This window comes from Manis pentadactyla, chromosome X (genome assembly GCF_030020395.1).
Source record: "Manis pentadactyla isolate mManPen7 chromosome X, mManPen7.hap1, whole genome shotgun sequence".
In the NCBI taxonomy this organism is placed as follows: domain Eukaryota; kingdom Metazoa; phylum Chordata; class Mammalia; order Pholidota; family Manidae; genus Manis; species Manis pentadactyla.
Window position 1 is genome coordinate 39,424,248 of NC_080038.1, and position 71,717 is coordinate 39,495,964.

The 71,717-nt window shown below is 43.8% G+C and overlaps 1 protein-coding gene across 2 annotated transcripts; it reads right to left on the bottom strand.

The window, feature by feature from the left end:
- Window positions 1-10,188: 10,188 nt before the first annotated feature.
- Window positions 10,189-58,244, bottom strand: DIPK2B (divergent protein kinase domain 2B). 2 transcript variants are annotated; one of them, XM_036907470.2, is made up of 5 exons: window positions 57,798-58,244; window positions 51,160-51,424; window positions 16,990-17,163; window positions 14,284-14,455; window positions 10,189-13,290 (listed from the first exon to the last, which is right to left on the bottom strand). In XM_036907470.2, the coding sequence occupies exons 1-5, from the start codon at window positions 58,028-58,030 to the stop codon at window positions 12,950-12,952; spliced, it is 1,185 nt and encodes a 394-aa protein (XP_036763365.2). In that variant the 5' UTR covers window positions 58,031-58,244; the 3' UTR covers window positions 10,189-12,949. The 2 variants fall into 2 exon arrangements, with proteins under 2 accessions (XP_036763365.2, XP_036763364.2); XM_036907469.2 differs by having other exon boundaries at window positions 14,284-14,572; window positions 57,798-58,243.
- Between the last annotated feature and the right edge of the window lie 13,473 nt (window positions 58,245-71,717).

Below are 71,717 nucleotides of genomic sequence, written 5' to 3' on the forward strand. Positions count from 1 at the left end.
CCCTGCATTCTGACCTTGTGGACTGACAAAAGGGTTATGTTTGGTTGGAGCCCATCCTGAGGGTTGGTGTTAGGATGTGAGTGTGAACAAGGGTCTTGATGTCATCAAAACAGTATAGCATGGTGCTTAAGTGCATGGACTCTTGACTCAGACCTAGGCTCAAATCCCAGGTCCACTGCTTTCCAGAGTGTGTCCATGGACAAGTTACTACTATGCACTGAATTGTGCCCCTCTGTCCACCAAATTACATGCTGAAACCCTAACCCCTAATGTGATGGTATTTGGAGGTGGGACCTTTGGGATGTAATTAGATTTAGATGAGGTCATGAGGGTGGGGCCATCATCATGGAACTAGTCCCCTTATAAGAGACACCTGAGAGCTTGCTCCGTCTCCCTGCCACATGAGGACACAGCCATAGCAGACTGTCTGCAAGCCAGGAAGAGTGCTCTCACAAGAACCTGCCCATGCTGGCACCCTAATCTCTCACTTCCCAGACTCTAAAATGGTGAGAAATAAATTTCTGTTGTTTAAGTGACCCTGTCTGTGGCAATTTATCCTAGCAGCCTGAGCTGAGATGTCTATCTTCTCTAAGCCATGGTTTCCTAACCCATGAAAAGAATAATAAAATATTTACCCTTTGGGGCTTCTGTGAAAAGTAAATGTAAACAAAACACAAACAAGCAAACAAAAGTCAGAATGGCTCCTGGCACACAGTAAACACACAACAAATCTTCTCTAGGAGGTGAAGTGGGGTTACCTTCAGAGACTGGAAATGGGGGCATGGCAAACAGATGTCATGGGGACTGCAGGGAGCTCCCTTTAGCATCATAGGACCTGCAAAGGAGAGCAGATCAGTTTCCCTGATCTTCATGGTATGGGGGTGGAATCAGTAGTCTTTATTCCAGACCATCGCTAGAAACCCCTCCTGAGTGCCATAGGACAGCTAAGGGATGACTGGATAAGACAGAGTCATCTACGAAGAGGTTGGTTCATACCCCACAAATGGTGTCCAAGTCATTTACATTAGACTTTTCAGGCCAGAGTCTAAAGAAACTCAGCCAAACACAAAATTTTAATTAAAAGTAAAAACTTGGGCCCAGTCACACCTCCTATTGCTCTTGCGTTTCATTGCTTTCAGACACAGCCGCTACTGGACTGCTAGAAGCATTGGAAAGCCTCCTTGATTGTGCAAAATCGGGGCAGCTCCTTTGGTGCTCTACATCCATCTGTGAGGTGGACACCTGGACATGAGGCCATCCCTCCAATGTCCTGTTGCTTTGGATGAAGTCTTCTGTCCCAGACTTAACTGCCTTGGTCTTCCCCAGGAGAAATGGATTTTTCAGTAAAACAGGAGTGTACATATATCACATGAAGACTTGTATAAGAATACTCACAACAGCTTTATTTCTAATAGCTCCAAACAGGCAATAGCCCAGGTGTTCCTAAACAGATGAATGGATAAATAAATATGTGGTATCTTCACACAATGGAAGTCTACTCAGCCATAAAAAGAAGTACACCTGCTCACAACATGGATACACCTCAAAAACATGTTGAGCGAAAGAAGCCAGATGCAAATGCGTATATAATACTGTGCCGTTCCATTTCTGTGAAGTTCAAGAACAGGCAAAAAGAATCTGGGGTGAGAGAATCGAAAATTATGATGACCTTTGTTACGGATGGGAGAGGACACAGTATTGAATGGGAAGCTGCACGGGGGATGTTTCTTGGGGAATGGAAAAGGTCTGTATCGTGATGGTGCTCACGTGGGGGCATGTATCCAGAAAACTCATCAAGCTGACCACTGAAAATGTGTGCCTTTTTGGTGTTCAAGTTATACCACAATTAGAATAATAAGAAGAAAGAACAGGGGCAGAGAGTGAGAAATGAAGGAAGTCATCAATAAACCCAGCAAAGCACAAAGGGAGGCTCGTCAGAAAGGTCATGTGGGCGCGGCCTCTGCAGGGGGAGGCAGGCAGCTGCAGCCCGGCCCTGTGAATGGGGCCAGTGCCCTGGCCGCTGCCTGGGGGCGCCTGCTGTGCAGTTGGCTCAAGAAGGGAGACTCCACTTGATCATGGGGTAGGGATCAGCTCTGCAGGGCCAGGGACTCCTCAGCCTCCAGAAACGCAGTCTTTCTGGGAAGACATATAATTTTGTAAAAATTACACGCCCTTTTGCCAACTCGATTCAGCCTCTTAACTTTTTGGCAGCTGCTCCAGGAACCTCACAGAGACAGTGGAGACAGTTTCCAGTGTGCAACAGAGTGGGCATTAATCCCACAGATTTGCTGCCAAACAGGAAGAAAAATGGCAGTTTAAAGAAAAGGCAAATGATTGGTAGCTGGGGGCCAGTTAAAACTGCTTTACTGGAGGGCCAGAGTGCCTCCCCAAGCAGCAGCTGCATTCTGGACTGGGAGTGGTTGCCTCTTTTTCTCAGAGGGCTACTAGCTCTCCTGACTTTCCAGACTGTAGACAAGGAAGAGATGATTGGGAAATCGGGTTCCCAATCGCAGGCCGCCACTCTGTCCCTGTGCTTTCCTTGCTCCCACCAACATGCTTGCCTTACTTGCTTGTTCTGACCACACTGAGCAGCGTTCTCAATGAGCACAGGTCCTTTGTCCCCTTCCACTGAGTCTACAGTTGTCCCTGCTTGCTTTTTTCTCCTCCTGTGGGTCCTAACCGTGTAACAGCGAGTTGGATTTTTCCCCCCTCCTCTGTCTCCCCTCCTCCTTTCTCATTTTGAGCACTCAACATAGAGTTTTCATGCATGTGTCCAGGAAGAGTTCTCTTATGGACACTTGGGTGGACAATTACTCTTAATATAATGGCAGCCAAAAATCATGCACATGTGACAGAGCCAAAAATTCTTTGTATGTAAGTGTTCTCCTTTTTTTCTATGGGTACATGAAGGTGATAGAAACTGTGATTCCCTCATAACTCAAATGGTAACTGAGAGAAAGCGGGCTGCAGGTTTAGAACTGAAGCAAATGAAACAAAAGGAATGATAAATTTGAAAATTACTTTTCCAACTTTCACCGTTAGTCACTCAGTTTCTGAAATCCTCCTGATATTTTGTATTGGTTTGTTTTTAGTTCCTGGACTTGAAAATAAACATCAAAACTGGTTCAGATTTCTTTTCAGTGGGGTTATCTCAGTTTAAAAAAAGAAGTCTTTGTGCCTCAGATGAAGTTGGCACTCAAAGTCAAGGCCAGGACTCAGAAGCCTTGGTGAAGTCGCTGTTTGCTGACCAGACTGTCAAGGGAGAAATCATTGCTCTTTAAAAATGTCTTCATTTTCTCATAATAAAAGCAATACTTCTGGGTGACTTCTATTTTCTTGTTGGTCCATGTTAATATTTTCAATTTTTCTATAATGCACACATATTTAATATTATTAAAAATTTTTTTGAAGTTCCCAAAGAATAGTTGTTAAATAGAGAAAAGTAGAAATGACTTGTAAAGAATCCAAAGCCCCATTATGTAAATCCAACCACGTTTAATATTTTGGTGTCTTTACTTCCAGTCTTACTGCTATACAAGACTTTTTATTAAAAAAAGAAACAAAACCAAAAACAGAAAAAGCATGACACATACAGAACATTTTGTGACCTGCTAGTTTCACTTAACATTGGGTCATAGGCATCTTCTCAGGGCATCATAACTTCTCTGTAAACAGTATTTTAATTTAGTTGCATATGTAATTGTGTGGCTGCAGCCCCAGTTACTTAGCCATTTCTCCACTTTTGGGAATTTAAATTCTATGCAACTCTCTGCTATTTAAAATAATGGCGTGATTGTAATTTCAGTGCGTACATCTTCTGTTTCTTGTATTTAAAAATTTTTAGAGTTGCATTTTTGGGGCAAAGTTATATATATATATAATATATATTACATAAACTGCAGAGTTTATTACAAAAAACATTCTCCCCCACCTCTTCCCCTTCATTTGCCTTGCCACATGGCCAATGTCTTTTAGCTAATTGTTTTGCCTACTTACTACCACTTCTCTAAATAACAGGCTTGAATGGAGACTTTTTAAGTTTTCTGTTGTAGGCATTATTTATTGAATCTCCACTGTGCAAGATACAGATCTGTGTTGCTTTCTGGCCTCCTCCTCCCATGCTCACTCTTCCCATGCTCCCAGTATGGATTACATCAGCATTTAGTATTGTTAAAAGAACAACCTCCACAGACAATTTACTGATCTAGTAGGCTTTTTTTCAGTGATCCATGAATCAGGCAGCATTCAATCCAGCAGATGGAAAGGAGCTCTGAAGAGCTGTACAAGGTGAGATTTTTTTATAGACCCAAGTAAGCAGGAGTAAGGAAGTTATTCTGGGCGTTTGCTGAGTGATGATATGGAGCAAAGGGAAGACTTGGAGCAGGTCAGGTAAATCGTGCAGAGTAGGCAAGTGATGATTAGTTGACCCAGGCCTTTCTTTACCAAAGAGCCAAGCAGAGAAACTTAGTTAAGAGTTGGTTTGCTGACATGGGGCTTAGCATCAGGGACTCCATTTTGAGCTTAACTTGGTTATTTTAACAGTATTTAGATTATTATGTCTACATAAATGCCATTCAAAGCTGAGTCATGTAGTATACAATGCCCACTTTTCCTTTTGTAATGTTTTGTTTTCTCAGTTCTTAAGCGTGTTGTTAATTCCTTTGCTTGGTTTTATGTAGTTATTATTTATTCAAATCCAAATTCTTCACCAGTGGTCTAAATCTTCTCTCAAAACTTCAGATGCATCAGGTTTGGACGAGTTGCATCTTCCTGAAGGAATATGGCTCTTGAGGCCTTCTGACCTGCTTTCCTGGGGGCTGGGTGGCCTAATGCCTAGTGCACAGCTGTCTCCTGTGACCGCCCTTTGCCACCCTCCAGGGACCCCTTTCCCTTTCCTCTCATGCTTTCCTACATCTCAGATCTCCTTTATCTTGGCCTACTATACCCTTTTGGTACAACTCATCCTCCAACATCTTCTTAAAACCGGTGCTTGAAAGTGAAAACTCTTGAGAACTTGAATGCCTGAAATTCATACTTGAATATAGTTTGGATAGGTAATTAAAGGTGGGAAATAATTTTCTTTCAGAATTTTGAAGTCATTGTCTTCTGGCTTCTAGCTTTGTTGCTGTTCTGACTCCTGACCCTTTATATTTAACATTTGCACCCCCCAGCCCCCACCCCCAGCCTTTGGAAACTTGTGGGTTTTTCCTTTGTCCCTAGGGCTCTGAACATTCATCCATTCTAATGGGGGCTCCAAAAGTCCTTCCAGTGTAAACACAAATGGCCTTTCATTATGGGAAATTTAATTAGTATGTGAACCCCAGGTCTCTACTGCCTTCCAGTGTAGTAGGGGCAGTCCTGGTTCTAATACAGGCACATTCATTTGGGCAAATTGAATGAAAAAAAGGGACAGAAAGAGCAGAGATGATGAAAATGGTGCCACGGTGCTTCTACTCAATGAGCATCACCCTAAAGTAAGCCCCAAATGGCAGACTTGAACCTTCCTTTTAATCCAACAAAGTTTCTCAGCGTTTCTCATAGTTGGGACCATCCTGTCATATAGGTAATGCTTTTCTTTTGGGAATGTGCCTTGTTTTATACAGCGCAATCCCAACATGCAAGCCAGCTTTTGCACCTGGTGCTGAACCAATTTCTGCTTCATGCACTGAGCCGAATTTTTAACTTTTTATTTTGGAATAATTTTAGACTCACAAAAAAAGTTCCAAAATAGTATACAGAGTCCCCCCATCCAACTTCCCCTAATGTTAACATCTTACATGGCCATAGTACAGTGATTGAAACTAAGAAATTAACATTGACAAGATAGTATGCACTAATCTAATAGGCCTTATTGGAATTTCACCAGTTGTCCCACTTGAGAAAGAGAAAAGTGGCCACAGGAGCTGGGACCTAGCCGGGCATTGTCCAACCTTCCCCTTGATGCTGCTCTGAGCTGGCTGGCCCTCACAGCTGGGCCTTCATGTTCTCCTTGATCACAAACTCAAACAAGGCTCCTCTATGACCATGACAAATCAAGGCAAAACAAGTCCACTGAACACAATCAACAGCATGAACATTGTTTAAACAAAAATAAGGGAACATCTCCCTACCCTGGCTACTATGAGAAGTGCTTCTTTACTAGCTACAGCTTTAGCCTGCTTCATTCCTCCTGCCTTACAGGTAAGGTTTCTTGCAATGTGCAATCACAGATTTGCCCCCGCTTCCCGAGAGCACTCATTCCAGAGCAAAGCCCCACTTCCTTGAACCCTCCCCAAATCACCTAATGAGCCCCAAGCCTTTTAAGAAGCCCTTTCTAACCTCCTCTTCCTGAAACACCTCCTGTTGCTCCATGGGGTGTGTTCTCCCTTGTTGCAATAAGCAATGAACCCAACTTACTCAACTATGGCTGTGTTCCTGGTGAGTTTGGCTGGTGGGTATCACCACTACTGATGTCCTTTTTCTGGCCTAGCATCCAGTTGAGGACCCCACATTGCATGTTATTCTCATGTCCCCTTAGTCTCCTCCAATCGGTGATAATTCCTTATCCTTTCTTTGTCTTCTATGGCCTGTTGCAGGATGTCCCCCATTTTGTCTGATTTGACAAACGACCTCACAGTTTGATTGGTGTTTTGCATTTTGGACAAGAATGCCATGGAAGTGATGTTGCGCCCTACTCCGTGCATTGTATCAGGGAGCACAGGGTGTTTATGTGAGTTAGCACTGGTGATGCTGACCTTGATCACTTGGTTCAGGTCATGCCTACCAGGTTTCTTCACCATAAAGTTACTGTTTTCCCTGTGTAGTTAACAAGTCTGTTGTGGCAAGATAACTTTGAGACTTTGCAACATCCTGTTTCTCATACTTCTGTCTACTACTTTTAGCCCCCACGGATGACTCTGGCTTGCAACAAGTTTTACTGTGGGGTTTGCCAAGTGGTGATTTTCTACTCCCATCATTTCTTCTATGTTTATTAATTGGAATTCTATTGTAAGGAAGAGCCCTTGCCTCCCCCATTTATTTACTCATTCGGTTGTTTATGTAACAGTATGGTCTCATAAAGAATTGATGTTATTCTATGGGTTATAATCCATTACTCTGATTATTTATTTTACAGCTCAAATTGTCCCAGATTTGGCTATTGGGAGCCCCTTCAAGTTGGCACCCATGCCCTTTGACATGCGCAGGTTTTTTGAGCACTTCTTTCCATTCTGGCAACAAAAGATTATTCCAGGCTCATCTTGTACTTTCCCTGTCCTAGTCTTGGAATCAGTCTTTCTCCAAAGGGTTCTGCTTTCGTTTACTTAAGAAATCAAGATATGAGCTCTCGGCCCTCTCACAGACAGAGCTAGGAAATATATTTCTACACATTCACATCTTTATTTCTATATCTATCCATCTGTACATAAATATCAAAAATTCAAGTTCATAGTGATACTTCCAATTCCAGGATAACATTACAGTGTTTGAATTTGCCTTTGCTATTTCCTCACTCATAACTCCTTTCTCCAGTGGTGAGAAGCCTGCCTCTCATTATCCACAATATGTTTACTTGGTCAATGCATTAAGTAGTTTCAGAATTGCTAACCCACATCCCCACAGGAAAAATATTTACTAACTAGAGCACAATTTTTGTGTATGGTTCTTTTTCTCCTCTCTTTTTAAATTGAGGTGAAATCCACATCACATAAAATTAACCATTTTAAAGTGAGTGTACACTTCTTTCTGGCTTTAACCTTATCCAATGTAGTCAAAACGCTTACTTTCCAAGTTACTTAGGGTAGTTCTGGGTGTAGTTATTTTATTCATTTGTCATATACAGTCATGTGCATTTGTTATTGTTGGTATTTCATTTTAGTTCAGCTCACATCCTGATTGATCATAATTATTTACTTGTGGGTTATGTTAGACATTCCCATGGTTCCAAAAGTCAGATTTATACAAAACAAAAGTTTCACTCCCTCCTCTCTCTACTACCCCCTTTCCACTCCTCCCTTCTTCCACCCCATTCTCACCCACCCCTTGAGGGCAACCAATCTCATTAGCTTTTGATTTATATATATATATACAAATTTTTTCTGCATCACAAGTGAGAGAATACATGAATGTTTTCTTATACCACCTTCTTTCTCACACAGAGGGTAGCATCCTATAAATACCTTTGTGTGCTGTGCTTTTTTTCTCTCACTTAACAGTCTATCTTGCAAATCATTCCAAAGCCATCTTCCTCCTTCATTTATAGAAGTGCATAGCCCTCCACTATGTGGAGACAATGCAGTTTATTCAGCCACTCTCCCATGTACGGGCACGTAGGTTGTTTCCACCTTTTGCGATTACAAAGTACACCTTAGCAAATAACTTGGATGCACTGACTTCTGCTAGAGGGGCTGGCACAGGATATGCAGGCAGGCATGTCTGCTTCCAGGGCCCCCGCACTCTCTACGCTACCCCACTACCTCCAGTGTCACAGCGGGAGCCTGAGGCTGTGCTCTGGCCACCTTAAGGGAATGGGGATGCTCCCTTTACTTGTCTGCTTCTACAAAGAGCTTTTTGAACTGGTTGCCCAGCTCCACTTTGTTGGCCTATTCCTCTAAGTTGCCTTCGTAGGGGTCATTATATCTGCAAATTCAGGGACCCCTGCCTGATCCTGACCTCCCACGTAGCCTGCAACTGCAAATGTTCTTAAAAAATGCCATAAAGAGCTGCAAGCAGATGGAGTACACCTCTGGGCAGTTGAGCCCAGATGTGCCAATATTTGTAGACAACAGGTCTGAAGGGGGCAGAAAAGTCACACTGCCATGCACAGGCAGTGAGCCTGGAGCTTTCAGTGAGCCAAGGTGGCTTCCTCATTGCTCTTCAGTAAGGAGTGCAGATGGATGTCCCAAGGCTCCTAACAGTACCTGCTTGGGGAGGATTCCCTCTGAGCCTGGTGGAGGGCCGGGCTAGGGAGGTAACTGTAGCAGCTGCTCAGTTGCCATCCAGGGTCAATTCAAAGTCTAGATGGTGGGAGGGAAGAAAAATCGCCCCAGTCAGACTGTGTATCAACCTGTGGAATCCTGGTGGTTTCTCCGGGCTGGAGAAGGACTTAGGTAGGGATCGGGGTCTCTCCCAAGAGGCTGTAGCCTTTGCCTTAGCTCTGTGAAGAGCCCCTTCTGCTGGGAAATCCTGTTGTGTGCCTACATTGGCCTTTGCATACAGAGCACCTGTATGTGCCAGGCTCAAGACATTGTATTCTTTAAATAGGACAATAACCCTGCAAGGGTAAATCTTTTTCTCCCTATTTTATGCGTGAGGAAATTGAGGTTCAGAGAGGTGAAGCAACTTGCCCAAGGTTACACAGTAATCAGCAGAGTCATGACTTAAAACCAGATCTGTCTGATTCCAGGGCTCTAGATATTTCCAAAAAGGACACAAATCCAACAAAGTATTTATTTTAACTCTACAAGAAATGTTCAGGCTCACAGAATCGCTCATAGGCAGGAGTTGGATGCTGCAGTGGGGGACTGTGAAAGTGGGAGACCTAAAAACTGTCATTTTGAGCAAATCACTTGAAGCAGTTTCCTCAGGTGAAAACTAGGATTTGCCCACAGGGCTGTGGTTATGTCCATCTCACAGCTGCAGCCAGTGGAGTTTGTTCTCATAGGTCAGTTCCTTTGCCATGGTGGTTCTTAAATATATATCACCTCTGACTCCACACATATCCCTGGTTGTGGAGGTCCAATGAGACCCCAGTCAACCCCAAGAATACTCTACACCAAGGTTAAGGATAATTAGTATTCTCAGACATCCAGGGCCGGCGCTGTGGGCATGCAACCTATGCAGTCCTACAGGGCCTGTGCTTAGTTTAATGATGCTCTGCTGTCCCCATCTTGCAAATCTTAATAATAGGAGGCCCCACATTTTCATTTTTCACTAGGCCCCACAAATTATGTAGCCAGTCCTGCAGGCCAAAAGGCAGTGGCTGACAAAATTCAGAAAAATACTCTAATGCCTCCAGTCACATTCTGGGGGCCTGAGACTATACCATGATGCTGTTGCTCTGGCTGAAGTCTCTGGAGTGCCAGCTCACCTGGCTCCTGGCTGTTGCAGGAGAAGAGCTGTTCTCAAGGAAGTGTCTCTGTCCTGTTTATGGCCAGCATGGTGTCTCAGTTTGTTTGAACTGCTGTAACAAAATACCATAGACCGGCTGGCTTACAAGCAACAAACATTTATTCCTCACAGTTCTGAAGGCTGGAAAGTCCAAGTTCAAGGTGCTGGAGATTCAGTGTCTGGTGAGAGCCTGCCTCCTGGCTTGCAGATGTCTGTGTTCTCACAGTGTCCTCACAAGGTGGAAGGGGCCCAGGAGCTTCCCCAGGTCTCTTGTATAAGGGCACTGATCTCGTTCATGAGGGCTCCACCCTTATGACCTCACCACCTCCCAAAGGCCCCACCTCCTAATGCCATCACATTGGAGGTTGGGTTTTCAACATATGAATTTGGGAGGATACAAACGTTCAGTCTGTAGCACATGGTGTGTGCAAAACACCAAGCAAAAAGGGCTGAAGAATGCAGTCATTGACTGCAGCAGGAAAAGTTTTGAGCATCTGCTATGCGTCCAGCCCTGTGCTGGTTGCTATGGGGAGCACAAGGGGTCCCCTGCCACTGCCATCCTCAGGGAGCTCCCAGCTGGATGGGAAGGTGGGACATAGACCTCTCTGGAATATCCTTGGGCTTAGCCTCAAGTGGGGCACAGTCCTGAGGTTCAAGGGTACAGAGATGGGATTCAGAAAGGGTTCGCTGGGAGCAGGGCTGTCAGGAAAAGCTAGGACTCAGAAAAAGGTCTTAAATGATGCATGGGACTTAGCAAGCAGAGGAATGGAACCATCCAAGTCACAGCTCTGGGGACAGATGTATAACACATCCCCCCATGTTGGGTGGGGCTTTTGAGCCCCTCACAACAAACTGGAGCTGGGGACTCTTGCGGTTGGGTTTTCTGGAAGCAGACACTAGGATGGAGTTAGAGGTGTTTGCTTGTTTCCTGAGTCTGCTATAGCAAGTCACTGCAACATAGGTGGCTTAAAACAGCAGACATTTATTCTCTCATAGTTCTGAAGGCCAGAAGTCTAAGATCAGTTCCACTGGGCTGAAAACAAGGCGTTGGGAGGGGTGGTCAATCCTCACCATCCAGACCAAGCCAGAGGCAAGTGTCTCCAAGACTCTCAGACAACCCAAGCCTGCCCTTCCAGAAGCTTGGCCTGTTACCTCACTGTCCCAGTTGCCCTGGGGGTAATGCTGGAGCAGCCAAAAGGCAAACCCCAAAGGCATCTTCATGGACCACAAAGTAGGACTTTTCTTGGCCCATCTTTAAATGTGAGTGAAGGGACCAGAACTGGGGAGGACAAGGTGAGTCAGGGCTGAAGGGGAAGGTAAGAAGAGCATGGACTGGTAGCAGGAGTTCTGAAACTATCCCAGCAAATCCCTCTTGCTCCCGCCTCAGTTTCCTGTCTGCAGCATGAAGCCTGTGAAAGCCAGGCAGTCTAATCTAAAGGTGGTGGTTCAGAGGTAGAAAAGGGAGAGGTCCCAGGAGGTAGAGGGCTGGCAGGGAGGCTGGGCAAAGATCCAAAGAGCCTCCAATAACGTCCAACTCTCCAAGGCAAGAATACGCATGGAAGCCCACATACCACATGGCTAACGGTGTAAAGCAAACTCATAAGCTGTTGAGTGAAATATGTTGCATTGGCTGACCTTGAAAAACTATTTTTATAATGACCCAAAAGGCTAAGTTTGAATGAAAATTCTCAGACTCCTTTGAGCCCTGCACTAGAGACCGAGGTGTGGAGAGAGCTGGCCCCAGCCCCAACTGTGCCTATGATGAGAATGTTCTACTTACAGACCGCAGGCTCCAGGGAGCAGAACTGGCCCGGGACCCTGTGCTGTGCTTTGAAATCTATCTTTGCAGTTGGGATGAGGCCATGCTTCCCGTGGGCTGTTCCCTGCTGACAGCTGAGTGCAGCGGAGATATGAGGGTTGTCCATTCTTGGGAGACTCAGGGCACCTTCACCTCTGGTTCCCCTCAAGGACACCCTGACAGCCAGGCCGAACCTCCCAGATGGCACAGACGCCAGGCTGGGATGCTCCCATCTGGCCTTCTCTCCCAGACTTGGGCTCAGACCTGCAGCATGGCCCGTTGGCTCTGCCAGCTCTCTCTGGCTCCCTCCTCCTCCCACACAGGCAGGTTCCCTAATACAGTCCTTGCTGGTTTCATCCGGTCTTGACACCTGCTTCTCAGGGACCTGGGCAAACACATTGGTCCCCAGCCTACGCCCTCGTCTTCTTCGCCCTGGCTCCTTCCCACACCTCTGGGTGACTTGCGCATACCTTTGGGGTCCTATTTGGCACCCAAGGGCTTGCTTCTGTCCACACAGCCTCTCATCACCCTGAGGTGGGGTGGGGAGTGTTGCAGGAGGGCATGTGCAGGGCCACAAGGAGCAGGAAGGGGCTCCTCTTGTCCGAGTCTAATGTGGCACTGGCAGGGGCCTCAGATTCCCATGCCTTCCCTCCACAGCTCTGTCTCATTCGCCTTGCCTGTGAATGTTTCTGGGACACTCTGTAACCACTGGGCTGGGAGGAGAGAGCATGTGTCCCCGGCCCTTCACCTGTCTGTCTTCTTTCACCAGCTTGAGAGTCTGGTGGAGAACAGAGGAAACTGAAGTGCAAAGAGGTCCAGCAAGCATCCATACCCTGGTCATCTGATGGCCACCCCTGGGTTCTAGCATGTCATCTCAGCCAGAGGACAATCGTGCCCTGTCACCCAGCTCCCCACTGGCCTTCCAAGTGTTCCTCAGTCCCTGGGAAATGAAAGTGCATTTCTCCTAATGCCTAAAATGAGCTGCTTCTTTAAACCTGGCAGCAACCCCACCAGGCAACAGAAGGCCCAGGTCATCCTCCTGGGGGCCAGCAAGGCTCTGGCCCCTCAGAACTTATCGTTATACTTGCAGTCTGGGTAGCGGTAGGCAAATCTGGGGTCACAGGTCCTCAGGGGCCTCAAGATGTCCTTCAGCCAGCTGGCAGCCCCCAGGATGTCGGGGTCAGGGCGGGTGGCCTCCCCACACCGGGCGAGTGCCGCATCTATCTCCTGCTGCACTGGAGATGGGAACTTGCCATGGAGAAGTCGGGGCAGCACCTGCCCGCATGCCAGCACCAGGCCCTGCTTCTCAGGGATGCTGTTGCAGGGGGGCAGCTCGGCCTGGCAGCCAGACACCAGGCAACTGAAGATGTCTTTACTGTCTCCTGCCCTGGAAGCTGCTTGGTTGCCTGGAAGAGAAAGGGGAGGCATTAGACACCTTACACCCTATCCTCCTGCAGGCAGGTGCCACTAAAAGAGCTGGCTGAAGTGGTTTAGTCTCCAGTGTGTCCTGTCGCCCGGAGATTTAGTGCTCAGGGACACAATGGCCCTGCTGAGATGAACAGTGGAGGAGCTCTCCACTCCAGTAGGATGAGGCCTGGGCATGGAAAAACCACTCATCCCTACTGGAAGCTGGGGTACTAATTGTCGGATTCACATCCCTATTGTGATTCTTGGGAACTCAGGAAATTACTAGAAGCAGTTTCATTTGCCCTTTTAAAATACAAAGCCAGGAGAAAGAAGAACAGGTAATCCAGAATGTGCATTCAACAGGTTGTAGTGGGCCTGACATTCAGTGGTTTACTTATCATGACTATTCTGGAATCATCTTCATTTCTTCTAATTTGATTCTTGGTAAACGTGTAGGCCTCCTCATAAATACAAAATCAGACATCAGAGAAGAAAATCCTGTCCTATTACTGAACTCAGAAAATGTGGTTATTGCTGGAGATTGGGTTGTTCAAAGGGCTCTAGAACCCTGGGCAAGCTTGTGCACACAGAAACATGATTCACTCATGTGCTTCATTTGGTGCCAGGCTTTTACTTTGAAAGCTTTATAAGAAGCAAAGGTGCCAAAATGGATTACAAAATGTCCCTGTGAATCAGCCAGATATTTAAGTTTGGGATCAAGGCTAAAAGCATCTGATGAGAGGCTCTGAGGGTGAGATGCTTCTGGGGGCTGTGTGTGTGTGTTAGGAGGGGCAGGTCCCCAGGCCACACAGACCCAACTGGACAACAACAGTCCCTCAGAGAGCACTGACATCCCCCGAACTGCAGCTGTTCTCACTGTGACACATGGACACTGTGTGTGCTCTATGGTGGGATGCCCCATCATTCCTCCCCAGCTCCTGTCATCTTGGCTTCCCCTGTGACAGCCGCCCCGCCGAGCCCATGCTAGATACCTTCCTGTTTGTCGATGACACCCAGTGCGCTGGCATCCCGGATGAACAGTTGCCCGTTGTTAAAGATGCCAAACATGCCCGCATCAACGTGGGTGAAGTAGAAGAAGTAGTTCAAATCATTGCTCCTCAGAGACTCCAGGACACTGAGGAGCTGGTAGGCCAGGTCGGCTGCCTGGTTGGGGGGCGCAGCATAGAATTCCTGCAGCGGGCTGGTGCTTGTGCTGACCAGGAATCGGCCACATGAGCCCAGGTACTTGGGCATCGGCCATCCCTCAGCACCAGGGAAGATCTGCCGAGCCGGGAGGAGGGGGCATCAGAGGAATAGAGACAAAAACTCACAGAGACAGCGCTCTCTCTGCTTCTCACCAGAGCACACCCAAAGTTCAGCCTCACACAGGCACCCTTCATTTCCCAAAACGTCAGCAAAGCACAACCTTTATTTACCTCTTGCAACATGGCAGTAGCCCTGTCCCTCCTCCTTTTTTTTATTCCTCTGTTGATGGAAGAATTCAAAAAAGGAAGCTCTTATTGTCACACAGTGGATTGCATTTCAGTGGAGTTTTCCCAAGCAAGGTATGAAAATGCTAATGCACTTAGATGGTGTTCAGGATTCTGGGGAATGTATTTATTTTTAAGAGCTGGATAGATGAAAAAAGATATGACCAGTATTTGAGATTTCACAGATATTGCAGCTTTGGAAGAGGCTTGGGGGAAGAAAGAGGGTCAACTTAAGGCTGATTTAAAGAAAAGTATTTTTAAAAATAACAGTACAGACACTGGTTCTGGGACAGGGGAAAAATCATGAAAGTGGTCCTTGGTGACTAGTTTCAAGAACCACTGCACTGGCGCTGAGCGAGTCTACCTGGCCTGGGTAACTACCTCCTCACAGATGCTCCCCCACTGACTGGAACCTTTCAGCACCTAACACAGTTCTAGGGAAGCCCATAGCCCGGGAAGGTCTCCTCCATGTTCTAGTAAGAGCACCAAACTTGTGGATTTGTGAAATGAAAAACAGAGGAAGGAATCCTGGCTGGTCTTTTCTTGACTACTTATTGACTACATCTAGAATGGTATTTCTTTAAACTACAGGGAAATGACAGAGACTGTAAATAACTTAGCACCTTCTTTCTTGTTTTTCTTTAAAAAAACAAAGTCATCCCCCTCTCTGATGATTTTCTGTGGCCTTTGACCCATTTTTACCCATCCAGCACCTTGTAAAGGATGCTGTCCTGTTTCCCGTTTTCCAGGGACCTCTCCCACTACATGCTATGGAGGGAGGGCCCAGCCTCTTGGCAGCATCTAAATGTGTGGCTACAGAGTCATCCCCTTCCTTGGTGGAGCCCCAGGTGTATGGAGGGTCCCAGCCCAAGGCTCTCAGGAGCCAGGGCTGGGAGCAGCCAGGATCTGCTGCCGCCACCACCAAGGTCAGGACAATGGGAGAAGACGCCTGGGGGTGCAGGACAACCAGCTACCTCTTGCCCCTCTAGGATTCAAAATGCCAACATTACTAGGCATGTTGTAGCAGAAAGAGGGCAGAACCTGAGTTCACACAGTTCTGGGTTTGGATTCCATTGCTGACATTGCCTAAGTGACTGGCACTGAGTCACTTCACATCTCTGGGCCCCACTTACCTTGTCTGGAACAGGGGACAAATAATAATATGCCCGTGGGGCTGTCGAGTTGTGAGCGGTAAATGAGATAGTGATGTAAAACGTTCCATACCCTGCCTGGCACATAGCAGATGCTCAGTAAGTGAGAGTTGTGATTATGCATTTAGCCATCCTCTCTTTGGCCAATAATAGGTGATTTTTATATTATATATAATAATAACATGCAGGTAACATATAATGATATACAATAGTTATATATAATTTTAGTATAACATGTATAATTATATATCATTCTATAAGTTATATAACTAATCACATTATAAAATAATATGTAATATATAATTATATGACATACATAATTATATTTAATAGCTTCTTCCCTTATTCTTCTTCCTTCTTCTTGTCCTCCCCTCCCTCCTCCTCTCTATACTCCTCTCCTTTTCTCTGCTTTGTCCTCCCACTTCCTAACATCCTTCATACCCACTCTGGGAGTGGTGTCCTGACTTGGGATTTGGGGGAAATTGGTGTGATTGGGCTCCACATGCTCTACGATGCTTGCTGACTTGTTAAGTGTCTGCTTCTTCCACTGAACTGGAAGCTGCATGGAGACAGGGATTACCATGTCTGTGTTACTGACCAGTGCGTCCCCGGGTTCCAGCGCACCCTCGTTATGTGACCACTTCCCTATTGCTGGGCATTCAGGTTACTTCCACTTGTTTTCTCCTCTCCAAGCATTACCAGGCGGGTCATTCTTTGGCTATTTGCCCACCTCCTGAGCTTGCTCAAATCTTATTGATCTTTGAGGAACGGGTCAAAGTTGCCCCCTTTCACAAAGTCCCTCAGGGCTGCCTTAGGCAGTGCACGAGGCTATTGTCACCTCTCTCCCCACCCGCCCCCAGCTCCTGCACCTCTTTCCTCTACAGCATCACAGCGCTTTCCCACTGCAAAAGCCAACAGGTATTTACTAAATGCCACAGAGGTACTAACAGGGGCTGGTGGCTCCAAGGTGAGCGGTAAAGGGGAAGAGAGCTCAATCCAGGGCTTCTCCCTTGGAGCCTGACATGAACCCTTTCCACGTCCTGGGGTGGCTGCCTACCTGTAGCACGATGGGATGCGGGTTGACAGCCAGCGTGTAGAGCAGACGCAGCTTGTCACGGTCAGTGAAGTGGTCCATGAAGATGCTGCCTGCGTCGGCCACCTCTGCATAGCGCCGGACCACACGGTCCAGGAGTCGCTGTGATGGGCAACGCAGGAAGGGGCTGGGCAGGCCCTGTAAGTCAAAGGCAAGACCCCCAGAGGAGAAAGAGGTTCTGAGCACTTGTGGGACCATCAGGATAGGATACTGGCAGGGACTGGTGGTAGGGGAGATCCTGAGGTTGGGAGACAAGATGAACCTTGTTGGGAGGAGACCCTGGTCCCGGAGGGTGGGGCAGGAGGGGCTGTGCAGGCTGGAGACCCCAGGCGGGCATTGTAGGAGGGGGCTGAGCAGACCACGTGGGGGGCAGGGGACCTGCAGGGAGGAGGGGGTGTCACAAGGGTTGGGGTGCAGGGGGCAGAGGTCTGGGTAGGGGCTGAGAGGGATAAGGGAGGTCCCAGGAGCTGAAAAGGGTCTGCATGTCCTGGGGGCAGAGTAGGTGGGCAGGGTAGGACAGGGTGCACCCCCTGTCACACTTCCACAGAGAGCTGATCTCAGGCCGAGTTAATCAGATTTGTCCTCTACCATGGCCTTTTCGATTCCTTCCACCATTTTGCTACAAGGCCACTGCAATTACAATGATACACATGGGCATTTTTACACAGACAGCTTTGTTCTTCTTGGGATAAAACTGGGAGACATGCACCTGGCTTATTTTCCATGAGACCTTCTAAGCTCTCCCCTGCACCTTTCTTTTCACACTGAACAAAGAGAACGAACCAAAGCTACTAATAAAAGAAAAGACACATAGTTACAATTAGGGCCCTGGGGCCAAGTTGGCCAGAATTCAAGGTTGGCTTCGCACCTACCACTAAGCTATGTGATCTTAGACAAGTTACTTGTTTCTTGGGTTCCAGTCTAAAGTGGGGATGCCAGTAATAGCACCAGAAGAGGTCATGAGGATCAAATAAATTAATAGGTGTAAAGTACTAGAACAGTGGCTGGTCAATGGTAAACACTTCAATAAATGCTACTTGCTCTTATTAAATTAAAGTTTAAACTCCCAGAACACAGAATACTGGGGATAGCCAGTGATAGCTATGATAGCAAGAGTCAGGTTTTGTGAGTGAGAACAGGATTTTCAAGTTCCAGGAGCCTGACTGTGAAGACCACAAATCAAAGCTTGATGGACCCAGGGCAGAAGTGTGCCCATAGTGTGTCTGTGGATGGCATGTGCAAGCTGCCTGCCTAGCCTAGGATCTGACCAAAGTGAGGTGATAGCACATTGTGGTTTTGATTTGCATTTCCCTGATGATGAGTGATGTTGAGCATCTTTTCATATGCCTGTTAGCCATTTGTATATCTTCTTTGGAAAAATGTCTATTCAAGTCCTCTGCCCATTTTTTAATAAGGTAGTTTTTTTTTCTGATATTAAGTTCTTTATATATTTTAGATATGAACCCATTATTGGATGTATGATTTGCAAATATCTTCTCTCATTCAGTAGATTGCCTTTCTGTTTTGTTGATGGTTTCCTTTGCTGTGCAGAAGCTTTTTAGTTTAATGAAATCCCAGTTGTTTACTTTAGATTTTGCTGCCCTTAAATGAGGAGACTGGCCCAATATTCGCAATATTTTTTATAATGCCAAGACTGATGTCAAAGAACTTCCTGTCTATGCTGTCTTGCAGGCATTTTGTGGTTTCAGGTCTTACATTTGAGTCTTTAATCCATTTTGAATTTGTTTTTGTATATGGTGTAATATAATGGTCCTGATTTACTCTTTTGCATGTAGCTGTCTAGTTTTCCCAACATCATTTATTGAAGAGACTGTTTTTTCTTCCATTCATATTCTTGCCTCCTTTTTCAAAAAAATGTGTTATATTTATGCATGGGTTTATTTCTGGGCTCTCTATTCTATTCCATTGATGTGTATGTTTGTTTTCATGCCAGTACCATACTATTTTGATTACTATGGCTTTGTAGTTTGAAATCAGGGAGCATGTTAATTCCAGCTCTGTTCTTTTTTTCTCAAGATTTCTTTGGCTATTTGAGGTCCTTTGTGGTTCCAAAGAAATTTTAGGATTCTTTGTTCTAATTCTGAGAAAAATGCCCTTGGTATTTTGATAGGGATTGCATTGAAACTGTGGATTGTTTTGGGTAGCATGGACTTTTTATTTATTTATTTATCTGTCTATCTATCTATTTATTTATTTTTGTATCATTAATCTACAATTACATGAGCAACATTATGTTTACTAGATGCCCCCCATTATCAAATCCCCCCCACACACCCCATTATAGTCACTGTCCATCAGTGTAGTAAGATGCTATAGAATCACTACTTGTCTTCTCTGTGTTATACTGCCCTTCCCATGCCTCCCCCCTACATTATGTCTGCTAATAGTAATGCCCCCTTATCCCCCTTATTCCTCTCTTACCACCCATCCTCCCCAGTCCCCTTGCCTTTGGTAACTGTTAGTCCATTCTTGGGTTCTGTGATTCTGCTGCTGTTTTGTTCCTTCAGTTTTTCTTGTTCCTATACTCCACAGACGAGTGAAATCATTTGGTACTTGTCTTTCTCCTCCTGGCTTCTTTCACTGAGCATAATAACCTCTAGCTCCATCCATGTTTTTGCGAATGGTAGGATTTGTTTTCTTCTTATGGCTGAATAATATTCCATTGTGTATATGTACCACATCTTCTTTATCCATTCATCTACTGATGGACACTTAGGTTGCTTCCATTTCTTGGCTATTGTAAATAGTGCTGTGATAAACATAGGGGTGCATCTGTCTTTTTCAAGCTGGGCTGCTGCATTCTTAGGGTAAATTCATAGGAGTGGAATTCCTGGGTCAAATGCTATTTCTATTTTTAGTTTTTTGAGGAACCTCCATACTGCTATCCACAATGGTTGAACTAATTTACATTTCCTCCAGCAGTGTAAGAGGGTTCCTCTTTCTCCACATCCTCACCAACATTTGTTGTTTGTCTTTTGGATGGTGGCCATCCTAACTGGCATGAGGTGATATCTCATTGTGTTTTTAATTTGCATTTCTTTGATGATTAGCGATGTGGAGCATCTTTTCATGTGTCTGTTGGCCATCTGAATTTCTTCTTTGGAGAAGTGTCTGTTCAGATCCTCTGCTCATATTTTAATTGGATTATTTGCTTTTTGTCTGTTGAGGTGCATGAGCTCCTTATATATTTTAGATGTCAACCCTTTATCAGATCTGTCATTTATGAATATATTCTCCCATACTGTAGGATGTCTTTTTGTTCTATTGATGGTGTCCTTTGCTGTACAGAAGCTTTTCACCTTGATATAGTTCCACTTGTTCATTTTTGCTTTTGTTTCCCTTGCCCAGGGAGATATGTTCATGAAGAAGTTGCTCTTGTTTATGTCCAAGAGATTTTTGCCTATGTTTTTTTCTAAGATTTTTATGGTTTCATGAGTTACATTCAGGTCTTTGATCCATTTCGAATTTCCTTTTGTGTATGGGGTTAGGCAATGATCCAGTTTCATTCTCTTACATGTAGCTGTCCAGTTTTGCCAATTCCAGCTGTTGTATATCCATGGCTCCTTTATCATATATTAACTGACCGTATATGTTTGGGTTAATAGCTGGTCTCTCTATTCTGTTCCACTGGTCTGTGGGTCTGTTCTTATGCCAGTACCAAATTGTCTTGATTACTGTGACTTTGTAGTAGAGCTTGAAGTTGGGAAGTGAAATCCCCCCTGCTTTATTCTTCCTTCTCAGGGTTGCTTTGGCTATTCGGGGTCTTTTGTGGTTCCATATGAATTTTAGAACTATTTGTTACAGTTTGTTGAAGAATGCTGTTGGTATTTTGATAGGGATTGCATTAAATCTGTATATTGCTTTGGGCAGGATGGCCATTTTGACTATATTAATTCTTCCTAGCCACGAGCATGGGATGAGTTTCCATTTGTTAGTGTCCTCTTTAATTTCTCTTCAGAATGTCTTGTTGTTTTCAGGGTATAGGTCCTTCACTTCCTTGGTTAGGTTTATTCCTAGGTATTTTATTCTTTTTGATGCCATTGTGAATGGAATTGTTTTCCTGATTTCTCTTTCTGCTAGTTCATCATTAGTGTGTAGGAAAGCAACAGATTTCTGTGTATTAATTTTGTATCCTGCAACTTTACTGAATTCAGATATTAGATCTAGTAGCTTTGGAGTGGATTCTTTAGGGTTTTTTATGTACAATATCATGTCGTCTGCAAATAGTGACAGTTTAACTTCTTCTTTACCAATCTGGATGCCTTGTATTTCTTTGCTTTGTCTGATTGCTGTGGCTAGGACCTCCAGTACTATGTTGAATAAAAGTGGGGAGAGTGGGCATCCCTGTCTTGTTCCCGATCTTAGGTGAAAGGCTTTCAGCTTCTTGATGTTCAGTATGATGTTGGCTGTGGGTTTGTCATATATGGCCTTTATTATGTTGAGGTACTTGCCCTCTATACCCATTTTATTGAGAGTTTTTATCATGAATGGATGTTGAATTTTGTCAAATGCTTTTTCTGCATCTATGGAGATGATCATGTGTTTTTTGTCCTTCTTTTTGTTGATGTGGTGGATGATGTTGATGGATTTTCGAATGTTGTACCATCCTTAGCATGGATATTTTAACAATATTAATTCTTCCAATCTATGGGCTCAATATATCTTTCCATATTTGTGTCACCTTCAATTTCTTTCATCAATAGCTTTCAGAGTATAAATCATTTACCTCCTTGGTTCAACTGATTACTAAGTATTTTATTCTTTTTAATGCAATTATAAATGGGATTCTTTTCTTAATTCTCTTTCTGAAGGTTGTTATTAGCATATCTAAATGCAATCAATTTCTCTATGTTAATTTTGTATTCTGCAACTTTACTGAATTCATTTATTAGTTCTAATAGTTTTTTGGTGGAGCCTTTAGGGTTTTCTATATATAGTATCATGTCATCTGCAAAAAGTGACAGTTTTACTTCTTCTTTTCCAATTTGGATGCTTTTTATTTCTTTTTTCTTGCCTAATTGCTTTGTTTAAGACTTCTAATACTATGCTGAATTAAACTGGCAAGAGTGGGCATTGTTTTCTTGTTTCTGATATTTGAGGAAAAGCTTTCAGCTTTTCATCATTGACACTATTAGCTGTGGGTCTGTCCTATGTGGCCAAATTATTATATTGAGGAACTTTTCTTTTAAACCTAGTTTGTTGAGAGTTTTTAACATAAATGGATTTTGAATTTTGTCAACTGCTTGATGGCAGAATGTAGACACTTGGTGGGGAAGCATTTCCCTGTCACTCCAGACAGCCAACACCTTTTCCCAAAAGGTTTTGGTTGATAAAATCTTAAAGAGTTACCCTTTAAAAGGGCCTATGCACACTGTAATCAGGGTGCTCCAAAGCCCAGACAACATTCAAAGCCTAACCAAATAAATCTCAGGAGGGAATCAGATACTAGGAGGAGAGATGGTTGCTGTCCCATCCAATCCCATTACAGAGCCAACTCTGCCTTCTCAGAAGGTTTGAACCTCTCTTCAAGAGAACCAGGAGAGCTTGACCAGGAGGCAGAATTGGGAATGTCAAGCTGCAGCTGAAAAGGCATAACTGTCCAAGGGTCATATACTGACTCAGATCAGCCATTACTCCCATGCTACAACTCAGGGTGACCAGAACAAAAGGAGACCTGAACTCCTAGATGCCTCCATGTTTACATTTCTTATGTTCAGTCAGGAATGGGTGAAGATACTGGGATTTCGATTTTGCTCATTTTGGTTAGGAAACAGTGCCAGGAGTCACACTGCTGAGTAGTTCATTTTCACATGGTAGAAGGACAGGACAAGTTATTTGAATTCTGCACTATTGTCCTGCTTTCTCTTTGGGAACTGAGCACAGAGCCCATTCACAAGCTTCACAGACATACATGCAAAAGGCTTTGCATGGTGAAAGCATGTTTTGCATTCAGTAAATGGTATGAATCACTGTCGCCATCATTGTCATCAGCATTAATGTCATCACTTTCATGTTATAGATGTGCTTTCTGACTCATCACAGTACTTTCCCCAAGTCCTATGTGCCCTTCTAGGTGAAGGATCCTCTTCCATGGCTGCCTACCTGCTTAGACAAGGCAGTTATTCTGATTCTATTTTGGAATGTAGATTTGAGATCCATCTGAGAAAGGGGGGATGGGGCAGAGCTATGGAAAGAAGCTGAGGTACCATGAGGTAGGGTGATTGGGTGCAGTCTGGTTGCCGACTCTGACCTTTCTTTCCAAGATCATGTCCAGCTGACCAACAGAGAGCTTCCTGTTGAAATGAGTATTAGTTTTCACTTCTAGAAAGAATCTGTTCTTGTGTTCTACAGCTTTGAAGAACATAAAAATAAGGCAAATAAAAATTATTTTGTTCCCAACTTAAGGCACACATGCTGAAGACAGCAGCTGTGTGAACTCTTATCACTTTATTTCCCTCCTTGCCCTTTCCCAGGGTTGCCACCATCTTCCCCATTAATGGATCAGGCCACAGACAGTGCCCACGTGGTCTATAGAATGGTTGTCAATGCACGTTTTTTGTGCAATGTGAGGAAAGAGGTTTTGCAAAGTTGGCCATTCTGTGCATGTGCATTGTGGGACATTCAATCTATATATGTATGCAACTGTACAATGCAAAAGAGGAAAAAATAGTTCATGCTGCTGCCCCCAGAGGCTACCACAGTTACATGTGGGGATGTATGAGTGCATACATGTGCCAATACCAGGAAAATAGATCAGAAGTCAGCTTTTCCAGTAAGAAGATTGCCCTGGCCAGCTTGATTTGGAAGGCTGAGGGAAGTCTTGAACAACTGACTTTCACTTTTAGTGACTTTACTGTTCTTAAGCTCTCCTAGCACCCAGCGGGAGGAAGAGAAAGGTCTAGTGTTCATAAACCTGTGAGTTGACTTTCTGTTTATACACCTGAACACCTTTTACATGATTTTAGTTGTTAGATATGCTTGTGAAGCAGAATTTTGGTTAATTATGTATCATAGTTACTCAGTGTGTCATAATTAAAACTATTCAATAACTGTAGCTGTTGTGGATAATTAAACAAGAAGTTACTGAACATTTCCTCAAGCTCCATTGTACTCAAAACCATGAGAGCCCCTGTTTGGTTTATGTCAGTTATTAAGAGAAAGAGCTCAAAGTTCTTTTTTTTTTTCCTCGATAATTATTTTTTATTGAAGGGTAGTTGACACACAGTATTACATTAGTTTCAGGTGTACAACACAGTGATTCAACATTTATATACATGATAATTCTAGGTACCAGCTATCACCATACCAAGTTGTTACAATATTTTGACTATATTCTTTATGCTATACATTACATCCCAGTTACTTATTTATTTTACAATTGGAAGTGTGTTTATATATATATATATATATATATATATATATATATTTTTTTTTTTTTTTGTGAGGGCATCTCTCATATTTATTGATCAAATGGTTGTTAACAACAATAAAATTCTGTATAGGGGGGTCAATACTCAATGCACAATCATTAATCCACCCCAAGCCTAATTTTCATCAGTCTCCAATCTTCTGATGCATAACAAACAAGTTCTTACGTGGAGTACAAATTCTTACATAGTGAATAAGTTACATGGTGAACATTACAAGGGCAGTCAACACAGAAGCTTTCGGTTTTGTTCATGCATTATGAACTATAAACAGTCAGTTCAAATATGAATATTCATTTGATTTTTATACTTGATTTATATGTGGATACCACATTTCTCTCTTTATTATTATTATTTTTAATAAAATGCTGAAGTGGTAGGTAGATACAAGATAAAGGTAGAAAACATAGTTTAGTGTTGTAAGAGAGCAAATGTAGATGATCAGGTGTGTGCCTGTAGACTATGTGTTAATCCAAGCTAGACAAGGGCAATAAAACATCCACGTATGCAGAAGATTTCTCTCAGAACATGAGGGGGGAGGTTCTAAGCCTCACCTCTGCTGATCCCCATTTTCTCACCTAATGGCCCCCCTGCGACTGTGCCTGTCTTAGGTTGTTCCTCCCTTGAGGAATCTTACCCGTCTCTGGCTAACCAGTCATCTTCCGGGGCCATACAGGGAAATGTGAAGTTGGTAAGTGAGAGAGAAGCCTTATTGTTTGAAAAGGTTAGCTTTTTATTTCTTTGCATATTTATGGCCTGTGGCTTCTATGCCCAGCATTTGTCTTGAGGTGTCTTTACCACTTGGAAGAATTATGATACTCGGTAAATTCGACATGTGGCACGAATTCTATTTAAGGGTTGTAATTAGGAAGGAAGAAGAAAAGCTATAGAAGTAGCAGGCAGAAGAAAACCTGGGAAGATTGATTATTTCTTTGACATATATTCTTGTAGAGCAACTTCAGCATGGATAGGTTTTATACTACTAATTAAATTGTGCACACACATTAACATAATAGGAGTACAGTTATGTAACCAAAGCATACCTGTAATTACCAGCCATCTCCAGTGAAACCAAGAAAACCAGTTAGGCACCTTAGGCATTTGTGAAAAGTTATCTATGATATGGTGGATATTGTCCAACTGAACTTGAACAGTCTGAGAGAATTCAGATAAACGAAAACAACCCATTCCTGGGGACTGTTCACATCCCATATGTTCTTTTAACAGTAAATAGTCTGTAGTTGTAAGAGTTTGGAGCGCTACAATTTGCACTTCTCCTAATTCTTGGTTGAGTTCCAACAGTATAGATCCAGTCAAATTTGTTGTTTTACTGTATGCACAGGCCAACTTAGATATCTCCTTCATCATTCCCATGGCAAGTCCAGGAATTGGTGGGGTGAGTGCATGTACACCTGTGGCAGTACGTGGATCTTTGCTGGTTTTTTTTTTTCTGATCATCTTCTGTCATGAGTCTTCTGTCATGATGTTGGAAGTTCTTTTTCATATCGTATTTTAGTTCATTTTCGGGGTAGCCAAATTAGGCTTTGATCCTCTATATAAACACAAACAGACCCTTTGCCTACACTTTTATATGCCCTCTTTATCATTGTGTAGAACTCATTGGAGGTCACCACACAGGAACTGCTTTTTTTTTTTATCATTAATCTACACTTACATGACGAATACTTTGTTTACTAGGCTCTCCCCTATACCAGGTCCCCCCTATATACTCCTTTACAGTCACTGTCCATCAGCGTAGCAAAATGTTGTAGAATCACTACTTGTCTACTCTGTGTTGTACAGCCCTCCCCTTTCTCCCACCCCCCTATGGATGCTAATCTTAATACCTCCCTTTTTCTCCCCCCCCTTATCCCTCCCTACCCACCCATCCTCTCCAGTCCCTTTCCCTTTGGTACCTGTTAGTCCATTCTTGAGTTCTGTGATTCTGCTGCTGTTTTGTTCCTTCAGTTTTTCCTTTGTTCTTATATTCCACAGATGAGTGAAATCATTTGGTATTTCTCTTTCTCTGCTTGGCTTGTTTCACTGAGCATAATACCCCCCAGCTCCATCCATGTTGCTGCAAATGGTAGCATTTACCCTTTTCTTATGGCTGAGTAGTATTCCATTGTGTATATGTACCACATCTTCTTTATCCATTCATCTATCGATGGACATTTAGGTTGCTTCCAATTCTTGGCTATTGTAAATAGTGCTGCGATAAACATAGGGGTACATTGGTCTTTCTCATACTTGATTGCTGCATTCTTAGGGTAAATTCCTAGGAGTGCAATTCCTGGGTCAAATGGTATGTCTGTTTTGAGCATTTTGATGTACCTCCATACTGCTTTCCACAATGATTGAACTAATTTATATTCCCACCAGCAGTGTAGGAGGGTTCCCCTTTCTCCACAGCCTCACCAACATTTGTTGTTGTTTGTCTTTTGGATGGCAGCCATCCTTACTGGTGTGAGGTGATACCTCATTGTAGTTTTAATTTGCATTTCTCTGATAATTAGCAATGTGGAGCATCTTTTCATGTGTCTGTTGGCCATCTGTATTTCTTTTTTGGAGAACTGTCTGTTCAGTTCCTCTGCCCATTTTTTAATTGGGTTATTTGTTTTTTGTTTGTTGAGGCGTGTGAGCTCTTTATATATTCTGGACGTCAAGCCCTTATTGGATGTGTCATTTTCAAATATATTCTCCCATACTGTAGGGTTCCTTTTTGTTCTATTGATGGTGTCTTTTGCTGTACAGAAGCTTTTCAGCTTAATATAGTCCCACTTGTTCATTTTTGCTGTTGTTTTCCTTGCCCGGGGAGATATGTTCAAGAAGAGGTCACTCATGTTTATGTCTAAGAGGTTTTTGCCTATGTTTTCTTCCAAGAGTTTAATGGTTTCATGACTTACATTCAGGTGTTTGATCCATTTTGAGTTTACTTTTGTATATGGGGTTAGACAATGGTCCAGTTTCATTCTCCTACATGTAGCTGTCCAGTTTTGCCAGCACCATCTGTTGAAGAGACTGTCATTTCGCCATTGTATGTCCATGGCTCCTTTATCAAATATTAATTGACCATATATGTCTGGGTTAATGTCTGGATTCTCTAGTCTGTTCCATTGGTCTGTGGCTCTGTTCTTGTGCTAGTACCAAATTGTCTTGATTACTATGGCTTTATAGTAGAGCTTGAAGTTGGGGAGTGAGATCCCCCCTACTTTATTCTTCTTTCTCAGGATTGCTTTGGCTATTCGGGGTCTTTGGTGTTTCCATATGAATTTTTGAATTATTTGTTCCAGTTCATTGAAGAATGTTGCTGGTAGTTTCATAGGGATTGCATCCAATCTGTATATTGCTTTGGGCAGGATGGCCATTTTGACGATATTAATTCTTCCTAGCCAGGAGCATGGGATGAGTTTCCATCTGTTAGTGTCCCCTTTAATTTCTTTTAAGAGTGACTTGTAGTTTTCAGAGTATGTCTTTCACTTCTTTGGTTAGGTTTATTCCTAGGTATTTTATTTTCTTTGATGCAATTGTGAATGGAGTTGTTTTCCTGATTTCTCTTTCTGTTGGTTCATTGTTGGTGTATAGGAAAGCCACAGATTTCTGTGTGTTGATTTTGTATCCTGCAACTTTGCTGTATTCCGATATCAGTTCTAGTAGTTCTGGGGTGGAGTCTTTAGGGTTTTTTATGTACAGTATCATGTCATCTGCAAATAGTGACAGTTTAACTTCTTCTTTACCAATCTGGATTCCTTGTATTTTTTTGTTTTGTCTGATTGCCGTGGCTAGGACCTCCAGTACTATGTTAAATAACAGTGGGGAGAGTGGGCATCCCTGTCTAGTTCCCGATCTCAGTGGAAATGCTTTCAGCTTCTCGCTGTTCAATATAATGTTGGCTGTGGGTTTTTCATAGATGGCCTTTATTATGTTGACTTACTTGACCTCTATTCCCATTTTGCTGAGAGTTTTTATCATGAATGGATTTTGAACTTTGTCAAATGCTTTTTCAGCATCTATGGAGATGATCATGTGATTTTTATCTTTCTTTTCGTTGATGTGGTGGATGATGTTGATGGACTTTCGAAGGTTGTGCACTTGGTCATGGTGTACGATCCTTTTGATGTATTTTTGAATTCAGTTTGCTAAAATTTTGTTGAGTATTTTTGCGTCTACGTTCTTCAGGGATATTGGTCTGTAGTTTTCTTTTTTGGTGGGGTCTTTGCCTGGTTTTGGTATTAGGGTGATGTTAGCTTCAAGGAATGAGTTTGGGAGTATCCCCTACTCTTCTATTTTTTGGAAAACTTTAAGGAGAATGGGTATTATGTCTTCCCTGTATGTCTGATAAAATTCCGAGGTAAATCCATCTGGCCCGGGGGTTTTGTTCTTTGGTAGTTTTTTGATTACCACTTCAATTTCGTTGCTTGTAATTGGTCTGTTTAGATTTTCTGTTTCTTTTTGGGTCAGTCTTGGAAGGTTGTATTTTTCTAGGAAGTTGTCCATTTCTCTTAGGTTTCCCAGCTTGTTAACATATAGGTTTTCATAGTATTCTCTAATAATTCTTTGTATTTCTGTGGGGTCCATCGTGATTTTTCCTTTCTCGTTTCTGATACTGTTGATTTGTGTTGACTCTCTTTTCCTCTTAATAAGTCTGGCTAGAGGCTTATCTATTTTGTTTATTTTCTCGAAGAACTAGCTCTTGGTTTCATTGATTTTTGCTATTGTTTTATTCTTCTCAATTTTACTTATTTCTTCTCTGATCTTTATTATGTCCCTGCTTGTGCTGACCTTAGGCCTCATTTGTTCTTCTTTTTCCAATTTCGATAATTGTGACATTAGACCGTTCATTTGGGCTTGTTCTTCCTTTTTTAAATATGCCTGGATTGCTATATACTTTCCTCATAAGACTGCTTTTGCTGTGTCCCACAGAAGTTGGGGCTTAGTGTTGTTGTTGTTGTTTGTTTCCATATATTACTGGATCTCCATTTTGATTTGGTCATTGATCCATTGATTATTTAGGAGCGTGTTGTTTAGCCTCCATGTGTTTGTGAGCCTTTTTGCTTTGTTTGAACAGTTTATTTCTAGTTTAATGCCTTTGTGGTCTGAAAAGTTGGTTGGTAGGATTTTAATCTTTTGGAATTTACTGAGGCTCTTTTTGTGTCCTAGTATGTGGTCTATTCTGGAGAATGTTCCATGTGCACTTGAGAAGAATGTGTATCCTGTTGCTTTTGGATGTAGAGTTCTGTAGATGTCTATTAGGTCCATCTGTTCTAGTGTGTTGTTCAGTGCCTCTGTGTCTTTACTTATTTTCTGTCTGGTGGATCTGTCCTTTGGAGTGAGTGGTGTGTTGAAGTCTCCTAGAATGAATGCATTGCATTCTATTTCCTCCTTTAGTTCTGTTAATATTTGTTTCAGGAATGTTGGTGCTCCTGTATTGGGTGCATATATATTTATAATGGTTATATCCTCTTGATGGACTGAGCCTTTTATTATTATGTAATGTCCTTCTTTGTCTTTTGTTACTTTGTTTATTTTGAAGTCTGTTTTGTCTGATACCAGAATTGCAACACCTGCTTTCTTCTCTCTGTTGTGTGCTAGAAATATCTTTTTCCATCCCTTGACTTTAAGTCTGTGCGTGTCTTTGGGTTTGAGGTGAGTCTCTTGTAAGCAGCATATGGATGGATCTTGCTTTTTTATCCATTCTATTACTCTGTGTCTTTTGATTGGTGCATTCAGTCCATTTACATTTAGGGTGATTATTGAAAGGTATGAATTTATTGCCATTGCAGGCTTTAAGTTTGTGGTTACCAAAGGTTTAGGGTTAGCTTCTTTACTATCTTATTGTCTAACTTAACTCGCTTGTTGAGCTATTATAAATGCGGTCTGATGATTCTTTATTTCTCTCCCTTCTTATTCCTCCTCCTCCCTTCTTCATATGTTGGGTGTTTTTTTCTGTGCTCTTTTTAGGAGTGCTACCTTGTAGAGGAGTCCCTGTAGGATGCCCTGTAGAGGTGGTTTGTGGGAGGCAAATTCCCTCAAGTTTTGCTTGTCTGGTAATTGTTTAATCCCTCCTTCGTATTTAAATGATATTCGTGCTGGATACAGTAGTCTTGGTTCGAGGCCCTTCTGTTTCATTGCATTAAGTATATCATGCCATTCTCTTCTGGCCTGTAGAGTTTCTGTTGAGAAGTCTGATGATAGCCTGATGGGTTTTCCTTTGTAGGTAACCTTTTTTTCTCTCTGGCTGCCTTTAATACTTTGTCCTTGTCTTTGATCTTTGCCATTTTAATTATTATGTGTCTTGGTGTTGCCCTCCTTGGATCCCTTGTCATGGGAGTTCTGTGTACCTCTGTGGTCTGAGAGGCCATTTCTTCCACTAGTTTGGGGAAGTTTTCCGTAATTATTTCTTCAAAGACATTTTCTATCCCTTTTTCTCTCTCTACTTCTTCTGGTATACCTATAATTCATATATTGTTCCTTTTCGATTGGTCACTCAGCTCTCTTTTAAAATTCTTTCATTCCTGGAGATCCTTTTATCTCTCTCTGCATCAGCTTCTCTGCGTTCCTGTTCTCTGTTTTCGAGTCCATTAATGGTCTCTTGCATCTCGTCCATTCTGTTTTGAAGTCCTTCCAGAGCTTGTTTTATTTCTGTATTCTCCTTCCTTAGTTCTTGCATATTTCTCTGCAAGTCCATCAGCATGGTTATGACTTTTGTTTTGAATTCTTTTTCAGGAAGACTGGCTAAATCTGTCTCCCCAGGTTCCTTCTCAGGGGAAGATGTAGCAGATGCCGAAGCTGTCTGGGTTAGTCTTGTCTGGATCATATTTTTTTGCCTTTTCATGTTGACAGGTGCTATTGACTGTCAGCTATAAGGGCCAAAATTTTCACTTGCTACTGGCCTTTCTTTACTGTGACAACTGCGTCCCCTAGTGGCTTGTGTTGAGTAATTGCGTGTAGACTGGTTGTTTGTGTCTTGCCTGGCGGGAAGGGAGGGATTTCCCTTTCTGTGGGCGGAGTTTGTCTCAGGCTGCTTCTCTGCTTTCGCAGCGCCCAGAGGGGTAATGGATGGGGGGGCGGTTTGGCTGTTTACCTCCGTGAGGGGTCTCAGAGCTGTTGCCCAGGGAGTTAGTGCGCCCGGTTTTCCCTATAATTTCCAGCTGCTGGACTATGACCTGTGTTGTTTCCGTCAAGCTGTTAAGTCCCTGTCCCTTTAAGACTTTCAAAAAGCCCCCGCTTTTCTTTGTCACAGGAGCATCAGCTTCGGCACCCGCTCAGAGGTCTTACTCCCTGTTCCCCCAGTATCCAGGGCCCCCTGGGCACGTACTGTGTCTGCGCTCTGGCCCGGATGGCTGGGGCTGGGTGTTCGGCAGTCCTGGGCTCCGTCTCCCTCCGGCTCTGCCTATTCTTCTCCCGCTGGGAGCTGGGGGGAGGGGCGCTCGGGTCCCGCCGGGCCGGGGCTTGTATCTTACCCCTTTCACCAGTTGCTGGGTTCTCGCTGGTGTAGCTGCAGTCTGGCCACTGTCCTGCGTCTTCTGGTCTCTCTTTTAGGGCTAGTTGTTTGTTGTATTTTCAAAAGTATATATGTTTTTGGGAGGAGATTCCCACTCTCCTACTCACACCGCCATGTTGGCTCCGCCTCCTCAAAGTTCTTTTCCTTCTTCCACAGATGGATTTTTTTTTCCTTTTATTAAAGTTCTTTCTGAATGTTTTTCCATCCGAAATCCAGACACAATGGGAGGCTTCTTGGCTTGTTAACTATTCATTCTACAAGTGCAGGCCACTACAGTGATTATTTTGGAGAAGCCGTTGGGGTGATTTTTAAAGTTGTGTTCAAATTAATAGAGGCAAACCTCAGTAGAGTCAGGAGTCTAGAAGGGGGAGCCAGTACCATTCAGTGTCAGTTACAGGAAGAACTGTCAATTGCAGACTCCTGCAGAAGTGTCAATTACAGAGCCCCAGAGAATTGCCAACAGGAAAGAATCATCAGTGATGGGTCCCAACAGGAAAAAAGCAGCCATTGCATCTTCTACAAGAAATTGACTACTACCCTGCAACCCAGCCCATGAGAAGCCCTCATCACCCTGAGCTTGTTTTTTCCTCATTGGACTTTTGGTCAAAACAATCCCTCCTAACTTCCTCGTTCTCCATAAAATAAGGTTCCTCTCCTTTGTTTGTTGGACTCGCCTATGGTTTTGTCATAATTTGCTTGTACTGAGTTGTAATTCTCTGCTATTCCCAAGTAATCCCATTTTTGCTGGTAAGATAATTGAGTTTTATTTTTAGGGTTAACATTTTGCAGACATCTAAACTGTCTTCATAACTCTCAGTCATATTACTTTAAAAGCACAGGCCATCCTCTCAGCCACTGTTACTAGTACTAGAAGTGAAGCGGCAAGCTCCCAGATTCTATTTCAGCCAATTGGGACCCGGATCCTACCTCAGCCAATCGGGACCCGGATCCTATTTCATGCAATCGGAGCTTGGTCTCTCTCCTCTCCAGTCAGCAAGGAGCTCACCCACCACCCTTAGACCCTGCCAATTGACCAGAGCCACGACCTATCACCCCACCAACTACCCCTAGATCCAGCCAATCAGCCAGAGCCACGACCATCACCCCACCAACTGCCCTAGAACCCCATAAAACCTTTGTGGTATTGAAACTCGCTCTCTTTCTCTGGCATCTTGCCACTGCATTGGTGTAGATGAGAGATTGAGCTCCAGCTAGCTCGAATAACGGCTCTTTGCTTCGGTGTTGGCTCCTTGGTGGTCTTCTGGGATTCGCGACTTTGGGCACAACAGAAGAGGACATTTCAATTTTGCTTTGAAATCTGTAAAATTTCATAGATTTATGATTGGCCCCTCCCCCACTAGGAAGTTTATGCTTCTGTTTGCCTGGGCTGGTCAATTCAGGTTCCCCACAACTCACTGATGGAAAGTCAGGCTCAAAGGGTAGAAGCAGAGACAGGAAATGAACCAGGAGTGGGTCCAGAATTTGAAGTTTGCTTTGGATCATTCACAGTAGATAATATACCCAGGAGGGCTGAATACATGTGAAAACAACATTAAATTAAAAACTAAACAGACTTGGAGGGGTGGGGCGACAGATATAAAATGTTTCCCTTGCACTGTAGAGCTCTAGTTTCTCCTAGAGCACTGGTTTCCAGGTAAAACAGGACCTCTAACTCTCCTGAAAATAAGACAAAATGAAGTGAGTTCTGTCTTCTCCAAATCCAGCTATGATGGAGAACAAGATGGGTTCTGTCAGGCTAACTGAAGCCCTAAACAAAATGAAGTCAGATGGCCACAAATTAACAGGAGACCACACGTGTATTCTGCACCCTGGGATAGCCACAAACTGAAGTCTGCTCTCCAAAGCAGAATCAGGTCCTGCACTGTTCCTGCTGATGGTGTCAAAACAGACAGCAGCTGGGAAGTTAGCCAATCAGCTGCGACTTGTATCAACCAATCAGAACTAAACAAGCTTGCATCCTCATTTGCATACACAGAACTGAGAGGGAAACTTTAAAAAAACAAAAAACAAAAATAACCCCCTTGCTACTCTCACCCCACCCTGTTTGCAAACTGCCCCCCCTTTGTTCTTTTTTCTTTTTGCAACTGAGTTCTCCTCAATTACATTTCCTGTTTTACAGGGAAATTTGTTGACACTCTGGGTGACACCCTTTCTTTGGGCAGGGTTTCTGTTTGTTTAGGTTCTTGGTACTCTCAAGAGTTTCTGGGTTGAGCCCTGATGGAATGTTTGAGAAATTCTGTCTAAATTGATGAGGAGGATTCCTAGGAGGGGAGTAATGAAGAGCCCCCCACTTTATTCTTTCTCCCATGTCTACCAGCACCCCTGGTGGGTCTGCTCCACATCTGGCCTCTCCAGGCCACTGCCTGCTTCCCTTCATTATATTTTGGATTCCATCAGCCTGGGGCGGGATCTCTGTCTTTACCTCAAACTGCAAAGGTGAAAAATTGGATTCAACCCCACCTTTGAGAGGCAGTATGATGAAGCAATGACGAGCATGTCCTTTAGAGACAAACTACTTGGATTCACATTTCAGCTCTGCCCTTAGCAACTGCATGACCTGGGCAAGCTCTTTCATTGACTCGTGCCTCAGTTTCCCTCAGGTGTAACTGAAGAATAATAACTAGTGAACTTATCTTCTAAGCCTGGGTATTTTTTGAGAGGAGAATGGATGATATTAACAAATAAGACAATAGGCATGCTCTGGGCTTGTCTCAGGCAAACCTAAATGTGTAGTTATTCTCATAATTATGGTACCCACATCATCAGGGTTGTTGGGAGGGTCAAATCAATCGGAAAAGTGTCTGGGACAAGACTATTTGTATTTGATCTTATTTGACTCAAAGGCAGTACCTTTCCCAATTTTTTCATTTCTCTAAGTGACCCCAACTTTCTTCCAGTCTTCCAGCTTAGTGTTTCTGGAGCTGTTTTTTTTATTTCCTTATCTTAATGGCTGATCTCTCCTGTTTTTGACTCTCTATATCAATTTGTGCTGCCATCTGTGCAACTGTGACCATTCTCTTGTGTCCATTTGTGACCTTAGCCACCTCTCTTCCAGCTTGTGCTCCTTCTGGGCTCAGCTGGCCCAGGTGTGGGTCTTTAGGCAAGTCCCTTTCCCTTCTGAGCCCATTTCCTCATCTCTCGCATGGGCATGATGGTAGATGTTCAGCTCATGCCAAGGACGTCACCCCATTGCCCAGCTTGAGCTGGGCCTCATAGGCACCTGAAATGGCTTTCCTGAATGCATGATAAACATGCGCTGTGCTTTACTGACTGGAATGCTTTGTAAACACAAGGTACTGCTGTCTGGTCAAGGGGTCAAGAAGTCAATGGGGTTGATGGTAATATGACCCCTCCACAAATTTCACAGTAGAGTGGATCTCTGAATGGGAAATGAGGTTGCTTTTGGAAGGTCAAACAAATGACCTCCCCACTGTGACTATGATTGACCCGGGAGTGTCTTTAAATATGAGATAAACATTTGGGAAGCCTGGAAACCTTAGTCAGGGAGCTCTGGAAGTAATTTCAGATATAGTGAGTGTTGTCATCTTGTCCTGTATTTGGAGAGGCCAAGTTGGACATAAGGGGTTGGTCAGGTTGTGCAGAAGTTTGCCTTGGGGTCTGGGGAAGAGGATGCCCCAGGCTAGGGCTCCCAGCATTGCAGCCCATGGGACAGGTGGCCAGACCACTGAGGAGCACTTGGCTGAGCCCTTCTTGGATCAGTGCCCACCCACCAGCCTTCTGACTGAGTTGCTGCCCACCACGCTTACTGTCATGCAGAGAGAGCCGCTTTCCACTCTGTGTGGCGGTAATGCTGCGCTAGTGGCCATTTCATTTGCTGGCTCTGTGACTAACTTGGCCAGCGTGAGTTGGCTTCTCTGTGGGTGTGCTGGCAAGGCCACCAAATAGGGGCTCCAAAAGGGCAGTTTTGTCTTGTTCACCACTGTGTCCCTAGCACTCTGTAGAAAGTTCACACTCAATACATAGCTGTTAAACTAATCAGTGGCAGAATTGTGGAAGGCACAACTCTGGACTGTGGTGAATTTACCAGGGTAAATGCCAGCCTGTGAGGCCCTTTGGGAGGCAGCAGAAAAGGTGGCTTTCTGGTGACACAATGCATTGCTGTGCATTATGACCTTGGACAACAATGACAATAAAAATGAGAGCTAACATTACTGCATGTTGGCTCTGTGTCAGCCATGGTGCCCTGTGCCTTACATGTGTTGCCTTGGTAAATTCTGACACTTCTGTGGGGGTTAGCGTTCTGACAGTCCACAGTGAGGACTCTGTGTGCCAGAATGTTTAGGAACATACTCAGGGTTTCCTACTAAGGGGTGGAGCCAGGATATGAACCGAGGCCTGAGTCTCAGGCCAAGCTATAGTATGTTCCTGCTTGGATCTGCAGCTTCCTTGTTCGGCTTGTCTCCAGTACTGCCAGGTGGTCTTGGCCTCAAGTGCACAGGCCCCTGCATCCTGTGTGTCATCCTTCCAGGAATGCTGCCCATCGCCTGGCCTACAGCATATGTCACTCCTCTAGGGTGTGCCCTCCCCTCCCCACTTCTTCACCAGCTGCTGTATGTGTGTGTGTGCGGTCCTGACCTACTTTTGCCATACAGCCTCCTGACCCAATTTCCTTGCCCATCCATCCTGCTTATAACTTTTAGGCCCATTTGTGGAAAGATCAATTGTCCCCAGTCACTTTTCATTAGAAATGCAAATTCTCAGCCCCTGCTGCAGACCTGCTGACTCAGAGTCTCTGTTAACAAGCCCTCCAGGGAATTCTGATGCAAGATACCGTTTGAGAACCACTGTCCTATACCGCCCAGTCCTGTCACCGCACCGTATACCGAATGCTGTGGACACTCACTGTAATCACACATCATGACAGTTACTACTTCCCACAATGCCACCTTATTCTCACTTCTGCTTCTTTGCCTGAATGCTCTTCTTTTGTTCTCTGCAAGATCTGCCACTTTCCCTAGCCCATTCTTCCTCTCCCAGTTCAGGTCACAGCTCCTCCAAGCTGCTTTTCTGACCCCTCCCAGCCCTCATTTTCTTCCCTCTCTTGGAGTCTGTCACCCAGGCTTCATGCTGTGTGTGCCACATCTCTCCTCAGCTGCTCAGTGCCTTGTGGACAATAACACTGAATAATCACACTTCTGTAGCCTCCTCAGCTCCTAGTCAGGGGTGGGCACCCAGGTCCTTAACTAGCAAATACTTGGTCACAGACTGATGTGCCACAGCACATTTCCATGAGGTGTCTGACCCAACCCCCAGTCCCTGAGACGCTGAGTGAGGCGCTGGTGGTCAGTCCAAGAACTGTCATGTCATCATGTCTGGGAGGAGCCAGGGAGCATGACCCGCAGAGAGATCCAGGTTTGCCAAGAAGCTAAGGCACAAGCGATTGTTTCCTTTTAGAGACATATGTCTTTGTGGTTACGTAGGTGACCATCTTAGTGGAATTCTCCACAGTGTCACTCATGGTGTCTATGTAGCAGAAGCTTGGGTCACGGCCCTTCCCCTTGCCTACCTGTGCTCCGTGCTGCCAAACCTCCGGCAGCCAGGGGCTCACCTGGTGGCAACCATGGCTTCCTCTTTCATGGAGTAGCTGATGTCTTGGATGACCCTGCTGGTGGAAATGATGATGAGATTTCTCCTCTTATTGTAGTCTCTTTCTTCCTGCCCCATCTCCCATCTTCCTCCATTCCAGGGCCCCTGAGGCTTTGCCCCTGAAATATTTTTGAGTCACTCAAATATTTTCACTGTGGCAGATGAAATTATCATTGAGGCAGGCAATTCAGCTGATGGTTGGGACCGAATGGGAAGCTGACGCAGAGTAAAACACATTATTTCATGGTCTGTCATTTTGATTCAGGTATGCCAAGGCCAGTCATAATTCTCCACTGGACCATTTCATTTTATGGGCTGTTGGGTTTTTTTCCTTTCTTCTTTTTAAAAATCAAAAGACAGGAAGCCAAATGCTTCTGGCAACTCATTTGTGCATGTGAACTTGCAGAAACTACTATAGGAGCTCGGTGGTTTCTGCTGTGCAAAGGTCCTATGGTCCAGGAAGCTCAGACAGAATTCCGATAGTCAGGAAAACCTTCAAACCAGCCTTGTGCTTGCCTAGGGGGAGAAGTTGCTAGGCTTCTCCACAGCCCCTCTGTTGAGGTTGTAACACCTGTATCAGTCAGGGTTCTGATTAGAGAACAGAATCACTAGGAGACTTTTTTCTTTTACATTTTTTTTTTATAACAGAGACTTGATATAAATTACCCAAGGAGCAGGCTAAGCAGTTTCCATAAAGCTGCTATCCTCCTTTCTGATGTTGGAGCTTGAAGTCCACAGGCCGGCAGTCGGGAAGGGAAGATGGATGCAAAGTGGGGGAAGATCAAGGACAAGATTGAACCCACAAGGATAGACGAATGTGTCAGCTCTTACTGCCCTTAAGCTTAATGGTGTGGTGACCTGCAGAAGTCCCAGCCTTTAGATATGGAGCTAAACCTAGTCCTGGAGTCAGACATGCTGAAGGAGGAGCTAAGGGGAAGGCAGAGCGGCTGTAGGCCTGGTCACTCCCTCATCCCAGCAAGGGGAGCCAGAAGATAGGCAGCACTGTGTGTGAGTCACAAATGGCCACTGTTTCCTGGCCTCCTAATCTCCCAGGAGGATCTCTCTGTGGCCCACTCCAACTGGAGCACAGAGGGAAGGGAATTCTGGGGAACGTAGTTCAACCTGGCCAAGTTGAGACATTGCAAAGCTACCACATTACCTTTGGCTTTCATTGCTTCTCTTAAGGTGACTTTTCTCTTCATTAAAGATATAGGGGATAGTATGTGATAAAATACTAAGTCATAGAGGAATATGCAACATTAAATATATTTAATTTTTAATGTATTTAAAATTACCTTTATTATTTCCAACTTATTCAACTTACAGTTATTCAACTTATTTTTAATCAAGTTAAATACGACTAGAAAAAAAGACTAGAAGGAAAAACATCAATGTATTAACAGTCGTTGCTGCTGGGTGATGAGTTATAACAGATTTTTTCCCCTAGTTCCTTATGGGTTTTAAAATACATGCACTTTAGAAATTTTTATAATGTGTATATAGTACTTTGATGATTAAAAATAAAATTTAAAAACTGAACGGGAAGGAAAAGATACGTTTTTCGGGGAGGGTAGCAGGTGGCTCAGTTGAGGATATGTATGAGAAAGGAGAGAGGCGAGGAGACAGGTGACAAGGCTCTGTAAAGCAGGCCAGAAGTGGTGCCCTTCTATGTCACAATGTCTCTACCACAAGGTCTGCACCACAGCCAGTGCCATTTTGGGGGCCCAGATGCAGGGTTGCCCTGGACCATTGACTTTCCCAGAAGCCTCTTGGTAGGGAGGCAGTGCTGACCCTAAGAGAAATAGTGATGGAAGGGCAGTTGGCCCTTGCCCCTCCCCTTTCCTGTTGGTGTCTCTCCTTCCCTTTGAAGCACAGTCTTCAGAAGTGCTTGGGCCAGCTTACCAGGCAACCCCCTGGAAGAACCACCCCTTGTCCTCCTGAGCAAGAGGCTCCTTATCCACTTCTTTCTCCCCCATACTGGGTCAAAATGCCTCAGTTGTCTCTTTTCCAAGATAACTATGAAGAGTCCAAGACCTGGAGAATGTTAGTGGATAACTGCCATCGTGTCTCCTCACCCAAATTGGGTAGACACTTCTAGTACCAAAGTCATAGGCTAAGAAGTCGGAACCATGGGACTCTCAGGCTTGTTAGCAACTGAGTCAGGGCAGTAAAGACACTCTCTTGGGAAAAGACAGGGCCCTCAGAGACTCTGAAATCCAATGGCCTGTACAGCTGACCAAGGAGTTAGCACAGGTATGAAGCCATGTATAGTGAGCAGTGAATGATGGTCTAGCCGTTCATTTCTCTATCACTCCCTCATTTCCCAAACATTTTCTAAGTGTCTACTCCATGTCAGAGATGTGTGAGGGCAGATGATGAATAAGATATAGTCCCTACCTTTAAAACATCTCCCTGTCTGGTTGGAGAGGCAAAAAACAGAAAGAAAGAAAGCCATTGGCACATCCCCCCCACACAGTGCTTGTCCAGTCTGCTGTGTGTTCTTAAGGCAGATTCTCCTCTGGCTCCCATGCCAGGCTTGCCTCCTATAACTTGTGCTGGGCTGTAAGCCACAGGTATTCCTCACTCTCTCTTCAGCCTTAAAACAGTATCCAAAAATGCCAAACGCTGTTAGACTAAAGTGAGATTTTCCAAAGCAAGAAAGACGGCTTTAATAGCTATATTTAGGATCTGACTATATGGATGCAATAGCACCAGTTTTTTTCTCTCTCAGAAAGAAGATCATTCTGAGATTTCTAGTTCTGGCCACGAGAGAATAACTGGCATCAGACTTACCAGTCTGCTGTAAATAGCCTAAAACCTGGACAAAATATATAGAACAACTGTGGGCTTTGGACCATGACCCACAAAGAGCAGTGATCCTTGAGAGAAATGATGAGCTGAGCACACAAGCTGAGCCCCATAGTCACTCTATATTTTTCCCTGAGAGCGTTTTCCAAGCTTCACTGCAGTGCAGGGTCTTGCTAGATAGAGGAGGTAGCAATTAAAGTTTGGGGCTGCCAGGGTAGCTGGCATGTGGGGGACAGGGTCTTGTAAAAGAGAAAGCCACAGAGAAGGAGCTCTCAGAATATATGTACAGGTTGTCCTCACGTCTTTGCTAACTCCTAAGCTGCACAGGCGTGGAGGTGGGGTGAGGAGACTCTTGTAGTCTAGCAGAGAGCCACATTAAAGGCTGCATCCCTGAGCAGGCATTCCAGAGGCTGCAGAGTGCTGGCAAGATGGAGGCTGGAGGTTGGGCTAGACATCTTCATGAGCACCCTGGGCTTTCAGCTGGACCTCAGAAAGTCCACATTCCAGAAGCAAGGATCATGTCCCCCCAGTGAGGACGATGCCCTAGGCAAAACTGAAAGAGATTGACACCACGAAGTCCCAAACCCAGCCTCAACAGGATTAAGGCAGTGGTTCCCAGCTGGGGACAGTTTTGCTCCCAGCTGTTACACATCTGGAATAGTTTGGGCTGTCACAACTAACCATTGTGGTGCAGCCAGCATCAGGTGGGGAGGGGCCAGAGGTGTTGCTCAACATGTCCCAGTGCACAGGATAGCCTCCCAGCCCATCCCCCAACAAAGAACAATCTGATCCAAAATGCCAATAGTTCTGACATTGGGAAAACCTGGATTTAGGTGATCTGTGAGCCATTTAACTGGCTGTGAGAACAAAGCACAACAATCTTTAGAGGAAGGAAACAGAGTTCAGAACTTCTACAACATATTATCCTTCAAATCCAACACACAGTAAAAAATTACAAAAAACTGAAGCCAGAAAAATGAGCTGGTAATCAAGAGAAAGGGAAACAACCAGCAGAAGCAGAAGTAGAACCAGAGATAATCCAGATATTAGAGTTAGCAAATGGGGAATTCAAAGTATCTATGATTAGGCTTTTAAGAAAATAGAGGAAAAGACAGACAAAATTAATGAAAATAAGACAATTTCAACAGAGAATTGGTATCTATAAAAAAATCAAATAGACATTTAGAAATAAAAAATACAACATCTGAAATTAAGAACTTTTTCACTGGATTTAATACTAAATGGGGCACAGCAAAATGTAAGATTAATGAGCCATATATGAGAGGTAATACATGAATGATTCCAGAAGTAAAGAGGGGAATATTTTTATGACCATAGGATAATCAGGACACTGAAAGCCCCAACCTTAAAAAATAAAACAATTAAAAAGTTGAACTTCCTTGAAATTAAGAATTTCAGTTCATCAAAAGATAACAGTAAGAGAGTCAAAAGGCAAGCCATGGACTAGGAGAAGATGTCTATAATACACCTAACCCAACAAAGAACTCATATCTAGAACATAAATATGTTTTACAAATCAATAAGAAAGATGAATCAATAACAATGGACAAACCACATAAGTCAGCACTTTACAAAAAATGAAATCAAAGCAGCCAGTGAATATACAAAAAGCTTCTCTATATCATTAGTTATGAGAAAAGTACAAGTCCAAACTGCACAATGAGATACTGCTAGACACCCACCAAGATGACTGAAATGAAAAACTAACACTATCCAGTGTTGATGGAGGTGTGGAACAATGGTACTCACTCTTCCATTGCTTATAGGAGGGAATCAGTCCAACCACTTTGGAAAACTGCTGGGCAATATCTACTAAATTCATCCATATGTACATGCTGTGACCCAGCAGTTTCACTTCCAGATTCTTATGTTGCCAACTGACATATGTAAGAATGCTTGTAACAGCTTGAATTCACAATAACCCAGACCAAATACACTCAAATATTCATCAACAGTAGGATGAATAAATTGTGATGGTATCACACAGTGGAATATTACACTGCAACAATAAAGCAAACACTGATTTATGCAACAATATGGATAAATAGCACAACACCTTGAATACATACAGTGTGATTCTATTTAGATGAAGTTTGAAACCAGGCAAAACTAATTCATAGTGATTTAGGTCAGAATAGTGGTTCATTTGGGAGAGTTTAGTATGATCAATTGTTCCTGTTTGCCTGGGACTGAGGAGTCTCCTGGGATGTGGGTCTTTCATTGTTAAAACTGGGATAGTCTCAAGAAAATCATACAATTGATCACCCTAGGAAGGGGTCATTTTAGGGATGGAAGATGAAAGCCTTCTGAGGGGTGGTGTTCAGTATCTTGAAGTGGATGGTGGTTACATGAACGAATGTATGTAAAAATTTATCTAGCAGTACACTTAAGAATTTTGCATTTAAATGTGTAATTTATGCTTTGATTTAAAAACTTAAAAACTTAAAATATATCTATATTTAAAAAAATATAGCATTAAAAGAAGCTAAAGATCTTTTGAGTAGAGCCAGGGGGAGAATTTTGGTGGATAATAAAATGAAGGCTCAGTTTTCATTCTTAAGGTTTGCTTGCCTTCTTTGTCAGGTGTTGGGCCTTTGATCTGGAAAGGATGGAGCAAAAAGTCATAAACAGGAATGGGAAGCCAGAGTGCATGAAGAAAGCCTTTATTGTTCTGAAGGAGCTTTCCCACCTGGAAGATTCAGAGACCTTGCAAATGATATTGCTGAATCATGGGCAGTGAATGTAGAGAACAGAAAAGGCATGAAAATCCATTTCTGATATTCAAAGGAGTAAGAGGGCACATTCCCAAATTAGTTATCAGTGGACTGACTTCAGATGATGGGAAATATTCTAAACACGTATTTAACAGGATGATTTTTGTGCATCTAAAAGAGGAAGTGATGATCCTAAGGAATTACTGAGGATTCATTTAATCAAATTATTCTAGACTAATTTAACTTTTTTGGACCTGATGATCTGATTTTTAATCAGACAAACACAACAGACTTAGAATGTATAGACTTTAGTGAGGCATTCAATGGTAATTCTCATGATAACCTATAATGGAGATGGGGAGTAAAGTCTTGGCTGCATAGAAAATTAAGATGATTGGTTATTTGTTATCTAAATTTCCCTAACAGTTATGGATTAATCCCCATAAAGACAGCCTTGTCTTTGGCCCTGTTGTGTTTGGCATTTTTATTTATGACTGGGACCTAGATAAAAGTTGTATTCAGCAACACAAGATGATGATATGTAGTCAGAGCGATAGTGGCTATGATAAGTAACAGGATCAAGTTGACAGGCTAGAGTAATGGATTTAATCTAAGAAGATCATATTTAACAGCACAAATGAAAGGTTCTGCTCTTGAAAAGTAAAATGTCACTGCAAAAGGGATTTTTGTCGACACAATATTTAATAGATGTCACTATGAAAGGTCAGACCAAGATGGGAAAGCATGTGGTGGACATTTAGACTGGGAAGACAGGATCTAAGAGGCAAATGTATGGGAGAGGGAAATGCCATATGTAACTCTGACAAGTAGAAACAATTTAATAATTTAAATGAGTGAAATTTACAAGAAGACAGATTTGAGATGAACTTTCTCATGATTTGTTCAGTTCAAAGAAGGAATAGGCTGTTTCTGAAGGTAGTGAGTTTCCCGTGACTGTACGTTAAGACAGAGGATGCAAATATGTTGAGAATTTGAATTGGAGAGCTTTCAAGTACCTTTCCACTCCAAGAGTCTGTGACATATGTAGGGTTCAGTGGGTAGAAATCTATTTTGATTTTTAGCAAATTGATATATTGCTCTGTGGTCTGCTCTCTTACATATAAACCAGGGGGAAGCATTCTCTGTACATCATCTACCAAAAAGGTTTACAAACCAAGTCTTCCATAGAATTCTTGGTAATCCTTAGTGAGAAGGGCTAACAAAACTGGAAAATGTTTTATTGTTGTAAGTGGTCCTGAGTTAGAACCAAATTGACATGCAGTTCCCCATTTTTCTATCTATAATTCCTCCACATGAATGACCAACCTTGTACTGATGGCTGCCTAACTCAACAGCCGACTGATTTCCTGTTTTCCTCTGAGCAGTGATTTGGCAAAAGTTAATTCATAGATTGGGGATATAGAGGATTTTTGTCATTGTTTGTTTCTTGATATGGTTACAATATTTCAGTTATTTGCTCTGTGGTTCAAAAGATAATGTTTTTAAATTTCAGGTTGGTAGGTTTTTGGTTTTGGTTTTTCATTTTTCTTTTTGTTAATGGCTGATGTTATTGCCTCTTAATCAGAGAAAATGATCTTTGGTATTTCTACTTTAAAAAATTTTTTGAGAGGTTTTGTGGCCTAATAAAGAGTTTTTGAAACATAATCAATATGTCAATTAATTCTAGCATTAATTTTTTCAAGTGAATATCTTTATAGACATATCTTAGTTTAACCATTGTTTACTTCATATTACGTGGATGTACATAGAGGCACAGTCAATCCCCAGGTCTCTGAGCCAAGTCACACTATAGCAAAAGCATTGTTCCCCAGCACATGGGAATAGGGGTAGTGACATAGCAAAGGAAGAAATCAAGGCAAGAGCAAAGGATGGCTTGATTTATTTAAGAAGGGCCTTGGTTGGCTAGCATGCAAGTTGAGGGAAAGCTGAAAGCCCTGTGAGGGCAGAGCCTGCATTACATGGTCCATCCCAATGACTGTCCAGGCTTCAGTTAGACTTAGGCTGGGGGCTTCCTCTCTTCTGCATTGCTCATTGGGAAGAAACCACTCGGGACTCATCTCATATCTACCTTCCCTGAGTCTTCTCTTGCCTTCTTTTTCTTTCCTGACTTGTCTGTGTCAAGGTGGGGGACAGCTTTCACTGTCTCATTTTCACTCATGAGATCCATTAAGAATAATTTAGGAGTCATTTCAGCAGACAGGCTGGGTGATCTATTAGTCCCCTTTCTATGAGCCGATGATACACTGGAGGCCTGGAAATTAATCAGTCTCTGTCCCATTCCAAATAACCCATTTGCCACAAATGCAGAGGTGATGAAGTCTCAGTGGTTTTAACCGTAAACAAACCCATGATTCAGAGTCTCAGTTCTTTTAGCTCTTAACAATTCCATGATTCGAAGGAGAAGGTAGGCTGTGGGGTCCTTGCATCCATGCCATAATCTCTCTCCATTTGGCCTCTGAAATCCTGTGGGCATTTCAGAAGTGACTACTTCCCAAGGGTCTTGGGGAACGAAATCTCATGATCTCATGGTCACAATTTACCCCTGAAGGGGCTCTGCTTTCTGAAGACTGTTCAGCCAGTGGGTGTTTTCAGATATCCTGGGAATATTGCCCTACGTGTGACTGGTGAGGCACTTTTTGTTGCCTAAATTTCCTTTTCCATTGATAGTTATTTCATCTTTGATGCCTATATTAGATCAGTAGGAGAATGGTATAGCCACCAGTCAGCTGATTTTCTTTTTCAGCATCAATCTAGCCATGCTATTTTAAAAAAATGAATGCAACTTTTTGGAGAGGTCCTTGACCTGGTAGCTTTGAGAAATTAAAATATTCAGTTTGAAAACTAGCTGTGACTCCAGTGTAAGATTTCCATCTTCATTCAAACACTGTATCATAACCTCTCTTGCATCAGAACTAGTGGAATATGGCCTGTGCCCTCCACTGGGGAGTGCAGGGACCCTGACGTTACACCCTTATACCCTCCTATGGCCTAGCAGAGGTCCTGTAAATGCCCATTAATTATTTTTGAATTAATTTTAAGTTAAAATAGTTTTGAATTAAATTTAAGCTAACGTGAGTTTTATTCGTTTAGTATTTATCTCTAAACCCATCTTCTGATTAAGTGGTTAACATACATTTTGGTTAATTTGTTTATTTCCCTTGTTTATCTATTAAAAAAAAAAATTGAAACCGAGGAAGTGAAATTGCCAGCTGTCCGTGTTTAACAAGCTTCCTGAACACTCTATACCGCCACCTAGTGGGAGATAAGGCTCTGCGGCCCCCCAGCCCGTTCGCACTTAAGGAAGAAACAGGGTCTCTGTTCAGAACCCTGTCAGGAGCGGTGGTAGTTGAGGGGTGGGGAGCGGGAAACAGTAGAGGATATGTGTTTTCCTCTGATTAGTCCAACGCTGCTGAGGGTGGTTGCCTCCTAGTCCTTTGCATAATAGAGGAGGCCGCCTTTGTGTTTTTTTGATCAAGCCCATCATGATAAGTTGGGTGATGGGGTTCACTGTGGTTCTATTTGTGGGTTAGTAATTTAGGCTGTGGGATAGTCCCATCGGAACAATGCAGCTTTTAGAGGAGAAAAGTCACGGTTTTATTAGTGTAAGTGCTACACACACACACTGCACTGTTTCACTGCTTGCTGATTTCTGATCCTGTCCCGCCTGCCTGGCAGCCCCCTGCTCCAGCGCACTGCCAGCGGCTCCAGAGAGAGTCCTTAATACACAGCTGCCCTTGACTCTGCAGGAGGGCAGCCATGGACCCCCCGCTCAGCCTGTGATGGTGACTACTGGGGCTTTTCATCAAAGATGACTTTATTTCTTCATAAGCAGGACTGACAGTCAAGGTTCTGAGGCCCCTGCAGCTGTCAGATTCCCCTGCCTTCAGTTGCCTTTCATTTCTTGAATTGTTTCTTTTCTCTTCTCTCCTGGCCAATTCTCTGAGCACGTTTGTGAGTTCCTTACGGCCCCCCTTTCTTCCCCCAAACACACACCAGCACACACACGGAAATATGTGCACTTGCGGGCTCTGGCCTAGATCTCTGTTGGAAAGTGGCTCTTGAGGAAATCAGGGAAAATCCATTGAAGTCGTGGCCCAAGAGAATCCCCGGGGCTGCCTGACCGGTAGGCTTTGTTGGCACTGGGCCATTTGGAATGAGCTGAAGGATGAGGCAAGTCTCCCTACCGTCCATCCAACAATATCTCTCCAGTTGGCTTCTGAAACTTCCACATAAATAGAGAAATATTGTAATTCCCAAACCAGAAATTAGGACTCATGTCTGACAGGTTATTAGAAAAATAGGGCAGAGCTGTTCTGGCAAGTGTGGAATGAATGGTCACTCAAAAATAGATAACATCTCATATTCCAGCTGAGATCGTGGCAGAGGCTGCTTGCTTGGAACATTACTGAGAAGGATTCTGGGGCCTCATCTGGATTTAGTGCCGGGGATGAGGGATAATGTGGGGCTGTCTCAGGAAGGTCTGAGCTAGTCAGGGCTGAGCTAGTGGGAGTGCTACAGCACTGGTTTTGTATGCAAATCGTTTCTTAGAGGGCTGGGGGTGAATTGCTATTACCTGTTAACATCCTGGTGTGAATTAAATTGTTAGATTCGCTGCCCATCACGGCTCAGTGCTCTAAGGGAACAGTTACAGGATGGGCAACGTTTCTTTGTGACTTGTTTTTTTAAGTTAAATTCAGACAACATAAAATTCACCATTTAAATCATTTGAAGGTATACAGTTCAGTGGCTTTTAGTATACTCCTAAGGTTGTGCAACATTACCACTCTCTAACTCTAGAATTTTTTCATCATCTCCCAAAGAAATCCTGTATCCATTAAGCAGTCACTCCTGATTCTCCCTTCCCCTTGGTTCCTGGGGACCACTAATCTGATTCTTGTCTTTATGTATTTGCCTATTCTGGACATTTCCTTTAAATGGAATTGTATAATATTTGTCTTGATCTGGCTGCTAAGTGTTTCAACATTCATCTGTGCTCTAGCCTGTGTCAGTTCCTTTTTCTGACTGACTAATATCACACTGTATAGATACAACACATTTTGTTTACCATTCATCAGTTGACAGGGCATTTGACTTGTTTTCACATTTTGGCCATTGTGAACAATGCTGCTGTAAACATTCACGTTCAAGTTTGTGTTTGAACACCTGTTTTCAACCCTCTTGGATGCACGACTGAGATTCCCCCCACCCTCTGTGACAATGATGGATCTATCAGACGCTGTCAGATAGGTGAGTTTTGCTAAGCAGGAAAGAGCTGGAGTTTGGGTGCTGCATGGATGAGGCCAATGAGGGCAGGGTGCAGAGCACCTTGAGTGTGCTGTGGAATCCCAAGGGTAAAGAGTCTCTGGAAAGGAGGGCAGGAGAGGGAGGAGCCAGCGCCAAAATGGGATGGCAATAACCTTGAGCTTGATGGGTGGAGGAGGAGTGGGGTTTGTCCTGAGTTTATAAAATGGCTGCTGATATTTTTCTGTTTTATTATAAGGCAGGGCAGACTCCCTGGTGGGGATGAAAAGATGAGCTGGGTGAGGACCAGAGAAAAGGGAATGTGGCGATGGTTTTGGCTGTGGATGCATTTTTGGCAGAAAGAAGGAAAGCTTGTTGAGCTGCCTGTTGATGCAAGATGACAAAATTGGTAGAGCAAGTTTGAGCACAACAAACTAAAGAAAAGGCCCCTCTTGTAGCAGTAATGCTGCTGTGCATTTCTATGGTGAGGGACTTTTTCTAAAGCACCTTCCTATCGATAAGCTCATCAGGGTGAATGAATCAGGCAGAGCAGGCACTGTGGTTTTCTGCCTTTTGAATAGGACATGAAGGCATCCAGCACAGTGCCTGGTGATAGTAGGCATTCAACCAGGATTTGTCAAATAAGTGAGACAGTCATATCAAGTCAAAGAACATCAGAGCTGGGAGGGTCTTGGAGATCATCCAGAAGCTTTTCCCCCAACCCATTTTTGGAGAGGGAAGGATGTTGGGGCAAAGTGGGGAAGTTTTGGGCTTCAATGCAAGGTCAATTGGTCAGTGAGTGAAGTACCCTGGGCCACATGCTCCTGTGGGGTAGGTGGAGCTTCTGTCAGATTTATTTGTGTCCCCAGGATGTAGTACAGATTTACAATTTGTTCCACAGATGAACAGGGATCGGAAGCTCTTTGCTCTCCCTGGGTCTCTGCTCCTTCTCATTCTGCCACAGCTTTTAGTGGCAGAGCCAGGTCTCAGTCACAGTTTTCAGGCCACAGGAGTCTTTGGACTACACCACAATATCTATCCTCATCAAGGTAGGTGACACTAGATATACTGGGTAGCTTTCTTGGGACTTGCTAGGCTTCCTGGGATGATCCCCACTGTTTTGTTGGTATGGAAGTATCTAGAAGCTGAGGGAAAAGAGCTTTCCTTAGTTAAAAGTCTAAGGCCAGTCTAGCCACTTTCCATGGGATCTCAAGGGAATCTTGTGCACCAGAAGGTTCTGTCCTTTGCTTTGTTGTCTGGGTCGCAAGCAGAGGCAGTCTGGAGCCAGTGCCTTGGGGCAACTGTGCCCTTCAGAGTGGGACCTAACAGCAATAGAGGCAGGCATTGGTGATGGACTTCCAAGGCCTTCTGAAACAGTTCCTTGTGTATCTTTCTTTGCTCTTCCCAGGCACTTCTCGTTGTTCCTGAGCACATATTTGACGCAAGGCAGAGGAGGTCTCATATGGGCCCTTGCCGTGCCTCCACACTAGGTGTGGCCAGCCTGTGAATGGCAGGAGGCAGGTAGCTGGGCCACTGCATGGAGGGTCTGTCTGCGGGCACAGAAAGAGGGGAGCAAGGGAATTACACTAGGGTGTGCACCGTGGTGTGGGCTTCGGGGTCAGTCTTTGGTCCTTTGCTGCTGCCCAGTTCTGAGCAGCCCCCATGGGATTCTTCCCACCTGAGCCTCCCCTTCCTTAAGATCCTTATGTTGGACCCTATTACCACCTCCCAAGCATGGGACTAGCTGGACATCCCTGGCTCATTCTTCCCCCATCCCGTGCCAGTGAGAGTCACAGTGTGAAGAATGTAAAGGGACCATATCAGAAGCTAAGTGTCAGATGATGGCCATGTCACTGGCAGCTCGATTCCTTCTGATTTCAAAGCAATTTCCACACAACCTAGGGGCAAAGCCAGATGGTCTTGTCACATGGGTAAGATATCCAGCGACCAGGGGGTCTTCTTTCCTTTGTATCCCTCATGATAAGAGGCCGAGGGAAGGTCTGATGCTCAGAAGTCACCTGGGCAGCCTTAGGTGCCCCTGTGAGGGGGCTGGTGGCCCAGGGAGGGTGAGAGGCAGCCTTGGCGTCCCCCTGAGGGGCCAGTGCAAGTCCTGCAGCCTCATCACGTCAGGGAGAATGGGGCAAGCCTTTTTATTCCATCTCTGCTGAAGCTGAGTCACCCCTCCGTCCTCTGAAGTAACATCATCTGCCCCAGGGGGCGCAGCGGGATGTGAGTGGAGGCACGTGGCTATGCAGGTTTGGATGCAGAAGGATGACATTGTGCTGTGGTTCTGAGGGTGGCCTCCTCGTGGGAGTGGGCGGGAGCTCCCGGGTGGGCAGGGGAACCTGTCTTGTCAGAGTGCGTTTCTGTAACAACCGAGGTTTGGTTCTTCTTCTCAGTGGGAGGTTGACGAGGAAGCTGATTCTCCAAGTGGCCTCTCTGAATTGTGAAACAGCCCATATATGGGAGCTTTCAAGGGGGTGCCGCCCAGGCAAGGGGTGGGGTATAAAGATGAGTCTAAGCCCTGTGGTGAGGGGCAGCTAGGGACTGTCTCCCAGACAGTTGCTGAGGGTCACATCAGGGAGAATGGAGGATGACAATGGGAAGGGTCCCTATAACTAAACCTGGTTTGTTCCTGTCTTGTCACAAGCCACTCTGTTTCATGACATTGTCTTGTCCCACTTCCAACAGACAGCTGTGAGATGGGAATGGTACCCACACCCTCCTGCCCCACGGCCAGTACACTCACCTGCACCAGGTCCGGCGTGAGGCGCTTGGCCTGCAGCCACTTCTGGAACCTCCCTGTTTTCCGCAAGATGCGCTCAATGCTGCAGGTGTTTGGGGCTGCTGCAGAGGCACAGATTCTCCTGTCTGAGATCTCACTCTGCTGTTTGCCGACCAGCCTCAAGAGCTCCACAGGGCGCCAGGTTTTGGAATCATCAGAGTAATTTGCAGGGTAAGAGGGCAAGTAGTCAGGAGGCAGTCCAAGGCGGGAGGCCAGCTGGATGTCAAACCTGGAAGCATAGCCTTTTTAGGATGGCTCAGGAGCTGGAGGGATGAGGCAGGGGTCAAGCAGGGACTAGCCAAGCTGTACTGCCAGAGCCAGAGCCAGCAGAGCCTGGGGACAGGGAGGCAGGGGACAACATCTGGTATGATCCATTTCTCCCCCTTAGACTGGGGTGCTTCAAACTCTGTGAGAGGACTACTTTTGTTTCCTCACACTTAGGGAAGTGCATATGTGATGTCAGAAAGGTAAGGGAGGTACACGCCAGACACAGACTTTATCCTCTTCACGCAGCTGGCACAGAAGGAGTAGCCATGGCTTTCTGAACTACTCCGTGTGAAGACAGCAACTTTACACATGCTGGTACCTTTGATTCTCCTAATCCCCTATCCCCACTTCACAGATGTGGAAACTGAGGCTTAGAGCTTAAGTACCTTGGTCCAGGTCAGACATTACATTGCCAAGCCGGAGTGCAAATCTAGGGTCCTCTGTCAGTTAACCCCATGATCTTTCCCCTTTCTTACACTGGTTCCAGCAACTGCCCACCCTCTGACCAATGGCTGGGTCTTGGAACCATAGTTCCTGAAGAGACTTCTGGGCCTGTGTTGCGGAGAGCACTGCCTCTCCATATCCAGTCCCACATAGCCCCAGTGTTTTTGCTTTCAGTCCAAAGGTTTAAGTCATCAGTACCAACCAGGTCTTCAGGAACAGTGGCTGCTGAATGGTCACCAAGTTCAAAGCTATCTGAAATCCAGGAGGTGTGTAATTCCACATAATGGCCTGGTTGGTCCTTAATCCTCTCCAGGGGATGGGCACTGGCTCCTAGTACCATCTGCCAATTTCCAAGGACCCACCTTGACCCTTTCTCCAGTTATTCCACTACCAGTGTGCTGACATTCCCATTAGGTAGTGTTAAATCTTCTGATTTATGTATGAAAAATTACTAAGGTAATGTTTACCTTCATTATCATTAATAACTGAGGATCATACTACAAATGAAGATTAGTCTTTTCAGGTATGTTATATATTTAATTTAAATAAGAATCTTTACATTCTTATTATTGGGCATTATTGGGCAACCTCATGATAATGAGTTTTGGAAGAATTAGCATTTTGATTAGCCCTACATGCTAGATTGTTTTGTATTCTCCCTTATATGACACAGCTTTATTCACAGAGACTGCAAGCTTTTCAAAGAAGGTGTTCTAGCAGAAACTGTTAATAAACACCTTCTGCAATGCAGGACTATTCAAACTGCAGAAAGAACTCTATTCAAGAACACTGTCACAAATCTATTTTTTAAAAAGACAGAATACTGTAAACTAACAATGACTCAATTTTACTGGAATTCTCAGGACAACTATGGGAAATGACCCTCCCAGCTGGGAGGATAAGGAAGGGCCCAGGTCTCTGAGGCAGGCCTATCTGCCTGTTTCATGCAGCTGCTCTTGCTCATGGGGGTTCAGCCACACCCCCAAGGCCTGTGACTAAGGACTTCTAACTTGGTGGCTCTGTTAGATAACGATAATAGCAACACACATTTATGAAACACTGCAGCATGCCAGTAACCCCGCTAAACACTACATGTATTAATTCAGTTACACCTTTCAACAAACCCATGAGGTTTGTGTTGTTGCCACTATACAGATGAGGGAACTGAGGCACAGAGAAGTTAAGTGATTTTCCCAAAGTTGCACAACAGGGAATTAGAAGAAGTGGCATTCAAGGCTCCTGGACCGGCAAATCTTAACCACTCTGCTGTTGCTTAGACCTCCATCATCTATCTCACGAATTAGTTCTTGGGAACAGATTAGTGACATTATTAAGGGTTTTAGTTAGCAGGGTCCTTAAAGATTATTTTGTCCCTGCTCCCCACCCCATCATATTCTGAGGATGAAAAAACTGAAGGTGACTTGTCTGAAGAGTCATAGTTAGTGGCAGGGGGGACAGATCTCAGGGGTGACTGTCTCCCAGTTGGTGGGGGTGACGTGGGAAGCGACTTCCTGTCCAATGGGACGAGCTCCTTGTCCTTTGATTCTTTCCCCACCTCCCGAGGAGGCTCTGCTGAGGGGGCAGCGCTGACTTGGCAGGTGCCCTGTAACACATGCTTGGTGCATTCAGCAGTGGCTCACTGTATGCCATTAGGACCAAGTGAGGACAAATAAATAGGTTTACAGGCCACACTTCTCCCCCATTCAAAATGGTAATACTTTTATGGCATTGTATAGGAAAAAACGCATTTTCTTACAATTTTGATTACCTACTTTATTGGATAGAAGAATGTCAGGGAGAAAATGCGCCCTGCTTTTTGTCCATTAAGATGTGAATATCCTAGAATTTGGAAAACCACACAACAGAGGCAGCATTCTAATCTTTCTTCTGAACTTACGTCATGGGCACGTCTGATGCGGCGCTGGCCGAGTTCCTCACTGGGTTGAAAGATGGAAAACCAGATCATGGTTTCCCAGAGCCAGAAGGCGGCCTAAAGATGGTGTGGGCCAATCCCCCAAGCCCCTCAGCATGGGGAGCAGGGTGGGGACATGGGGGAGAGCGACAGCACTGGAATGAGAATAAAATGCCCTCTTCTCTTGTACACGTCTCATGCTGGTATCCAGTCCAACACTGAGTCCATAGACATGCCTTCCTAAATATTTTTCACCTCTCTCTCCTCTTCTCCATCTCTTAGCTCTGCCCAGAACCCTTCAAACATCCAGCATCTTCCTAAATCTCTCAGGACAGAGTTCATACTCCTTATAGTGTGCTCTAATGCCCCACTGCTCTTTCTAGGCCCATCTCCTGCGGCTCTCCTGACAAGTTGGTTTTGGTCTCACCAAACTGCTGACCAGCCTTGGCTAAGCCACTTCATTTTCATTTTTCAAGGAAGGTGAAGTAAGGCATTTGTCCTGGTGAGAGCCCAGGAATCCCTAGGGGTGATTCTGATCAGAAATACTGCCATCAAGTACCCCTCCCCACCGTTACCTGCACAAACACAAATACTGATCCATCAGGTCCTGGTAGACCTTGCCAGTTGGTGTGATCACTTAGGATTTCACATGCAGGTATATTTCCAGGAGGAAGAATGTGTCAAAGAGGTTTACTTATTTTTTTAGTTCCCCTCAACTTTTTCATTTGGGATTTGTAAGTGAACACGGAATGCATGGAAACATTGATACTGAAAACTTTCAAATGTTCAAGGGTCAGTGGTTGAGTATGGAAAGCATTAGATTCATTGTTAGCATTCTTGCCAAAGAAAAGATAAAGAACAGAAGGAAAGGTGACATTTGTCTACCAGTCACATGAATTCAGCCTACCCAGCCCGCCTCGGAAGCTCACCCTGTTTGTTGCTGAACAACAAGCATTGCCCAATCCTGAGTGAGGTCCAGGCCTGGCGTGCTCATGTCTGCCTGGCTACAGCATTTCAGCCAAACATCTGAGGTTGGGATGGGCTTTCTTCTATGTTATCATCATAATCATTTTTAAAGATGGAGAAATGTTTGCATATGAACAAGAACAAGATGAACAAACACACCATTAGAAAGAGAGGCAAAGGATGTGCACTTGTAGACAATTTAGCCATAAAGAAATATAAGTGGCCAATGTGCCTGAACAAAGGGCTTAACTTGGAAGATATACAAACTAAAAACAGCAGTAATATTAAATATTTGTGAGCATGCAGGAGGTGGGTGCCGCAGGCAGGTGTCTCCATTTGGGGATATATATTTGTATCTACTGTAACTTTGCTATATTTTTTGAGCCAGAAATTCCACTTTTAGGAGTTTGTCATAGGAGTTTACCACAGATGTGCACAGAAGTTTAACAACAGGATGTTCAGCAAAGCACTCTTTACAATTCTGAAAAATGAAGGAAAAAAACCCTAGTTGTCTCATGATAGTGGATTAGTTAAATGAATTATGATTGACTGATGCAGTTGGATACCACAAAGCCATTAAAAATCAAACTGTGGAGAAGGATAGTCAATGTGGAAAGGTGTTTCTGACAGATTATTAAACTCAAGTTTACAGAAGAGTATACATAGGATGATTGCACTTTTGTTGAGAAAATACTTAGAGAAAAGGTGGCAAGGATAGACACCGAAATGTTCACTAAGGGGAGGTCTCTTAGTGGAGGAATTATGTGTGATTTTTATTTTGGGCTTTCTTTAATCAGTAGCTCCTGAACATTCTAAAGTAAAAAGATATTACTTTTAAAATGAGGAAAAAATTACTTATAATGTGGAAAAAAGGGCTATAAGCAAGCCCACATCCTCAGACCCTCTCAGTGCCTGTGTGCCTCTGCACTGAGGAATACGCATTCTCACCATGAAGCACTCCCAACCCCAGCCTGCCCCGCTGGGTGTTTTCCTGCTTCATCTGCACACTTCCCTATCAGACGCACATGGAAATGGAATTCTGAGGGAGCTGAAGTCATATCCTGAGTTCTAATGTAACACAAAACTATTTGGGGAAATGCCTCCTGAATTTGGCTGATACCTGCCTGGTGAGAAAAACTGTTCATTGCCACTTGGTGAAGAGTCAACTGCAATTCACATACTCTTGCTTACTTATCTGGAGGAGGATGTGAACCTGGAGTTCCTTCTCAGTCGAATCCCTTCATTTGCCTCCCTCCTATCTTAAAATATGTCTGTATTCTCACTCCTTTCTTTCTCTAAGGAATCAGCCCCACGTACCCTGTATTCTCGATCCTCTCCATCCCATTTCTGAGGTGGGAAGCCTGAGTTTACTTTCAACATCTCCATCTTGGCTTCCTCTCACATTGATTTGGTCAACAAAACAACTCTCCAGCTGAACCAGCTTGCATCCTTCCTGTTCCTAGTGACCTTTCTCCCAGACTAGGGGAACTGGTCTGGCAGCCCCTGCCAGTATTACCAGTTCATGCTGCACACTGCTTTCCATAGATCTTTCCAAAATGCAGGTCTCATCTTATCCCTACCCCACTTAATCCCCATGCCATTGCCTGCAATGAAACTTCTCCAACTGGGGGGAGGAGGGGTCTTTCAACTTTCAACATTTGAAATGTCTTTAAAAAAGCCCTAATAGGGAAATTCCATCAAATCCATACAACATCTACCATCTTGCAAAAGAAGTTCAACATTTTTTGATTGGTATTGTTTATTTGTTATTTCTGTTCAGTTACTTAGTTGAATAATCAATCATGTCTTTGGTTAATATGGATTGGAAATAAAATGATTGTAAATTAGTGCCTTTTGTTTGGTCATCAAATCTTACATGCCTGAGGTAGGTCCCTGGGGGAGGGCAGAGGAGAAGACAAAGGGTCTTTGGCATTGAAAAGGCTGGGAACCACTGGCCTACAGTTTAAGGTCTCAAATCCTTGGCATGGCATTCAAGGCCCCCTGCCCCATCTTACTCTTCCAACTTCCTCCTTCTGGCACGCTTCCACTTATGCCCAAAGTGCTTCTTCTTTGCACACCTCTAGGCCTTTGCTTAAGCTGGTCCTTCTACCTTAAACCCTTCCCCTCCCACTAAGTTTCAGCTCATCCTTTAAGGCCTTGTCCAGAATACCTTCTCCTGGAGAAGCCCTTCCCCAATCCTATTTTGAATTAATATACCCTCCCTGGAGCTCCTGGAGGTCCTTTACACTTCACTTCCAGCCTGCACCACACCAGGCCTTATTATTATTTGTAAAACAGCTCCCTCCTCCTGAACCCCTAGGGGGCAATGACCAGTTATCGCAGTGTCACTACAGCCCCTGCTGGCACTTGGCCATTGTAAAGGCCCCATGACTGTGTACTGACTGGCTTGAATTCCACAGTGTGGTACCATTCTTTGGTGAGAGCAATGAGCATCCCAATTTACTAAACCTGGGTTTTCCTCCAGTCAAGGCAGCACTAACAGCAGAAAACTAGTTTGGAAACTTTGAAGCAAACTGCCCTGGCTTAAGTCCCAGTTCTGCCACTTATTAGGTGGTGGCACTTAATCTTGCTATGTCTCAGTTCGCTGTCTGAATAATGAGTGCAAACCAGTAACATCCAAGATGGTGGTGAGGAGTAAGTAAAAATAGCTTTAAAATGTCTGTCTTGGAGTAGACTTCATAAATTTTATTTCCCTCCCCCTGTGAGAAATAAACTTGGTAAACATAATCCCAGGCCACTCCATTCATAGAAAAGAAAACTTGGAGTTCCCTCTTGGAAAGGAAACTTTGGATTTAGTTTTAGGGCTGGAATCTGGCTTCACACCTCACCCCCTCCCTACCCCAACTTCAACCCATCACCACTATGAGAAAATGGCTGTGTTTCAGCTCCCACCCAAAAATTACATCCCGGCATATTTTCAACAAACTCCCAGACATCTTCACATACAGGGACAGAATTTTGCCCCTCAGAGTTATCTGATTGAGATTCTGACCTTATTTCTTCTTTAAAGAACTTCTTGCAAATAGATGTTCCAATGCAGGCATTGCATTTATCAAGACCGAGGAAAGTCCTTCCGGAATTGTAGCTGGTTCTGAGTTGGGGCACCAGAGAAGAAGAGGGAGAAGCCAGCGAGGAGACAGAACAGCTTAGTGTTGAGACCCACAGCAGCAAGGCTGGCCCGCCTGGGCACAGGGCAGCAGTCTTAGACCACAGGCCGGGCTCCATCTCAGGCTCTGGACTCCAGCTGCAACCTTTGGCTGCCCACTCAGGGCCGTACGTGGGTAGGTTTCAGCGAAAGAGAGGGCCCCGGCTTCAGCACACTGACCCCAGTCCAGCCTCCCAGGCTTCTGTTGCAGGATGCTAAGGAGCGCAGAGCTGCTGGGCATGGGCAGGTGGTGAGGAAGTGCAGGGAGGATGCTGATAACACCGTTTCCAGAGTTTCTGTTCCTCTGCCTGGCTTGGCTGTGGCAGGCCAGGGAGGGGCTGCCTGGCAGAGTTTGGGAAGGACAATGGTCAGGGCTTCCCTGTGCAGTTCTTTCGACAAACACAGGATATCCTGGCTGGGCAGGAAAGGTCCACGCAGGATGTATGTCCGACCTGGATTCCACCTGGGAGTTTCAGTGGATCCTGAAGGCCTCCACCCTTTACTGTTTTAATTCTGGGTAGATCTGTTCCTGTGGAGTGTGCACGCACGTGTGCGCGCACACACACACACACACATGCATGCACGCGCACACACAGGCACACATGCACAGACACCTATTTCCCCCCCTTCCTCAATGGGTAATTTGGCCTGCTCCTGAATTAGCCACACCTCCCACACTGTGACTGTATATGACTATTAAAAAACTGGAGGTCAGTTTACTGGTTATTAAGTGGCACACTTAACACTGATTTGAATGGCGAGAACTTTCTGTTTAGGGAATAGAAAAACTGAAGTTGGTCCATGCTTCAGGTCCTCTTGCTATTCTGAGAAGAGAGGGCCAAGAACCTGGTGGCCTCTGGCATGCTGAGAGGGCAGACCAGAAAGATCCCTTTGCCTGTACCCAGCTATGTTTGTCCCTCTCCCCCATGACTGCAAGTCCCTCTTCTGTTTACCACCCTGCCTCACTTCTCAGTGGCTAGCCTGCCTTGGGGGAACTTAACTGCCCCAGGATGACCTACCTCCTGACACCAAGATAAGGTCCACAGCATGGAGTACTAATTTGGGACTAGAGAGGGGCTATGAAGACCAAATCAGGGCAGGCAGGCTTTTGCTGGGGGAAGGGGAAAAGGGAGGAAAGAGGTCTGGGGATGGGCTCAGGAGAATTGGAGAGTTTTGCTAAAGACTGTTGGGATGAGCTGGGTAATGACAGTTCACTGATGGTTAAGCATGTGCTTATTATTAGCGAACTGTATGTTCTCCTCAGTGAAATGTCTGGTTGTGTTTGTTTTTGATTATGGAGTTGTGAGAATCTTTATGCATTGTAAAGACTGGTTATGTGTCAGATACATGGCTTGCAAATATTTTCTCCCAGGTGGTAACTTGTCTTTCATTTTCTTAACAGGGTCTTTTGCAGAAAAAAAAGTTTCTAATTTTGATGAAGTCCAACATGTTCATTCTTCTTGTCATGGATCATGCTTTTAGTGTCAAGTATACAAATTCTTCACCCTGCCCCTAGGTCCCAAAGATATTCTCCTATGGTTTCTTGTAAAAATTTTATAGTTTTATTTTTTACAACTTAAGTTTATGATCTGTTTTGAAGTAATTTTTGTATAAGATGTGGTTAGGTTAAGGTTCATATTTTTGCTGAAGGGTATCCAATTGCTCTAGCACTATTTGTTAAAAGGACTATCCTTCCTCTACTGATTGCTTTTGCACTTTGTCAAAAGTCAGTTGTCTGTACATGTATATGGCTATGTCTGAGTTTTCTATTCTGTTCAATCGACCTACATGTCTATTTCTCTGTCAATACCACATAGTCCCGATTACTGTCTCTATTGAGTTAGGCTTGAAATTGGGTAGAGTAATTCCTCTTTTTTTCTTTTTCAAAATTATTTTAGCCATTCTAGCTCATTTGCCTTTCTTTATGAGTTTTAGAATAATCTTGTCTATATCTACAAAAAGTCTTGCTGGAATTTTGAGTGTCTTGCCAATGGGTTTCAGGCCTGAACAAGTTCACTATGGATTCAATGAGACCAAAAAATGATAATAGAACATTCTTGGGGTGAAAGGGTTTATACCTAACTTTATTCTCATGGTGGCAAGTCAGTCATTAGAATCCCGTCCACTCAGAGCGACTCTGTATGCAGCAAGCTGGTCTCTGCCTCGAGGCCCCTCTGCCCCCGCAGCCGTCTCAGTCTCTGTGCTCAGTGCTGCCACCACTCCACTCTCTGCTCTCCTGCGGCCTTGTAGCCCTGCAGCTGTGCAGCAGCCCAGAGCGCTGGGCAGAGCTTTTATATAGAGTCAATATCAACGTATTGCCCATACATATGTAGTGAGCTACCAACCAGGGCCAGGTGAGAATCCTGGCCACAGGAACCTTCACTTTATCCACAGAAAGGAGAGAAAGGAGTTGAGTTAAAACTGTATCAATTTGGAGAGAATTAATGTGGATAAAATGCCCTGGTTGGCTAGCTCACTACACACACGTGGGCAATACGTTGCTAGTGACTCTATATAAAGAGCCCTGCTCTGTGCTCTGGGCGACATGGTGGCACAGATGCAAGGCTGCAGGAGAGCAGAGCAGAGGCTGGAGTGGTGGTAGTACTGAGGACAGAGGCCAAGAGGACGGCTGTGCAGGCAGAGAGGCCCAGAGGCAGAGACTGGCTTGCTGCATGCACACTCGCTCTGAGTGGACCGGATTCTAGTGATTGACCTTCCACCGTGGAAATAAAGTTGGGTATAACCCTTTCACCACAAGAACGTTCTACTGTCATTTCTTTGGCCACACTGAATCCATAGTGAACTTGCCCGTGGCTGAAACCCATTGGCAAAACAATTAACCTCTTATGACGTTGAGTCTCCAAATCTGTGAACACAGGATGTCTCTCCATTTATTTAGATCTTTGATTTCTTTCATCAGCATTTTGTAGTTTTGTAGTGTCCTACAGCATTTTATAGTGTCTGAGTGCTATATGTGACTTTTTAGATTTACACCTAAATACTCATTTTTTTGAGCAATTATAAATGGTGTCATGCTTTTAATTTTGGTGTCTGTCTTGCCAATGTGTTTCAGCCCCGGGCAAGTTCACTATGGATTCAGTGAGACAGAGGAATGACAGTGGAACATTCTTGGGGTGAAAGGGTTTATTACCCAGCTTGTTTTCCCAGCAACAGGTAGAGCACCAGAATTACCTATGCATCCAACAGTCTGCAGGTCTGTAACCCTCCCTCATCTCTGCCTCCCCCCAGAGCACTGGCCGGAGCTCTTTATATAGTGACTCAATCAATAATAGCTCATTGCCTAAGGGTGTGGGAGCAGTAGCCTAGCAGCAGGCCAGTTACATCATCAAGTAGCTTAGGTTCAGGTGAGGATCCTGGCCATAGGAACTTCCATTTTCCCCACAGTGTCTGTGTGTTCATTGCTAATATACAATTGAATTTAGTGTGTTGATACTGTATCCTGTGACCTTGTTGAACTGACATTAATTCCAAGAGATTTTTTTGTAGGTTTCTTGGAATTATCTCTGTAGATTATCATGTCATCTATAAATACGGAGTTTTATTTCTTCCTTTTATCAATGTTTTATAGATTTCAGAATCCAAATCCTATAAATGGTACTGTATTTTAAAAATCTGGTATCCATATGTTCATTTCAAGTTGTTTGTTGTTTTTGTTTCCCTATTTTCAGTTTCACTGATTCTGGATCTTTTTTATTTCTTTTCTTCTTATGGCTCAGCTTTATTACGCCCTTGTTTTTTTAGTTTCTTGAGATACTGTCTTGCCAATAGGTTTCAGGCACAGGCAAGTTCACTATGGATTCAGTGAGATGGAGGAATAACAAAGGAATGTTCTTGGGGTAAAAAGGTTTATAACATGCCTTTGTTCTCCCAGCAATAGGCTGAGCACTAGAACTATGTCTGTATCCAACAGTCTGCAGGTCCATAATCCTCTATCCAGGCATTGGGCAGAACTCTTTGTAGAGTGACTCAGTCAATAATAGCTTACTGCCTAGGGTGTGGAAGCAGTAGCCTAGCAGCAGGCCAATTACATCATCAAGTAGTTTAGGTTCAGGTGAGGATCCTGGCCATAGGAACTTTAATTTTCCCCAAAACTTCTCTAAGCAACTATTCTTTTTGTTAAGGTATGACTGATATACACTCTTATGAATGTTTCACATGAAAAACATTGTGCTTACTACATTCATCCATATTAGCAAGTCCCCCCCACACCCCATTGCGGTCACTGTCCATCAGCATAGTAAGATGCCACAGTCACTACTTGTCTTCTGTGTGCTACACTGTCTTCCCTACGACCTCCCCCATGCCATGTATACTAATCATAATGCCCCTCAATCCCTTTCTCCCTCCCTCCCCACCCACCTTCCCCCACCCCTCCCCTTTGGTAACCACTAGTCCATTCTTGGAGTCTATGAGACTGCTGTTGTTTTGTTCCTTCAGTTTTGCTTCATTGTTATACTCCACAAATGAAAGAAATCATTTGGTACTTGTCTTTCTCCAACTGGCTTATTTCACTGAGCATAATACCCTCTAGCTCTATCCAAGTTGTTGCAAATGGTAGGACTTGTTTTCTTCTTACGGCTGAATAATATTTCATTGTGTATATGTGCCACCTCTTCTTTATCCATTCATCTACTGATGGACACTTAGGTTGCTTCCATATTTTGGCTATTGTAAATAATGCTAAGTTAAACATAGGGATGCATATGTCTTTTTGAATCTGAGATCTTAGGAGTAGAATTCCTTGGTCAAATGATATTTCTATTTTAGTTTTTTGAGGAACCTCCATATTGCTTTCCACAATGGTTGAACTAATTTACATTCCCACCAGCAGTGTAGGAGGGATCCCCTTTCTCCACAACCTCGCCAACATTTGTTGTGGTTTGTCTTTTGGATGGTAGCCATCCTTACTGGTGTGAGGTGATACCTCATTGTGGTTTTAATTTGCATTTCTCTGATAATTAGCGACGTGGAGCATCTTTTCATGTGTCTGTTGGCCATCTGTATTTCTTTTTTGGAGAACTGTCTGTTCAGTTCCTCTGCCCATTTTTTAATTGGATTTTTTGTTTTTTGTTTGTTGAGGTGGGTGAGCTCTTTATATATTTTGGACATCAAGCCTTTATCGGATCTGTCATTTACAAATATATTCTCCCACACTGTAGGGTACCTTTTTGTTCTATTGATGGTGTCTTTTGCTGTACAGAAGCTTTTCATCTTAATATAGTCCCACTTGTTCACTTTTGCTATTGTTTTCCTTGCCCGGGGAGATATGTTCAAGAAGAGGTCACTCATGTTTATGTCTAAGAGGTTTTTGCCTATGTTTTTTTCAAAGAGTTTTATGGTTTCATGACTTACATTCAGGTCTTTGATCCATTTTGAATTTACTTTTGTGTTTGGGGTTAGACAATTGTCCAGTTTCATTCTCCTACTTGTAGCTGTCCAGTTTCGCCAGCACCATCTGTTGAAGAGACTGTCATTTTGCCATTATATGTCCATGGCTCCTTTATCAAATATTAATTAAACATGTATATTTGGGTTAATGTCTGGAGTCTCTCATCTGTTCCACTGGTCTGTGGCTCTGTTCTTGTGCCAGTACCAAATTGTCTTGATTACTATGGCTTTGTAGTAGAGCTTGAAGTTGGGGAGTGAGATCCCCCCTACTTTATTCTTCTTTCTCAGGATTGCTTTGGCTATTCGGGGTCTTTGCTGTTTCCATATGAATTTTTGAATTATTTTTTCCAGTTTGTTGAAGAATGTTGCTGGTAATTTGATAGGGATTGCATCAAATCTGTATATTGCTTTGGGCAGGATGGCCATTTTGACGATATTAATTCTTCCTAGCCACGAGCATGGGATGAGTTTCCATTTCTTAGTGTCCCCTTTAATTTCTCTTAAGAGTGTCTTGTAGTTTTCAGGGTATAGGTCTTTCACTTCTTTGTTTAGGTTTATTCCTAGGTATTTTATTCTTTTTGATGCAATTGTGAATGGAGTTGTTTTCCTGATTTCTCTTTCTATTGGTTCATTGTTAGTATATAGGAAAGCCACAGATTTCTGTGTGTTAATTTTGTATCCTGCAACTCTGCTGTATTCCGATGTCATTTCTAGTAGTTTTGGAGTGGAGTCTTTAGGGTTTTTTATGTACAATATCATGTCATCTGCAAATAGTGACAGTTTAACTTCTTCTTTACCAATCTGGATTCCTTGTATTTCTTTGTTTTGTCTGATTGCCGTGGCTAGGACCTCCAGTACTATGTTAAATAAGAGGGGGGAGAGTGGGCATCCCTGTCTTGTTCCCGATCTCAGAGGAAAAGCTTTCAGCTTCTCGTTGTTCAGTACAATGTTCGCTGTGGGTTTATCATATATGGCCTTTATTATGTTGAGGTACTTGCCCTCTATTCCCATTTTGCTGAGAGTTTTTATCATGAATGGACGTTGAATTTTGTTGAATGCTTTTTCAGCATCTATGGAGATGATCATGTGGTTTCTGTCTTTCTTTTTGTTTATGTGGTGGATGATGTTGATGGATTTTCGAATGTTGTACCATCCTTGCATCCCTTGGATGAATCCCACTTGGTCATGGTATATGATCCTTTTGATATATTTTTGAATTTGATTTGCTAATATTTTATTGAGTATTTTTGCATCTACATTCATCAGGGATATTGGTCTCTAATTTTCTTTTTTGGTGGGGTCTTTGCCTGGTTTTGGTATTAGGGTGATGTTGGCTTCATAGAATGAGTTTGGGAGTATTCCCTCCCCTTCTATTTTTTGGAAAACTTTAAGGAGAATGGGTATTATGTCTTCTCTGTGTGTCTGATAAAATTCCGAGGTAAATCCGTCCGGTCCGGGGGTTTAGTTCTTGGGTAGTTTTTTGATTACCATTTCAATTTCTTTGCTCATAATTGGTTTGTTTAACTTTTGTGTTTCTTCCTTGCTCAGTCTTGGAAGGTTGTATTTTTCTAGGAAGTTGTCCATTTCTTCTAGGTTTTTCAGCTTGTTCGCATATAGGTTTTCATAGTATTCTTTAATAATTCTTTGTATTTCTGTGGAGTCTGATGTGATTTTTCCGTTCTCATTTCTAATTCTGTTGATGAGTGTTGATTCTCTTTTTCTCTTAATAAGTTTGGCTAGAGGCTTATCTATTTTGTTTATTTTCTCAAAGAACCAGCTCTTGGTTTCATTGAGTTTTGCTATTGTTTTATTCTTCTCAATTGTGTTTATTTCTTCTCTGATCTTTATTATGTCCCTCCTTATGCTGACTTTAGGCCTCATTTGTTCTTCTTTTTCCAGTTTCGATAATTGTGGCATTAGACTATTCATTTGGGATTGTTCTTCCTTCTTTAAATATGCCTGAATCGCTATATACTTTCCTCTTAAGACTGCTTTTGCTGCGTCCCACAGAAGTTGGGGCTTTGTGCTGTTGTTGTCATTTGTTTCCATATATTCCTTGATCTCTATTTTACTTTGTTGGTTGATCCATTGATTATTTAGGAGCGTGTTGTTAAGCCTCCATGTGTTTGTGAGCCTCTTTGCTTTCTTTGTACAGTTTATTTCTAGTTTCATGTCTTTGTGGTCTGAAAAGTTGGTTGGTAGGATTTCAATCTTTTGGAATTTTCTGAGGCTCTTTTTGTGGCCTAGTATGTGGTCTATTCTGGAGAATGTTCCATGTGCACTTGAGAAGAATGTATATCCTGTTGCTTTTGGATGTAGAGTTCTATAGATGTCTATTAGGCCCATCTGCTCTACTGTGTTGTTCAGTGCTTCCATGTCCTTACTTATTTTCTGCCCGGTGGATCTATCCTTTGGGGTGAGTGGTGTGTTGAAGTCTCCTAGAATGAATGCATTGCAGTCTACTTCCCCCTTTAGTTCTGTTAGTATTTGTTTCACATATGCTGGTGCTCCTGTGTTGGGTGCATATATATTTAGAATGGTTATATCCTCTTGTTTGACTGAGCCCATTATCATTATATAGTGTGCTTCTTTATCTCTTGTTACTTTCTTTGTTTTGAAGTCTATTTTGTCTGATATTAGTACTGCGACCCCTGCTTTCTTCTCGCTGTTATTTGCTTGAAATATGTTTTTCCATCCCTTGACTTTTAGTCTGTACATGTGTTTGGGTTTGAGGTGAGTTTCTTGTAAGCAGCATATAGATGGGTCTTGCTTTTTTATCCATTCTGTTACTCTGTGTCTTTTGATTGGTGCATTCAACCCATTAACATTTAGGGTGACTATTGAAAGATATGTACTTATTGCCATTGCAGGCTTTAAATTCGTGGTTACCAAAGGTTCAAGGTTAGCCTCTTTAGTATCTTACTGCCTAACTTAGCTCGCTTATTGAGCTGTTATATACACTGTCTGGAGATTCTTTTCTTCTCTCCCTTCTTGTTCCTCCTCCTCGAGTCTTCATATGTTGGGTGTTTTGTGCTGTGCTCTTTCTAGGAGTGTTCCCATCTAGAGCAGTCCCTGTAAGATGTTCTGTAGAGGTGGTTTGTGGAAAGCGAATTCCCTCAGCTTTTGTTTGTCTAGGAATTGTTTAATCCCACTGTCATATTTGAATGATAGTCATGCTGGATACAGTATCCTTGGTTCAAGGCCCTTCTGTTTCATTGTATTAAATATATCATGCCATTCTCTTCTGGCGTGTATGGTTTCTGTTGAGAAATCTGATGTTAGCCTCATGGCTTTCCCTTTATAGGTGACCTTTTTCTCTCTAGCTGCCTTTAACACTCTTTCCTTGTCCTTGATCCTTGCCATTTTAATTATTATGTGTCCTGGTGTTGTCCTTCTTGGATCCTTTCTGTTGGGGGTTCTGTGTATTTCCATGGTCTGTTCGATTATTTCCTCCCCCAGTTTGGGGAAGTTTTCAGAAATTATTTCTTCTAAGATGCTTTCCATCTCTTTTCCTCTCTCTTCTTCTTCTGGGACCCCTATAATACGGATATTGTTCCTTTTGGATTGGTCACACAGTTCTCTTAATATTGTTTCATTCCTGGAGATCCTTTTGTCTCTCTCTATGTCAGCTTCTATGCGTTCCTGTTCTCTGATTTCAATTCCATCAATGGCCTCTTGCATTCTATCCATTCTGCTTATAAACCCTTCCAGAGTTTGTTTCATTTCTGCGATCTCCTTTCTGGCATCTGTGATCTCCCTCCGGACTTCATCCCATTTCTCTTGCGTATTTCTCTGCATCTCTGTCAGCATGTTTATGATTCTTATTTTGAATTCTTTTTCAGGAAGACTGGTTAGGTCTGTCTCCTTCTCTGGTGTTCTCTCTGTGATCTTTGTCTGCCTGTAGCTTTGCCTTTTCATGGTGATAGGAATAGTTTGCAGATCTGGGACGAGTGATGGCTGGAAGGACTTTCTTTCCTGTTGGTTTGTGGCCCTCTTCTCCTGGGAGAACAGCGACCTCTGGTGGCTTGTGCTGGGCAGCTGCGTGCAGACAGGGCTTCTGCTTCCTGCCCGGCTGCTATGGAGTTTATCTCCGCTGTTGCTGTGGGCGTGGCCTGGCTCGGGCAGCTACTCCAAAGTGGTGGAGTCGCGTTGGAGCAGGAGCTGCTGGGAGGCTATTTATCTCCGTAAGGGGCCTCCCTGCTCCCTGCAGCCCAGGGGTTAGGGTGCCCAGAGATCCCCGGATTCACTACCTCTGGATTAAGTGTCCCGCCCTGCCCCTTTAAGACTTCCAAAAAGCACCCGCCAAATCAAAACAATGACCACCAAAAAAAAAAAAAAAAAATTTTTTTAATTAAAAAAAAAAAGGTGGTCGCTCATTTTTCTTTATTCTCCGGTGCCAGCCTCAGGCCTCTGCTCACTGGTCTTGCTGCCCTGTTTTCCTAGTATTGGGGTCCCTATCCCTTTAAGACTACCAAAAAGCGCTTGTCAAAAAAAAATGGGCGCTTGCTTTTCTGGTGTCCTCCTGCGCCAGGCTACCGGTGCCCGCTCACTGTTCTTGCTGCCCTGTTTCCCTAGTATTGGGGTCCCTATCCCTTTAAGACTTCTAAAAAGCGCTCGCCAAAACAAAACAGCAAAAAAGCAAAAAAAAAAAAAAAAAGAAATGGTCGCGCGCTTTTCTTATGTCCTCCGGCACCCGGCCTCTGGTGCCCGCTCATTGTTCTTGCTGCACTGATTCCCTAGTATCCAGGGCCCCTTGTGCACATACTGTGTCTGTGCTCTGGCCCGGATGGCTGGGGCTGGGTGTTCAGCAGTCCTGGGCTCCGTCTCCCTCCCGCTCTGACTCCTCTTTTCCCGCCAGGAGCTGGTGGGAGGGGCGCTCGGCTCCCGCCGGGCCGGGGCTTGTATCTTACCCCCTTCGCGAGGCGCTGGGTTCTCTCAGGTGCGGATGTGGTCTGGATATTGTCCTGTGTCCTCTGGTCTTTATTCTAGGAAGGGTTGTCTTTGTTATATTTTCATAGATATATGTTGTTTTGGGAGGAGATTTCCGCTGCTCTACTCACACCGCCATCTTCCACCCCTCCTCCAGCCTTCTTTTTAATTGTTTCCTAACTGTCTTCTCTTGGAAAGTCTTCTGTGGACTGCATTAGATCAGTTGGTGTCTTGAATTTCCAAAGCCCTTTGTTCAGCAAAAAGATGAGAGCTCACAAACTCCCTGAAAATTTGCTAAGGATGGCTGCAGTGTGATCTTTAGCAGTCAGTCGTCAGGCTCAGGATGGGCCATCAGTGCTTTTCTTGTCATTCCCAAAGCATTTTCAAACTGCAGTTTCCTTCCTTTCTGTGACACAGTCAAAAGAGGCAGCTTTTTGCTGTGGAGGAGCAAAGCTAGGTTTGGTGCCTTGAATCTTTGTTAGAAGAGGAAGAGTTAGAGTGAATTGGGCTGTACCAGCCAACTCTTCATAGGACTGAACTATCAGATATAAAAACTACATGGGGGTCCCCTGGCTAATGGTTATAAGGACATATTCCCAGAGTTGCTTATTATCAACCTGTAGATTGGCCTTCACTGTAACTGGAAAGAACTTTGTACCACCTGGCACTTCCAATAGTAATGGGCCATAAACTTGGCAAAAAGATTCTACAACATGAGAGAAGGGAGATGTGGCATTTTGTAAGGCAGCTATTAGTTTTTGATGTAAACCACCAGATCCCATTGGTAACAAGCTCAAATTCAGGCATCCTTAGCTCATTACATCAGAAGGTAGGGGTTGGAGAAAGAGAACCAAGTGGTTGTTTGAAAAGCACAGTGCTTTCAGAGCCAGGAATGAATGGGTTCTTGAAGTATTTCCCAAATCAGCTGTAGTCAAAGAGAATATGTATATTTGGGAAGAAATGACATGCTCTTCACACTTTCCTAAACCCCCGACTGGGATGAAAATGAGGTAGATTTCATCAAGGAGTACTGAGTTTTCAGATTCACAATTGTGCAGAGACTCACTGACTTGACCAGCAAAGCCTTGGTTTGGGTGGGTGTAAAGCATTCATGTGGATGGCATCTGTACCTTTAACTCCACTACCTGCTTTCCAGGTGTTTATGAGGTAGGAGGAGTTCTAAGCAACCTGTAGTCACGCTCTGAAAATATTTTTTATCTAATATGTGCATCAAATGCAAATGTCCTGTGCTGATGAGATCATAATGAAAAGCAAACCACCTAGAGATGGATGTGGGGATGGTAGGAAATGAGAAGAGCAAATGAAAATCCCTCCTGGCTGGCCCCTCTCTAAATCACTGGACTTTTTAACCAAGGTCTTCCAAACTTCTCTGGTGGTTTTAAAAGTTGACTCCTTCTCGAGGAGGGGGGCTCTTCTGAGGCCCCCATGAAGGCATTTAATGGTACTTTTTGTAAGTGGGTAACACATTTCCCTCAGTCTCTGTGTTCCCCTCTGCTTCTCAATCCAGTCAATTCAAATTCAGTTGTGGAGGTTTTATCACAACTCTTGGTGGTCCTCTTGGGCAGAATTTAAATGATTGCAAATCAACTGTCTTTCCAGTGCCATCCTCTGTCTCCACAAACTCTGGGAGTGTGGCTACCCCCAACATAGCAAACTCTTCCTGGCTACCAAGTCTCTCCTCTGAGAGGTTTGTGGCATGAATTGGACACCAGGCTATTGTTTCTCCCAGGTTCTGGGAACACATTTCAAATACACCAAAGGGCTTGTTGAAAAAGAGACCCTTTCATAGGAATAGGCACCCAGCTTTGCTTCTGGGGGCATACTCAAAATATAGTTATCTCTAGAGAAATTCTGTCTAAAATCTCTCTTCTTTTAATCACCAACAACCCAACTCTCTCATGCCCTTAATGAAGGTGATTCATCCAATTGGTTTTCAGAACCTGTACTGAAATCTTGCAACTCACTTTAAGCATTATATCTATATTTATTGCCTTATGGTCTTGGGTGAAATTTCCATTCAACATCTTGCTTTGATAGATTATTTTGAATGTAGGGAAACGTTTTCTTCTTTAAAACTGTCACAGTGTGCCATCCCTGGGAAGCAGATGCTGAGACAGAGTTAAGAACGCAGAAGTGCCACTGGCAAGTAGTGCATGTACAAGGAAGAGGAGAAAGCAGGATTGGGCAGGGGGAGCCATCCTACTGTGCTTAGACCTCGCCCAGCCCAGTGGAGAGCTCTGGGGCGAAGACTGCCCACTCCAGGAGTCCTGCATTGGGTGGAGACGGCTGGTCCCTGTACCACTGCTTTGCCCTGCCATTTGCTGGGGGCTGCCCCCAAAAGAATGTGCCCTCAGCTACCATTACCTTACTCAATAGTGACCATCCTGAGAAAAGTATGACCTCAGCTTTCAAGCTGAGGTGAACCCTGATTAAGCTAATATGTGCAGGCTGTAAGTTAACCATGCTTTTCAAACCTGGATAACAAGTTCTTTCCTGAAGTTGGTCTGATGAGCACATCTCTGTCTGATACAAAACTCAATTGATATGCTCTGAGAATGTATATGGATTTTCTGAAATCTTTCTTGGTTTTCCTATTTCTCTCACCCTATGCTGGGATGCTTCCCTGTGACCCCTGCCTGGCTCTGGCTCCCTCTCTCACTTCATTCAGATTTCTTCCAAAGTCACCCCCTCAGAGAGGCTTCCTCTCATCACTCTGTCTTAAATATCACTCCTTCTTCACTCTTTATTCCTTTACTTGGGTTTGTTTTTTTCTACATTTTTCTTTCACCACTTACAATTATATTTATTTCATCATTGTCTCTCTCCTTCACCACAATGTAGGTCAAGGACCTTGTCTGTTTGATCCCTTAAATAGAGCAGAACTAGTTCACTGTCTTGCACATGATAGGTATTCAATAAATAGTTTTGAAAGAATGAACAAATGAATGTGGATTAGATTACTCGACCCCTTTCCTGCCTGGTCTCCTTGCTCTGGCATATAGTTGGGGTGGGGGGCTTGGGTCATGTGGCTGAGTTGTTTACACAGCAGAGCTGCTCTGGGGCAAGGCTTAGCCATGGCTTCTACCATGACTAGAAGCTCTTCGGAGGTAACTTACCCATGGCTTCTAGCTCTTTTGAAGGAGTTTCCCCTTCCCCCCATTGTGCTGGTCCCTAACAGGTGTTCCTGGACACAGTCCCCTTTATAATATGCTGCTTTCCTTATGTCTTAATGTCAGCAAAGGGGTGAATGTGGGGACAATCACATTTCCTTTTGTTCTCAACACTACCAAACAGTGTTGATCAGACTTTTCTAAAGGCCAAGGGGTAAAGGAAAAATTAAGACCTGGAATATTTCAGATATCTGTCCCTATAGTCCAGAGAAACATATATTAAATCTTTTGTTATGGG

Excerpts from the sequence above, each read along its gene's own strand:
- DIPK2B (XM_036907469.2), bottom strand. The coding sequence starts at position 58,030 with ATGGAGCCCGGCCTGTGGTCTAAGACTGCTGCCCTGTGCCCAGGCGGG. Across the intron at positions 17,164-51,159 it reads TCACGCCGGACCTGGTGCAG|GGCCTGCCCAGCCCCTTCCT; the intron begins GTGAGTGTACTG and ends TTTGACTTACAG. Across the intron at positions 13,291-14,283 it reads TGTCATCGACAAACAGGAAG|GCAACCAAGCAGCTTCCAGG; the intron begins GTATCTAGCATG and ends TTTCTCTTCCAG.